Below are 71,678 nucleotides of genomic sequence, written 5' to 3'. Positions count from 1 at the left end.
TTAATAGTCATTTCTATGGCATGCCTGACCTTTCGTGGCTGAGAGCTTTACTGAGCAGTCCCCAAGATGACACACCAAAAATCACTCCAGCTCCACGGAAGGAAAAGGCAAGCTGTTAAACACCGAGGAGAAATGAAGGAAAGCAAGCAACTGAGGAGCAGCCCTCAGGTATACAACGAAGATAATGTCCTAAATTTACAGCTTAAAAAACGAATAAGCACCTGAATGCTTGGGTGAGCAAGTTGTCATTTTGCTAGTAACACTGAACTGAGTTAGGGGAGGGTTGTGGAAATCCCTAAAGCAAGTACCAGGATCTATGACCCTATTGCTGCATGCACTGGCGTGGTGTGCAGCTCTGCCAGGGATGCCACAGGGATACAGGGACCAAGAGGCAAAGCAGATGCCATCCCAGACCTTTTCCTGGAACTGTCTATGTTGGAACAAGGTTTTCCCAGTGCTTCCAGCTCCTCATTCTACCCCATAGCCAGGGTGCTCTGCTGCCATCCTCCCCATGGGGCGCCGGGGTTCTCCAAATTCAGAAAGTTTGGAGCAAGTCAGGTGACGTGCAGTGAGGCTCTTCACATGCAGCAGGAATAACTGATTGCCATCCTTGCTGACGCTGTCCTGCCTCCAGTGTTCTGTTAATGAGAAGCTGGGCACCAGCTGTCAGGAGCACTAGGCTTACCCAGCCTTAGTCTTAGCCCAGATTTATGTAGCTTCAACTCCCCTTGTACACACAACTGCAGTTCTCCACAGAGCTGTGGTAAATGGCATCATCATCCCTAAACACAACTTCACTGGGTTTCGTGTCCCATCCACACACATTTTAGACTTGCTACTCTGTCCCAAGCACCCATAATAAAAACATGGCATAACTAGAGAAAGACAGTATTTTAGCACATTATTAGAGAGACATCTTGGTTTTAATTGATGATGGGACAAAAGTAGATCCTTGAATTCAGTCCTTTCCACATGCTTGGGGTGCAGAGGAACATTGTGTTTTAAACCCTAGTCATTCACTGTACTTGGGTGAGCCCTGGCAGCTGTAGCAGCCCAGCCTTCTGCTCTGCCTCTGCCTTCTACCAGATGCCTCCTCTCAAGCAAGGTCTCTACCCCGTGTTCTCAGTGCCCCCACCCTCTGATCCCCCAAACCAAGGTCTCAGGTGTCAGTCTCTCACACCTTACTCTCCTCTCCTACGTTAAGAATACATAGTGAATCAGATCTGTGCTCCCACAACCTGCACAATTAAAAGTGGTGGTGTTTTTTTGAGTTGTAACAGTTGTTCATATTCTCCTGCCAAGATCTCCAGACAAAATCCCCACCAAAATGAGCATTGAAACTTGACTCTTTATTTATCTATTTTTACAGTCTACTTTCCAACTATGATTCAGAGATGGGGGTTTTTTTGCTATTTCCTTTGGTAATATCTTGAACTTAACCTACCCAATCTTACAAAACCAGGCAATGACTCTCCCAACTGAGGCTGAGACCGTGACGGGGCACTCATACGTGTATGTTTATAACATATTTGTGTCTCCAGCACAGGGAATTCATGCCACTAATGACAAAAATACATACATAAAATCCACACCTGTTCTTCTCCACTTTCAGTTATGGCTAGCCCTGGAGGCCTGCATGCCTTAGGCAGTCAGATCAGGGTATTTCCCGTGGCACTAAGACAGTGCTACAGTGTACAGAGCCACACAAATCCAAATGCCCTTTGTAAAAAGTGAATCGGTAACATCCAGCTTAAGTGCTCTGATCACTGTATGGTGTTAGGGGAGGGAGAGAAAATGAGAAGGATTTCCTCCTCACTTTTTTGTATCAGAAATTACTGCACTGACATGGCGCCAGCTCCTGAGAGATACTTTGCGTTGAGTCTGGCCCCGAGCAAAGTGTAACATTCCATGGGAGTTTAGGCTTAATTCCTTCTCCTCAGCCTTTCCTCTTAGCTACCTTAGTGTCGGCTTTTGTAAAGCCTGTTTTGGAGGTGTCTAATGGCCTCCACGCATCGTTTCCAAAGCTTGGGTGCACAGCTTGAACCCGGGGCCTGACTGCACGACTGATCCCCTGTAGCGGTGCCATACAAAGGGTTTGCAAAGGTGTGAATGGTTTTGTTTTCAGCTTTTTTCTATACCTATTACTGTTGCCAGAAAAATCCTACAGCAAGGAAAGTAAAGCAATAGACATGTTTGGTCCCAGTGGAAAGTACACAGGAAAACTCTGGCTCCATCACACCTTCTCGCAAATAGCAATTTCTCGCTCTGTGCTGGCAAGGTTTCTCCACTGATTAGTAATCAGATCAATGTGATTTGATTAATAATATTCTATATCAGTAACTAACGTCATCCTTATGATCCTAACAGCACTCAGTTGAGGCATTCATTAGCACCAATTACTCTCTTGTGGTTTCCACCTGTAAATCTCATTCACTAGAGCTACCAATGTCTAAGATTTCCATGTCTAAATCTGTCATGATTTTACTGGAGCTGTCCTCACAATCACAGAAAATCTGTATGTTTAATCCTTTCATAATGTGGTAGGTACTCTACTTTTAAGCTCTTTCTGGTAAAAATAACAGAACACCCTGTTTAGCCACATTCTTCACTTTGGGGATGTAGGTTAGGTCAGGTACAGGTGATGGGAAAAATGCAAATAGGCTGAATTATCTGTGCACCTTAAAATACATCGCTTGTGAAAGTAACATGGAAGTGGGATTTAAAAGGGATTTGAGAAGAGGCACTTAAAAGCAGAATCAAGACATTAAGGATGAGGTTAGAGAGCCTGTAAATATACCCTGCATGGGAGACCATGCAGAAGGCAGCATAGGGGTTTTTTCCCTCTGTGACAGACAGAAAGGTGAACAACTGAAGAAGAAGGATTTAGTTGAGCTTTCTCTGACTAGGGAAAGGTAAAATATTATCCTCTTAATTTAACCTTAGGAAATGTTGATACGATGTTACGTATTTTAGTTCTTACAGTGTTGAGCCACAGATTTTAAAAACTGAAGTAGGAATAAAAATCACAAAGGAGTTATTAAGATCGGGCTCATACAGAAGGAAAATCAAAATATTATTTTCATGAAGAAAACAAACACATCCAGCAACTAGGATGGTCTGCAGGAGAGGTTAAGCTTCTCACATGGAAAGAAATGATGGCTTTCACAGAAAATAAGGAAACCACACAAGGATTCTGATGTATTCTGTGCACACAGCAAAACGTGTTTGCTGTAGGTTCAGAGGGAGGGGAAGAATGATAGCCATAGGAAGAAGCTTTAATTTTGGCTGATTATTCTCTTCAGTGGTATTTGAATACTGCTGGATTCAATTTTTCTCTCAGTAGTTTTCTGACAATGTTGCACATTGTCAAAATGAGCTCTGTGGTAGATATCATCTTTGAAATCAAAGCAAATAAATACTTGACTGGAGCTTAGATGTGTGTGTGTGTTAAGGAGAAGGGAAAATTGAGAGCAGCACCTTGATATTCTCTCAGAAGTACCTGGGAAGGAGGGAGAAGAAAGAAGTGTACTTGTGGTTTAGCAATAAACAGTGAAGCCCAGCACACATTATAAATCTCCAAGTGCTACCAGATATACTGAAGGGAAATACAATACTGACACACACATGTGTAATTATGGAAGATTTCTAGCAAATCCCAGTGGAAATAAAATGAGATTTTTTTAGCTTGCACTAAAATGGTGTCTCTTCTGGGATTTAGGAAGGGACTGCTGAAAAAGTACTGAGTCCTGAGAGAAAACTAACACCTGGACAGCTCAATTATCTCACAGAGACCAGTCAAAGGGATCTTTCCTTTTCCATCCTGAGCCTTCTGGAGAGACTGGGGAGCTCTTCTAAACACTCAACCAGCAAATGTAAACCATATGTGGGCTCCTTCCTGGCAGACCTCTCCTTTTCAGTGAAAGTCAGACCTTTCAAAAGAAATAGACTCCAGAGCTGGGCGGATTTCTAGACCCCAACCTGAATGTTTGAGCTTGCCGGATTTGAAGACCTTGGCATGGCCCTGCAAACGGGGGGACACTTTTCCTTCCAGCATGAGATGGGATTGGGTTCTGGCTGTGGCCTTACACTCCACAGTGCATTCCCATGTAACTGAGCCCCTGTGAGAACCAGTGGCTGCAGTGCTTGCTGAACGACAACCCCACCACCCTCCCTGCAGCCCTCACTGGCCCTTGCTATAAGCAGCTCCTGATGGACGCCTTACAAGGTCTGAAAAAGATACATATGTTTTTCAAACAGATCCTCCCCCTTGCTACCCATCCTTCTTTTCCAGACCCCAAAATCTCATGCCAAAATAAACAGGCAGGAACATAATCGCAGAACGAGCTTATATTTCTTCTGTACTTCTCTGTCGTGCTGCAAATACAGTCTAAATATGAGTTCGTGTATTTATATGGGGAGTTGGCTACTCAGACGAAATAAATTAAATACTTGCTGGATTTTGCACATGTCAGGTTAAACCGTGTCTACAGTGTCATTGATACAAGAGAATATTCTGGTGGCTGTTACACGTAGACAGCAATAGCACATGCAAACTGCAGGAACATATTGAATAAGACTAATTATAAACACTTTATTGCCTTCCTGAATATCCTGGCATGTGCCTGTCCAGCCTGTCCTGAGAAATTTCTGCTTGCAGAGACTTCATGGCTTCCCCAGGCCATCTCCCCTAGTGCCTAATTATCCATATACAATCAGAAAGACAGTTCTTATGTGTATCTGGCTTCTTGATGTAAAGCCATTATTTCTGCCACTCTACGTTGCAGCTTTTTTCATAAGCTGGGGTGACCGGTGTGTTTCCTTCAATCTTCATCTTTCACTAGGCTTAACAGCCCTAATTCAGCTACCCTTTACTTATGGGTCACACCAGCTAGATCTCCCATCGCTGCTCTTTGGATGTTCTTTAGCCAGTCTCTGCATGCAGTGTGAAGAAGTGCCCACAGGATGCCAGGTGGAGCCTTCCCCCTGGTGAGAAGAGGGAAGGGATAACTTTGTGTCCCTCTCCTCATACACCTCAGAGTAACATCCATTGTTTTCACATTGGCACTACTGTGTCCTTCAGCTCAGGCCCTACTGTAAGCACATTTTCCATTCTTCCTCCACTTACAAATGAAAATACTGAACATGCAATTGTGTTGAGCCCCATAAGTTCACTACTAACACAAATAGTGCAGTATTTGTCACTGACCTTCAAAAGCATGATCCAGACAGTCATTTCTCATCTCTTAATTTCACCTGCACAGTGCTTCCCTAGCTGGCTAATAGAAGAGTGTCATGTCATATGAAAGGTAAATGCCATTTCTGCTGTCTCTGCAAAGCCCATTGCTGTGTTTTAGGACATTAGAGGGACTCATAAAAAGCAAATCCTATCAAACTCACACTAGCTGTTATTTATCTTTTCTCTGTCTTTTAAGGGCCTACAGATTGCAAGTTTATGCCAATATTTCTCCAGGAACTGAAGTTAAACTGACTGATTTAAACTTTACTGCTCCTTTCCCCAGGTGTCTCAAAGTCCCTCTTCTGCAGGACCACCTCTTCCAGGTGGCTGGGTCTGCTCAAGTCTCCCACCATGGACTTGCCTTTGGAAATGAACTTTCTGCAGTGAATGTGTTATTTGTACAGTATTATTGGGTAACCTGAGAACTGCAGATGTATCTGATTATTGGAACTGTGGAGACCATTGCCACAAAATCCCAAACTGTGACCTTTCCTTGAGCTGTTATCAGCCAAGCTGGTGGGGGGAAAGAGAGCTGATTTATGACCATTCATTAAAACGACACAAAACTTGTTGTAAGAGTAGACTTCAGCTGAAAAGTTCAGGCTTAAAACCTGTCTTCTTCATAATTCAGGGTGTTTGGACATGGGAAAACAACGAATGATCTCTTGAAGCAATGTGAGTGTATCTGGATTATATTTTATTATATTTTTATTATATTTTGTATTATATTTTAAAATATATCTCTTTATAGTCAAGATTTTTATTAATTTTTCTCACAGCTTTTTCATTTATTATTTTATTAATACATTTTGTTAAATCTAGTTTTATTATTTTAATTTCTTTAATGAATTTTTAACTGGCCAGGGGCCATCACATGAAAACATAAAGCGGTACCATTTTTTTCCCCCCACTTACTTTAGAATTCAAAATGCAAGCAGTCAGTCTGGGTTTTATATAGAATAGCACCATCCCTTTATGCAATCAACTGCTTTGCAGAAGGGTTTTGAATTCTGGCAACAAGTCGTTCGCATAGAAGAGCTCCTAGAGATGAATGTGCACTCCAGCAGTACCTCGTGAATCTGGTATGAGAGTGTAACATGAAATTGCCATGCTTTGGAGAGTAGCCAGCGTTGGATTTGGATTAATTTGCTCACAGCGTTCAATAAATAATGTTGGGAGGGCCACGTGAAAAGCGATCCCTGTTGGCTATGCACACCTCCCTGCCACAGGGCCTATCTTTGGTCACCCAGCCGAGATTCGTGCAGCCAATGTCTTGGAGGTATTTCTCACTGGGCTTACAGTAAAAGCCAGATAAAGTGCCTCCCACCACCTGGCAATGGAAAAGGAGGATCAAGCAGCCCTTGGACTGAAGCCTCTCTTGGGATGGAGTTTCTATATATAGGGGAGCTCAATAAACACCATTATGAACCCCATGCGATCCGCCTGTCCGGAATTAAGGTCACATACAGACTTTTGTGTACGTTTCACCCCTGGCTCACTTAGCTTACAAATAAAAGAATTACAAGTGAGAAGCTGGCTACATAATAAGGAGTTATAAATCCAGCCAGTTTCCATGTGAAAAAAACCTTCAGTCAGTACATGAGGCAGCTGCAAGGGAAAGTAAGAATAAGATTTTTAAATCCATGTGTAAAATCCATTGTAAAGGTCAGGTTTATAAGAAGACTGTCCCAAAACGCTAATGACATGACAGTTTTATGAGGCTGGAAAGTGATAGCTTGGCAGAAGCTGAGTAATACTAGAGCAAGGGATTTATTTAAATTGGACTACCTTTTTTTTTTATTTTATTTTTTATTTTGTCCTTGATCCTTCCAGATCTCACTGAGATGAAAAACGTGTAAGTAGTTCTCCATGTTCGGCTGACAAGTGAGGTAAAGAAAAGGTTATTTATGTAAGTGAGGCATTATTCTGTAATTTTATCTTCCAAAGGTTTTACATATTTTTCTGCAGAATATATACTATTGGAAGTTATAAAATTTTTAATGCCTATATTTTGCAAAAAATACATAAAAATCAACTCTTAACAGCCAGTCTCACAAACAAAAATAGTAAGAGTTTTTACACAAACTTTAACACAGTTTTAAATTAGAGAAGCTGCATTTCTCTGTAGTAGTACAGGAGGACAATCTGTCCAAAAGAGCTTGTAGTCAAATGTATATATTTAACAGAGTTGCATGTGTATCCTAAGAATAGGCCCTTGTGTATCTAACCAGAGTAAAAGTACTTTTTCATTTGCAATCTAAAAATCTCTCTCATCTTAATACTGTTTCTTCAAAAAGCAGTGTCAACACCAAGTCTGGGTTTGGTTTTCTGGGTTTTTTTTTGACTGTGTCCTAATCCTTATGCAATGAGTTAATTCATCCTCTAGAGCGTAAAGCCTTGGACACATCCTTTGTCAACTGAGCAGTTCTTGTTATGCTGAAGCTTAATGCAATTTTCATTAAACTGCAATTTCAAGTTTGGCCTCAAAACATACAATATCTGTCTATTAAATCATAGCTATATATATGCTATAACAGATTATCTATCTATAGTTATACAAAACATACAATATCTATCTGTAGCTATGCTAGATTATTGCTTATATACTTCTATGTTTCCCACAATTCCTTTAATCAACAGTGATTTGGGAAAAATAGGAGTATTTTAAACATAAAAATTGTCTATTCTCTTTTCTCCAAGCAGGCCAAGGTTCTCTGACTCCCTTTACCACAGCATTTTGAAAACGCGGCTGATGTCTCAGCACAAGGGGGTGAGGGGTTTAGTAGGGTGCTCTGCACCCAGCATGCAGGCCTGATCCTGGGAGGTGTTGAGTGCTTCCCAGGAAGCGATGAGCTCTCTGAAATCCCTGTGATTCAGATCCCCAGGCCAGGCAGACACTGACCACATCTCCCCCGACACCCTCCTTAGAACTCTTTGCCCTGCAGCACACACCAACCTTGTCCTCAAGGGATGCCTTGTGGAAGTTCTCAGTTAATAAATTGCTCATCCTGGTAATGAGGCGGGGGGAGTTTTGGGCAAATGCTGACTACTGTGGAGATCACTCTGCCAAAATACTGAAGTATTTGTCCTCTTGGTGTCTGGAGTACATTTGGATGTAGCTTCTCAGCAACGAGGGCTGGTGTGCAAACCCTCTGGGGTGGTCGGCTGTCTGTACATCCCAGCTGGACACTGCAGGTTGCTTCCCTTCTCTCAGCCTCAGAGCTCAAGGTCAAACAAAACCCATGAGGCAACACGCTTCCTCCAAACATGTCTCTTCTGCTCAGAGGCTCTTGCAATTGCCGGGTGGCTTCCTATCCCTCCACCCACACCGGCACACCATGGCTGGGGAATCATGCAACTGAGCATGGATCATATTCAGCTTTGGATAACTCTCAGAGTTGAGAGAAATAAGAGGAAAAGCCTTCCCCTCCTGTCTATGAGTGGTTTCCAAACCTCTGGGTGAACTGAAATTGGGAAAAGAAAACAAAATACCCCTCTCTGTTTCATAAAATTTAAACGCTAACAACCCTTTCTCCTCCTCTTATGAATTATTTGCTGAACTTAACACAAATTAACAAATAGGTCTGAAGTGTTCAGTAAATAAGTGATCAGCGGGGAATTTTATTTGACCACACTCTAGTAATTGTTTTCTATTACTATTAGTACAAGCCCAGACGACACAAAAGATTGCTACTCAGTGACACAAGTAACAACTATATTAGCTTCTGGTTGCAGGGCAGTATGTAGCCAAGAGATACTTGAAATAGCTTTCAATCAGCTAGCTGATGTGCTAGCCATTTGTTCACCTGCAAAAGCAGAGAAGTTGAGTTGGGATATCCCACCTTTTGGTATCTTCATATGAGTATTTTTTGTCTCATCTTCACATCACAGTCCCTTCTGCAACAGTAAAAACCTCAAGAGCCAATGTGAGAATGTGCTCCTTGACAGAGTTTGTTTCTTTGTTTTAGCATGTGTGATGTGAAAGAGATTTAAAAAAAAAAAAAAAAAGCCTAGATTTCTTGGGGTTTTTTCCACAAAAGCTGTTTCACACCTGCTATTCTGTGCTTTAGGAGAGTGAAAAATTGAAACTGTATCTGAGTTTTATCCCTTTACTTTACATATTTCCATTCCTGTTTCCTGAACCTGTCAGGACTAGGCCCAGAAGGAAGAAAATTCTCCTAGAGTATGACTTTTCCCCAAACCTTAAAGAACAGAAAACAAACCCAAAACCAACAGCAACCTCTCCACCACATAAATCCAAAATAATCTGATCCAAAGGAAACAGGAAACATGCTTCTAGAAATCTCCCAGCCTGAAGCTGAAAAGACTCCAGGGAGACTCTTTCACTTTAATGCCTCCTCTCAGGCCAAACATTGAGGTTCACCAATCTGTATTTCATCCCATTTTACACCAGAAACTTGGCTGGGCAGCTCAGACTGGCAGCACAGGCTCCTTATTTAGCCAGCAAAGGGGGATTTCAACCCACCTGAAGTCGCAGAGCTGGTCTGTCTTTAGCAGAAAGTAATTAGCTTCTTACTTTAGACAAGTCACTTTGGTGCATAAAGGCATGTATGTTATGCATGTGTATATGCATATATGTAAAGGTAAACTTCCCCATCTGGCCATAACATAACTGCTTTGCTTCCCTTTTATGTGGAAAAGCAAATGTTGTTTCCAGAGGCACTGCTGCCCTGAGTAATTTTTTGGGTCTCAGAGAGATATATGCTGTACTAGAAACCCACTGCTGTGCTTCAATAAAAACATCTGCCAGATGGGTAGCTCCACCTGAACTAGGATCAGTGGTCTTTTTGAGCCTGTATAGTTAAAGGGAAAGCAAATAAAAATTAGTTTGCACTTTGGGTTGTTTTCTTTAATCTTATTAAACCATTCAAGTGTGTTTGTATGGAAAAAAAAAAAAAGTAGTTATATATAAGCCTGATACCTTAGTGCCTGAACAGCACTGCAATGATATATTTAGCTTGAATGAACTCCTGAGCCTCGGTTCAAATGCTGTTCAAACTAGTGTATGTTCATCTCCATGCTGGAAAAAGATGAGTCCATGGAGGTCTTATTCTGTTGCACCAGCAGTCCAAGACAGTTAACTTTCCATGCAGCAAGTCACATGAATTGAATATATAAAGCAAGCAGAGAGCACAGAGTAATGATTTTCCATCCCTGGCTCATAAAAGGAATCACATGCTGATCTTTTTGGACAAATGACTGCTCTCAGCTGAAACCTCCATACCTCCTACTGTGAATGTGTTGAAGAGGATAGGCACTTAAAGTGATCAGACAAAAGTCCAGCATCACTTGATGATAAAGCCCCAGTTAACACATATCCTCTTGGGGCTGTACAGTTGTTTTAGTGACCAGAGACAGCAAAAAGAAGTTACAGGAATATGACGGCGACCTGAGAAGATCTGTGCAGTGATGGAGAGAGTATAGCCCATAGTTTGAGCCAACCAGACCAAAGCTGATCTCTACTGTACGTGGCCAGGCTCTTAAGTTACACAGTTTAGTCCGTTGCTTACCAGGAGGGATAGAACTAATCACGTATGTTTAGGGGGAAGGCACGGTTTATCAGATCCTAACCCAGAGGTTCATGTTCTCTCTCTTTACCTAGAAACGATGGTCATTCAAGGTTACAGGAGAAGTAGCTGAGAGATCAGCATACAACAGCTTTCATGGCAGCTGCCTTCATCTGTTAGGCAGCCTTTTCTACCCCAGAGCAGATGGCTTTGCACTTGGCACAAAAGCCAAATGGATAAAACAGAGATACATGTACAAAACCTTTTTTGCCCCCACATGCACTAATGCTTGCTGAAGACAAGTTACACTGGGCTTTCAAAGAGAGGTCTCTGGGTATCTGTGTAGAGGAAGGTCATTACATTCTTGTTTTTAACAAATTAGTTTGGTTCCCAAGCTTTGCTACTCAGGAAATGGTTGGGGAGCTCGAAATTCAACATTGTCACAGTATGCTGCTGGAAGACATGAAGACATGCTTGAACTTTACTGCATTCTGCACAGATTTTATTTTCAGATATCATGTTTATAAATTTAAGTACTAGAAGTAGTGAACAAATACCTAGTAAGAACACATCAAAAATACACCTCTGTTAACAAAGCATCCTCAAAAGCAAAGCACTAAAAATTCAAGAAATAGCTTTTTCTTCTGTGCTTATCAGAGGATGATACAGCATATGACTGAAGCTGAATATTGTGGCTTTGTTTTGGGGGGACACCCCCCCCTTCTCCTTTAGCAATAGGGTACACTCCCCCTTCTCCTTTAGCAATAAGAAAAGTCAGCAGAGCTATTAGTATTCCTGATAATGCCCTGATTCAAGATTCACAGAATATTCTGGGTTGGAAGGGTCCCACAAGGATCATCAAGTCCAAAGTTTTCTGCAATTGTATAACCTTGCTGTTCTTCTTGTGCAGAGTGTTTCCCTGCTTATGAATATCAATAACTCCTGAGAAAATAAAGCCAGAATTTCCTGAGTGATCAGCTGACCTACTAGAATACAGGTTATCTGATCTTCTTAAAGGCAAAGTGGTTGTGAGTATTTTATGGCTATAATGGCTGACCAGTGAGGCAGAACGAAAGAACAGACTTGTTAAAAAATTAACACTTAAAATAATAGAAAATTGGCTGCATATAGAGAAGTAAAGCACGGCGAGACAAGGCAATGCCCTTTTAACAATAGGTTTGTCTGATTTCCTTATTTGCAAACTAGAGAAATAAAACTAGGTCCTGGGCTCATATCTGAGAACTTCACATTGATGAGATGCCCCTGAAGGGCAGCTGTCCTGTTGGTTTTAAAGCATATTTCCAGATTTACACCACCATGAAAGCAGAATCAAACACTCTTTCCACTTGCTGATTAATCTGCAGCGCTGCTTCAGCATTTTCACCAGGCACAAGATGGAGATTTCCACCCAGCTGGACATTATCTGACCTCCTTAGAGCAGAGGAAGATTTCAAGTTTCTAAACAAAATAGCATGGCAGTGTACCATGTTGGATTTGTATTGATCAGGCAGCATTTTAACAGCTCTCCTCAGCCTAATTTTAAATGCAGTGTACCACAGAAATAATCCCCATCATGTCTTGTGTGCTGAACAGGACCAAAATATGTCTCAGTAGAAGATAGGAAGGATAAATGAGACACAAGAAATTTTTTCCCTGAAGCACCTGGTATTGTCCACAGAAAATTATTTTCTTGGCCACATTAATGTGGTTTTGTCACATAAGTGCTAAGACGGGGATGCAATAGCTGCACTGGTTATTTATAGAGGCACTGTATAAAGATTGACAGATGTTTTCAGCACAGACATGTACTTTAATGGTTACTTGCAATACATTTCCATTAGAGAAGTCGAAGCGTTAGAAGAAACTGTAATTCAGAAACTCAAAAATAAATGCCCTAAATTGCTGAGGATTTTTGGAGGATCCACCTGTTATCCGTTAGGCTAATTGCTGTTCTAGTCCGACTGTTGCAGGCTGCTTCCATCTTTGATCAATATCGATTTAAAACATGGAAGTGTGGAAAAAGGAAGCCAAAGGTTGTGATGCTGTCAATAAGTCACAGCAACACTTCAGGCAGGGTACGTGTTAAACTCTTGGCACTCGATTAGAAGTTAATCATATTGTCAATCCCAAACATTTAAAATTCAAAATTAATCAGATTTTTTAAAACAGTGTAGATAGGCAGGTTTGGAGCCTCCACTGGTCACCCTCAAATTCTATTATTAAATCACAGGTAATTTTTTAATAAATACTGACACTAAAAACCAACCTACATTCCAAAACACAATGCTGATTCTACCACTGTCATGGCAAAGTTGCAGTGCAGCTGTGGGTTTTGGCTAAAAAAAAAAAATACAGCAAGTCCAAAATATCCATTTCAAAACAAGACACCTTTTGGTGCCAGTCTGACTGCAAAATTCTCCCAAGGTAAGTTTCAACTAAGTCAGTACAAATGAATAATTATTTGTTTTATCTTTGAAGTTTGGTTTATTTACCCAGTCTTGTTTAGTGCTTACAGGTGCTAAAGACACTTGCCTAATTTTCAGGGTGAACTGTCTAAGCAGTAAGTTATTTCAGAGTGCTTTAATCTGCAGGGTAAGTATATGCTCCATGTTTGCACAAAAACATAAGTAGTGCAGGCTGAGCAGTCATCAGGCATCTCTACATGGTCAAGGCTTTTTTGTAGGGACTGGGAGCTAGGAGTGAAAATCAACATCATTATCACTGTTAGTGAAGGATGAAGAGCTCAAGCTAACCATGTGGTAGAGCCATCAGGAAGGATGTCAAAAATTGGCTAATAAAATTTAGTAAGTGTGAAGTTCATTTGACCTTTCTGTATGGAAAGCGAGCCCTCTATACAGAGCTCATGCTCAGAGCTGCCAGATGGGAGGAAATATCTGGTACAATACCTTCCCTGCGCTCAGTTTAGCACGTGGAGCAGAACAGAGTCTGTGCTCTTAATGAGAACCCGTGCTTTCATTAATCTCTCATTACATCTGATGAGCAGCATGGATAACCATCAGAGAATATTCTGACCTTCATTAGACATTCATAGAGCCCTGAGCCAGAAGTGGCTAACTTTACCAGCATCCTGACAAAATTCACCTCCTGCCCTTGAAGGCAGCCTAGAACAAGACACAGTTTCAGAATTTCAAGATTTAGTTTGAGGCACCTCCTAGGACCCAGGTCAGGAGTGGAATCTGAGAAGAGTTTTACTGTCAAACTGAATGAACACAACTGTAATCCTGGCTCCAAATAGTTCCAAGTTTTGTGATGCCTGAAATGCAGAGTTGGTATTTTGCAAAACATCAGATAGGACATTCTGTTCCTTTTTGTCCACACCTTTTTGTTCCACACCTATTGCGGGTTATTAACCTAAATGGCAGTACATCAGACTCATGTAGTACCTCTGCACATCGGATGAGCAATTGCCAAGTTAGCAGAACTCTGAAATTAAGCATCTTAGCTGTTTGAAGCAGAACAGGTGTCCTGCTGTCAATTGTCCTTGCCCATACTGTGGTCCCTGCCAAAGTGTCCATTCAGGACAGGGTCCCAGATGGTCTAGGTGCTGTAAAATCAGAGTCTAAACCTCACAGAAGAGCTCCAGCAAAAGCTCTGAGGGGCTGGAGATAGCCAGAAGAGAAAGTGAAGTGATCAGAGTAAACCTACACATGTCCTGCAGACTACAGGCATCAAACAGGCAGCTCTGACCACATTAAATTTTAAACTTGGCTTTGATCTATCTGACCCAGTTCTTCCCTTTGTAATTTTCATTTAAGCCTATAAGAAAAAAGAAACACAATTTTCTTTAAACCAGTCAAAGAAAATAAGCCTTTTCTGCTGCTTTGAGCAGCAGACCACAATAGTGTATGTTGTGTTCAGGAAAAATAGAATTTTCTCAGATTCTGAAGCTTCCTGTACATTTCCATCATGTTTCCATGATCAAGAAAAACCCATATTCATCTATAAACAGTATCAGGACCTGGTTCAGTATGAACACTATCAGACACACAAGGAGGGGAGTTGCCTGTGCACCCTGGGCAGTGGGGCATTAGCACAATTATCCCCAGTTCTGGATTTCAGTGAACTCTGTGAGTGTGGCTGGTCTTGTTCTCTCACCTGAATGTGGCCAGGCTCTGCTTGGGTCCTTCATGTGGTCTATTTGTGCAGTGGCACATAGAAGAGGCAAAGGAAATGTTTCTAGCTAGAAGGTCCCATTGAGGCTTCAGTAGCCTTCATCAGCTGGTCGCTATCCTTCTGCTGTGCTGGTCCTAAACTACAGCCCTTGGTGCTTTAAAATTTTCCATACGCTACAAAGAGACAGAAGGCACAGTTTCCCACTGAGGGATTAGAAGTGACCTCTGCCCAAAAGCCTTGACTACTTTTGCCTAGGCTTTTGGCAAAGCTGAGCTGCCAATGAGGCAAAGCTGAGCTGCCTTTGCTTTTGAGGGGTAAGAATGGCAACTTGCTTTATTTGAACTTTTTCATACTGATTTGATAGCCCCACAGGAAGTCAGAGAGGAAATCAGGTTGTTGCAGATTTCTCCAATACCACCTTGTCTCCCACCTGTAATTTATGGCTTGCATTCAGTTTAGGTGTTTGCCTCTTACAGGCAAATTAGCACAATACTCATGATGAATGATGTAACCATGTGTTAAAAAAGCTATACGCTTGGCATTATCCAAAATGGGGCCAGTGTCTGCAGGGACCTTGCAGAGTCCCTTGTTAAATAGCAACAAGGGAGATGCACTTAGGGGCACCTAAGGGGCAGATTGGCACCTGTGGGACAGAAGAGACATCTGTTGTGCCCATATTTTAGCAGCGCTAATCCGTGTCAGGAAGAGCAGGTTTGAAGCCCTCAGGGTTTAAGTCAATCATATTGAAATGCTGCACACAAGAGGATCGGGGGCGGTAGATGGTCTAATCAAGGTCTGGATGGGTCATGTTCATTCAAGGCAGAAGACATCTGGGAATTTTAAGGAAAGCTAAACCCTTGCCAGCCATGCCTCGCTGCCGTAGGTGGCAAAGGGAAAGAGAGATGAGGTGCAGCTGTCTTGTCTTAGTGCAGGAGCACAGGGTGCACGTACAGCTCTCAGGGAGCTGTTGGAGAGGCTCCAGCTTTGGGAGCAGCGTGTATGATGAAAGGTATACAAGGACACCCAGAACTCGCCCATGCTGTGCAAGACAGTGCAGGATAGTGCCCCCCCCCATCCTTACAGATACCCCATGATCTGGATGTGCAGCAGCACAGACCCCAGAAGCAAGACTGTATTGCACTGTAACTACATGCATCTCAGCCAAGGCACCCTCCTGCACAGTGCTTTGGGGTGGTGTCTGCATTTCTTCTGATTTACCTCTTCACTCACAGGAAACTCTGAATTTATTGCCAATGCAAACAGCCACAGACAGGCACACAAACACATGGAGTTTATGCAGCTTTTCTCCCTACATCCTGAGAAACTATGTCACATCATGACTTGCCTTCCACTTCCTTTCCTAAGGAACTCATAGTACCAATATATTTCTTAACATGCCTGTCAGTGTTCAACAGGCCAGCCTAGTTGAGTAAATGCTACTATAATAACACTTAGTGTCCACTGTACAGCTTTGCTCATATCCAAGGGCATTTAAAAGTCTCGAGTTTCTGCAGTTCTGAGGTAGAGACATTTATGATTCTTATAGCTCTGTGTTGTAAATAGTATTTGAATATGAGGAAATATATGCAGAAAGAATTAGATTATGACTGCAAAGTCACTGGCAGTTTAAGGAAGAATGTGACACGTACAAGTTCTCTGAAAGTAACAGACCAGCTTTCACCACATTTTTGATGAGAAAATTTTATATGTCTTTGTACAGAAATATCTTTTTCACTGCTCTTATAGTTCAGGGATGTGATCACATTTCATTAATTTCCTTTACAGACCACAGGGTGACAAAGATTGTTTAGTGCTTGGCTTCTGCACAGCAAGATGACAAGCTGGAAACCGAGGTCCTCAGCACCTGGATTGGCAGAGCAGTACGGAGCACCCACTGCCCTTGAGTGAACAGAAACTGCGACAGCAGCAACATGCACTCCATTGTTTGGATATGCAGGTTAGAGTCCCTTCCCATGGGAGGAACACAGAAGACGAGGAACAAAACAAAGATTCAGATCCTACAGCAGAAGATGGGCTTCCAGGTGGAGTCCATAAAAGGCCAAGTCTTTATGCGTTCCAGGTCTTCAGAGCCTAAAATGGACAGATGGCACTTCAAGGCCCCACTGATGATTCACGCTGCAAATAAACTTCAGAAGGCAGCAGGTGCCAGCACTCATCAGAGGATGAAGTGCAATTGTTTTCCAGTGAACTGAGTAATATGAAAAGTATTTGTGCCATCTTGCCAAAAACACAAACTGTGTCACGTTTATTTTTAGATGCAGATATCCATCCAGGAAGAAATCACAACCAGTTATGTCACACATAAATCAGAGCTACCTGCTGATACCGTCACAGAACTTACTACAGTGCTTTTATAAATGGTTAGCTACCCAGATCCAAAGCTACATCTTTCCTTGTCGTATGGCAAGGTATCCAAACTTTAACTTACATCTCAAACTGTCTGCTTTATCACAGAACAAAATACTCACTGGAGTGGAGGGAAGTGGAGGGTAGGGAAGACAGACAATGGGGAGCAGGGTTGTAGCTCTCTCCGTCTTGACACCTTTCTATCCTGCACTTCTGTCTCCCCAAGAAATACTTTGTACTCCCTTTAGAGTTTGGGTTTTTTTAAGCATTTCTCCTGTTGGATGAATAGCACTGTGCAGAAAGAAAGGGATTTGATGTGTTTGCCTCAGGGCTATTGAAGCATGTAGTGTAGGGGTCATATTAGAGATTTGGGGGGATGGATGGTCAATCTGGCTCTGGTGGATCTGGATAGTCATGTAGCAAACAAACAGGCAGCTCTCATTAGCCTCTGTAGTGGATTAGCCACTGCAGGGGCACAAAGGTCTGCACTGGGCTTATCTGAATTACCTCTTAGTTGTTGCTCAGGCTATTTTTTCTGAGGCTTTTTTTTTTTTTACAATCTGCTTTCAGCACCACTCTATGCTGAGCCCTCTTCTGCTCCAGCTGCCAGGCTCTGGCTCCTCACTGCACTAATGTCTGCATTAAACCCTGAGACGTTATCCACCTCTGGATCCCCCACAGCCTTGTTGCTCTACACACAAAGGCAACATGCTCCTTCAGGGATCAGCATTCCAGTGAGATTAATAGGACTCATGATAGACAATGGAGTAAAAAATCATAAAAAGCCCCCAAACAATTCCTGTATCAGCAACAAAGCTTGTACTACACAGCAGACAAAGGAGTCTTAGAAAAGGATGTGTGAGTATACAGGTGAGAAGGATTATGTCAAAAGAAAGAACTTTCTGGAAGGCCTCCTTAATATTTTCTTCTTCTTCTTGTGTCATATGCTATGGATAATACTGGTTGTCTGTTGTCTCACACTTCCTGTCTTAAAAGACAGTTTGACCCTTTCCCAAAAAAGTGTATCAGTCATGGTGCAAGTTTCTGCAATTATGTTTTCTCTTTTGTAAAAAAAATAGCATTTTTCCGCACCCTCTTCAATATTTGGAAAATAAGGTCTGCAAATCCAGTGTTAATAAGAACTATTTGACTCATTAAGTCAGTATGCTTTCCGACTACATAAATAATTTTGAATATATAACATATTTTGAGTATTTAACCAAAAGACCAGATACAAGCCCACACATGTCAGTGGGTAACATTAGGGATTCATAGTTCTGGTTTAACTCAAATGTTAATGCTGGGGATTAAGAGTTAAGAGCTCTGATGTCATTTTGTCTTCTGGAACCTCTGTTAAAAGTGACTGTTCCCCCCAGACAGGCCCTTCTGCAGCATGGCATGGAGAATGATGGGCACTATTTTCACATCATGTTAAGCTAATGCCATCCCTGTCCTGCTTCCCAAGAGTGCAAGAAATAAAGTTTTGTATTTTCCAATGTACAGCCCATCTTTGACATGTAAACTCCAAAAATAGCAAATTCTCATGTTTCAAATATCCACCAAGCTTATTGACTGACCAGCACCCAGGTAGCACTTTAGAGGTAGGCTGGTATGCCTGTACCTTCCTCAGAGAACTTTCCACAACTCGTGCCTACAGGTGTAGGCACCTTCTCCTGGGTACACGCACATGAATGCACCCACTTCTTTGTTATACTTACACTTTATAAACTACAGATTGCACTGGAAGCCCAGTTTCTCTACCACAGATTACGTGATGCTCCAGAGACACTTCATGTTAAGATTAAAGAGCTATATCATTTTAGTTAAGCCTAAGATTAAGACTTCAACTCTCATTCTAGTGGAAATATGTATTCCCTACCACCATTCTGGAAATGATAATGCTGCTGCTTACTTCAAACCAGGAGCAAATCCTTTAGATATTCTTAACATATAGGTTGCACTAGGATCCCCCAGATTGACATGTTTTACAAATTCCCTTTTTTTTTTTTCCTCCTCAATGACATTATCTTTGAGGAGGACAAGCTGTTTATACCATGACCCACTGATACTGAAAGCTGCTTAAATAAGTTCTGGAAAAGTGCTTTCTAGGACTACAGCTAAGCTCTGGGCTTACTCTTTTGCTATCTGCCTCTCAGCTCTCCACTCTAGGTTTTTTCTGTCTTTCACCATTTTTTCTTCAGTACTTCTAGTTCCTGTCTACCCTGTAATTACACTTTTGATATCTTGTCAGGCTCCTGACCATTTACTTGCAATTTGATGGTGCATGTTCTATGCTGCAAGAAGACATCTGAGCCTTCCTTTGCCCTCATGGTCCCCACCAGTTCACAAACTGCTTCCAGCACCCAAGCCCCCCAAGTGAACTGGTGTGCTGCTTCAGGACCTGGGGTGGCTCTCATCCATCTTTGCTTTGCTGGCATTATGGAAACTCTTGTCCAGAACATCATTTCCACCCCTCACCTCAGAAAGCTTCAGTAATTTAAAGTCTCTTTCTTCATGGAGTGTCTCAAAGGATTTTTTTTCCCCAGTGGTATCTCAAAGCATAAATCAAGTGCACATAATTTTCCTACTTAGCAGTTCCAGAATTAGATATATTTTATCTACTCTAAAGTAACAAAGGACAAAATACTATTCTGATGCTTAGTTTAAAAAAAGTATGCCATTGCCTGCATTTCTCTTTTGGTAGTAATTTTTTCTCCTTCACTACTGCTTCAGTGCAAGTGGTTAAAGCATTTAAAATACAGTGAAATTGTTGGGTGAGAAGTTAAAAAGGTAAGAAAAAGGAGTGTGTTTGTAGACTATTTTCTGCCCTCATAATTTCTGCCCTCCTTCACTTTCTCTCATCATATTATTCTTTTCTTACTGCCACAGAAATGCTCAAAGCCTTTGGTTTGGCTGGTTTATGCTGTGTGTTCACACAAGCCAGGGAGGACACCTTACTCTTGGTTTCAAAAGGCCTGGACTCTGCTAACAGTTCAAAATGCAGTTCTCCTTTAAAGTAGTGACACCACCTGCAAGCCAGCAAGGCTGCAAGTGTTTGCAAATTCTTGACAAAATGTGAGCCCACAGGGCAAGCCCAAGAACCAGTGAGAAGACATTGAGAAAATATTTTAATGCTAGAGGAATGTCTCAATTTTTCAGCTAGGGGAAAAGACTGATTATTTTAAAGCTAAAATTAGAAGCTATAAGAGGTAAAAATGTTACCACGTTCTTTTTTTTTTTTAATTAAAATATGTATTCTACTGTAAAACTGTGACTGAGCTGAAAGATCCTTTTGATTCCAGCGCCTCCTGTTCTTTCGTTTCAAACACGAGCCCCTTCAGCCAACTCAGCTCCACCAGACTAGGTGATGTGAAAAACTGGGAAATCCGTAGCTGTCAGACAAAGCCCAGACAAATTGCCCAAGAAGGACAATTCCATTTTTCCACTCCTCTGGCTTCAGACATCATGTGCTAACCCCAACTGTAGGAATTTAAATCTGGTCTTTAAATTTAGGTGACAGGCCACCTGGACAGCTGCAAGGCTATCCCAAGTGAAAGGGAAGGGATTCAGAGAAATCGCTTAGTAAATGAACCTTTTGGTAGTGCCTTGAAGAGTTTCAAGACTTTCATACCCTTCACAGAAGTTACAAACTGTCATTGCTATCTCTACTCTTTGTCTGCTCCCTTTAGACTTAGTTTATTTCATATGACTATATTAAAATCATATTCAAGATCACTAGCAAAATAGCAAGGGCCTTCATTTGTGCATAACAGTATTTGCCTTTCTGATTAATGCTCCCCAAAAAGGAGCTCAGAGAGCTCCTGACCATTACCACAACCACCACCATCACACATCCAGAAGCCTATAACCACTCTCCTGGACTGACTGTCACTGTTCCCTGCTCAACCCCAGGTGTCCAATTGCAAAAACAGAGGCAGATGAAGCATGAATGCCTCAAGCCTACACTCTGCACAACCCACAGGGAGAGCAGTTCTGGACCGAGACTAAACAGCTATGTAAGCAGGCCCACAAAGCCCTGTGCTCTCCTTCAATGTAAAGATGCTATAGGAGCAGCAAGCCTTACAGTTCACACCTATCATGGCACAGCTCAAAACAATGCTGTCATTAACAAAAGAGGTTTGTCCCATGGTTTGTCCCAACTTCCCCCAATGTACATGCAGGCACTAAGTCCCAAGGTGAGAGTTCAGCAGTGGAAGAAGTCATGATGTCAGAAAGCAGCTCAAAATTCTCCCACCACAGAAACCCATTGCTAAATCATATTTGTGCCATACTGGGAGCTCTCAGTGACAGGAATGATATATAGCTGTCTAGCAGTATTTATACCACAGTGGGCACTGCAGTATCTGGGGAGCGCGGTATAAATACAGACCGAGCAATAGCCAGGAAAGCCCAAAGAGTGGGCGAAGAGGGTGAGTGGCCAAAGCAGCTGAGAGACGTGCTGATTCAGTGCATCTCCTTCAGCTGTCCTCAGCAGCAGGTTGCCATGGATTAGAAGTTGGGAAGATTAAAGAACTGATTTTTCTTTTTTGCCCTCCCCTTTGACAGCTTGTTTCTCGCCCTTTGCTTGAGCTCATGAGGTCCTTTGACTTTCCAACTACTGCACTCTGTGTTACTACATAAAGTATAGTAAACACATAACAATTTCTTCTAAAGAGATGATCTGGCTCATGCCTGCCAGCCTGTAACACTCAGCAGATGAGCTTACAATTGTCATGCCTGCCTTACAAATGGGGAAATCCATGCAAGGGGAAATTACCTTGCTCCAGTTCCCCTTGGCTGTTCCCAAAGCAGAGAGGTTCATGTTCTCACAAAAATTCAGTCACAGGGTTTTTAAGACACCAGGTTGAAACAGGTTTAAATGCAAGGGAAAAGGAAATGGTTGTTCAAGAAAAACTCCTGGATGTGCATCCCTCAGTCACATGTTTAATTTCTTCCCAACATGCATTAAAGGCAAGTATTTTCAACTATTTGAACAGCTGACTTTCAGCAGTAAAATCAGTGAGAATTTGAAATATGAGCTTTGCGTGTTGACTTCTTTCTTCTTGATAAATAAATCACAATTCTCTATTCCCAAATAAAACCTTTGAAATGAAATACATGCAAGGAAGAATCCATCACAATAAAAGGGGACTTGCAACAAGGTTTTGCAAGCACGTCAAGGGCTTAGGGGAGCTTCTTCCCATCTCTTCTGACAATGTTTGAGGATGCCTCCTCACTAGAGAAGGAAGGGCACTTTGCTCTACTTTTTCTATTCAGGATACCATATTTTTTTCTGAAGCAATATGACTGCTGCAGCAGCATACCTACTTGCTCCATTTCCCACAAACATGGTTTCTTTTTGAACTCTGCTGCTCTGCAGGGAGCTGGACTTCTCAGCAGCACCCCAGCACACAGATTAAATACTTAGCAACTACCTTTCGTCACACCTTCAGAGCCTCTTGCACAGCTGGAAAGGATGGAGTGAACTGTTCTTGAGGGTAAGATTGGATTTGCGACAGTAAGATCGAATTTAGGACAGTAAGATCGGATTTGGGAGCCCCTTTTTGCCTGCAGCAGTGGAAATAGAGGAGTGCATGGGATTGCACTTACAGAGCAAATCTTACCTAAAGTTTATGAAATTATTACCATCTGACTAATTTGAGCTATTTCTGCTCAAAAGAAATATTCTACTAATTATAGAGTAATGGTGCTGGAAAGCACTATAATTCCTACTCATCTCTTTGCATTCAGAAGGCCATATGGATATTACCTCTGGTGAACAGCATTTTTTCATCTGTCCTGGCTTGATTCACTTAACAGCTTGGCTAAGGACCCTCTCTCCCTGGTAATCTGGCAGTTCAAACTCTTTATTAGAAGATCACCAAGACAGTAAAAACCAAGCCCAGCTTTATGTGACATCCTTGCTTCTCAGCATACAATCAGTGGGAGAGCTCTTTGGAGGAGCTCTCCGATAGATAGCTTCTTAGTCCACTTCTCTAAGATACCACAACACCAGCTTGCTTTGCCTTGGTTTGATTGCAAGGCATGCTCAATAATATTCTGCAAGTACAGGATAGCTTTCCAAAATATCTCAGTCCCAGCCATCTACTGCCCGTTTTTGCAGCAGGCATCAGAGGCAATTTTCACAGCGACTTTGCTGTGAAAGTCTGTGGATGCTACTTTTTTTGCAAGGAAAAAATCTTTGATATGAAAAATCTATTTATCAGCCTGGCAACACAAGGGCTCCCTGAAGCCATCGGGTTTGATAATGAAAGGTCTGATGCAGCCTTTATTTTCTTCACAGTGTACGCTCCTGTAGGTAACAATCCGCTCTGAGTCAGTCTGAAGGACCTGACAGACTCACAGTACTCATAACAGGAATGTTCCAGCTCCTCCTGGATAAGATTTACTCTTTCCTCCCCTGCTGCTGTTACTCACCAGGAGTGTACGTGTTTATGCTTGGACATCTCTGAGACAGCTCTGCTTTGATGTATTGTATTTCTATACATTTTTAATGTTTAAAAAAAAATGGAGCTTAAAAACAGGACAAAAAAATAAAGGGTTTTTTAGTGTCTGGCTGTTTAACTTGCAAGGAGGATAGTTTACATTCTCTGTCTTTAGATCCTAAAGGAATCTTTCAATACTTAACTACATGCTGGTAGCACAGAGCAGCCAGTCAAACCTTTCCGCAATGCGAAGCAGCCCAAAAATGTGAGCAGAACATATTGCTTATAAATCCCAAACCAGTTTTTACCTTGAATCCTAAACAAGCAGAAGCTTGTTTTTCAAAGTGTTAACAGAAGCTGCTGCTGCCTGGGTTATTTTGTGTAACCATGATAGCAGAGGAAGAATCAAAGTGACATTTTCCTTCTTGGCACCAACTAAACTGCCCCCACCTTTACCCTCACATCTGACTCCACAGGTTTTTTTTTCTGGAGATGCTGAGTGAGATCCCTATTTGTGCACTGGTGAGACATCTCCAAGGTATGCTGGATGTGCATCTCTCCTTTGATGAACATGATTACGAGTGTGCAACTGTTATTAAAGCAGATTTTTATCACTTGCAAAATGTGCCACAGACTAACTGCTGTTCAGCTTCTTGGACCTTTGCTGCATCCAGCCGAATTGCTATAAATTCCTTGTCTGCAGCTTTTCCAGGAACACTCTCATATGACCTGCAACAAATACAAAAGTCAAAATAATGTTCACTAACTCAAGCAGATAAGCATTTTGCCCTATTCTGAGATCTCTACATTGATTCTGCATTTTTTGTTCAGTGTTGTTTCGTTCAATGGACTTTTCTTTTACAGAGTTTCAGTTTATTTCTGTCACCTCAGGACTGCTATTAAACCTGCACTAACCTAACTGTGAATTTCAGCAGCATTTCCTAAACAACTGAACTTCATTTTAGCAGTTTAAAAATAGTTTTGACCTCATCAGTACTTTTCTTTGCAATACCATTTCCTTCCCTCAAATCAAAGACTGTCAAACTTTCATTAGTGATACAGAAAGGGATTTGATTGTAAAAGCACCTGGATTCTGCTCCCAGCTGTGGTAGGGGTTGCTTGGCCTTACCAAACCATGCAGATCATCTTCTGACTATGCACAGTTTCGAACTGTGCCACAAGTATAAAAACTCACAGATCTCTGTCTGGCCCTGTGAAACCATCGGTTGGCATGTTTCTGGATCCAATAAGTAAAACAGCAACATGTATGTGGTGCATACATTTACTCTGCCATAAAGCCTCTTCACTTCAGTGTATGTTTATTGATTATATTAGAGTGTGACTTTCATCTTGTTCTCAAGACTGTGAGGATGATTCCCATGGGCAGAATCCTATAACACAGAAATACGGTTTTCTATATGAATGTCTTATGGTTTTTATAGTAACTTAAATGTGTGCAATATATAATTTTTACACCAGTCAGTAAAATGCTTTCTGTGGGTATAGCATGTTTACTTTGGCTGGCACCAGCTGAAGTGACAATCTACGTTTTTTTTTAGGGCTGCAAAGATCTGGGTTATTATAGACAAGAACTGTAGCTTAAATAACTAAAATTTCCTGGATATAAGTGGGGATTTTTTTGCCTTTGTGCACAATTCCATTTCTCAATAGATTTCAGACCAAAGGGGTTTTTTTTTATCCCATGTCTGGTAAACAGACTCCCAGACCATCAAATCCTTTCAAAGCACGGAAGAAGTTAATTCAATTTTAACATTCATAAAATAATTATGTAGAAGCTAGCATCTTATGAATTTCTTGTCTCAAACTTAGGATTTCCTGGGAGCTCACACATAGCTCACTCCCCCTCCAACCCATGTCATGACCTAAATGTAAAAATTGGAGAAATGCTAGGAAATGAAGGTGGCCAACAAGAGGTCCAAATTCTGGTTCCAGGTATTACAATTTACAGTCTGTCAGAACTGAGAAAGAAAGCAGACTCCTTGAATGAATAAACATGCAAATTGAATTTCTGAGTTCAAAGAGGAGATTCTTAATTTCCTGAAACCAAATCAGGTCATAATAACAATAAACCACTCATGTTTCTAAGAATCTCCTCCATTTTCTTTTCAGCATTAAGGCTGTGTCTCAGATCTCAATTTCCTTAATTCTTCCTCTTTAACCAGGAAAAATCCTCACTGGTTCATTCTTGGGTCATACACAAATTGTCTCTTTGTTCAATTACAGCTTGTGTTTCAAGCACCTGTATGACAGGATACAACTGTCTTTTGATTAGTTTTGCCTATCTGCAATGAAATTAGATCAGTGGCAGTACTTGGAGCACATCCACAGCGTTGACAAGGTCTGAGCTATATCAGCTTTGCAGAGGTTAAACATGATTGAACCCTGCTCTGCTTTAAGGTAATACAACCAAAGAGCACTGCCTGAAAGCTGTATTTCATTCAAACCAGACCCGGCCCACTGTGCCAAAGTCACAGTGACAAGGACACATCAAAACGAAACTCTCCAGCCCCTCACTACATTACTTGTTTGTGTCAGTCAGTTTGGAGATTTTTAACATTTGAGTTATGTTTATCTGCACTGGTTTTCAAGGTCTAATTATAACATGTGAAGTGGGGTGAGATTGCTGCTATGAAAGTCGCAGTATAAATAAGGGGACCTGACGGGCTGATATGTTGGCACAGACCAGACATGTATGTCACGTGGAAGCCCAGTGCAGCTGTTGTAGTCCGTGGTACAATAAATAGCTATAGGGAAGTGGTGCGGTCAGGCAGGATTTTTTAATACCACCTACTGTGCTACTTGGACAAATGCACTCGCCCAGAAAAAAAAAAAACAAACAACAAAAAAGTCAGTTTAATCGCAGAAAAATGACTGTCCTGGTGCGTGTCAAAAGCTCTGTAGGAAAGCATGGCATGGTTGCCTGCCTGCTCTCCCCTCTCCTCTTTTCACACAATCCTTTCCACTAATCAAAACCAGCAGGGCACATGCTCTCGCCCTTCGAGCCAGGAGAGTGTGCCATGCACAATAACTTGCACAACCTCTGCCCTCCATTGCAGGAGAGATCCTCTGCAATCACCCTGTAATGCACATGCAAGGATCACGCCTGGCAGCACCAGCAGATGGATGTCTCAGGTAAGACCAGGCTTCTGGAGAGGATCTCTATTTATAACCTGGGCCCCGACAGGAGACTAGTCTTGGGTGTTAATGTGACAGAGTGCTGGTTTTTAAAGTCGCTGAAATACCTGAACATGGAATGGAAGATGAAACTGCTGCTGGCTTGCAGATGGTCATTCATGCCATGGGCTGGTAAGAGAAGAAGCCATCCACACTGGGCATTGGCAGCACACTGAACGCAATTAAACCAATTAGGGTCCACAAAATGTTAATTGTAAAGCACCCGCACCCTTTCTAAGCTTAGGTTCTTATTTATTTTAGAAAAAAAATTGACCTGACACAGGGCATATACATCTTTAAATTAGCAACTGGCAGTGAACTGTGCTTTTGAAAAGGCACTGGAAAATGCCCACCATAATTCAAGTAAGATGCCTTCTGATGTGAGCATAACATATTATGCTCACATTATGATAGCACATTAACCCATGCTTCCCCAGCAAGGAAAAAGCACTGTAATTTCAATCATTGTCGTCAAAAAGTAATTTGTATCCTCTTTTTGACCCAGATTCTCAATATCCTACTTATGCATCAGCAGTGCCATAAAATGCAAAATGATGCAACATTCAAATGTTTTCAGAGCTACTGATGCAACATAATTTTTTTTGGGTAAAATAATTTTTCTCCTTAGCTCCCTTCAACTCAGCTGTCAGTGTTACTCTTAAAGTTTCTCCCTGTATCCGCAAACAGTTGCATAAAGTGACAGGGCTATCAAGTTTGATAGTGCACGGATACATTTCATATGTCATTTGAATGCAAACTTTGAAGCTGCAAAAAGCCAAAATGAAATAAATAAAAAACTTACGAGACTCAGTAAGAAACAGTTTTACGAAACAGCAAGTAAAACTATTCCCAGCTTTTTTTCCCTAACCTCCTTTCTAGTTTAAACAGTTTCATTCTGTATTTTAAGACACTTTTACCTAAGCCTAAAAGCATGTGTTGTGCCTCCACCAGTTTTGTCATATATGGTTGGACACAGGTATTTGTGGTCAGTTATGCCTCTGGATGCACTGGCAGTCTCTAGCCAAGCTCATCAGATGGGTACTGTAATCCCACGTGCTGCAGGACAGAGTTATGGGCTGGCTTCACATGCAAGCAGGAGAGGAGCAGAAATCCCTGGAGGAACTCTGGATGTGAAGACATTCAGGTCTCCAATCCTGAAGCTGCTCCCCACCCCAGATCATTACAGCACAGATCCAGATTTGAGGGAGTCTGGAGAGGCCCTTCCTCTCTACAGCTTTGATTACTGGATAGTCACAGTGCACAGACATGCCAACCAGGTCTGATTCCTCTTGGCCACAGGCTTAACTGCCAGCAGGTCACTTGGCTCAAGGCTCTGCCTGGCCCACAAGAGGAGCTGCCTGTCTCCAACCATGCCTCTCACCCTGACCTTTGGCAACAAGACCTGCTCTCCTCCACCTCCCCATGTGTGCTGCCAGTAACAGCCTCTGAAACTCACATTTCCTAATTTAAAGATAATTTCTAGATGTTTGGGTTTATTTCTTGAGATTATCTCGGGGTTTGGCTGGACAGAAAAAGCATTTGCAACACACATAATCTACTCAGAGAGAACAACATTGCTCTAAAGGGAGGAGTTTTAAAGAGACTTTGTGTCTGAGGAGACCTGATAAACATGTTGAAGGCTTCAAGCACACATGTACGTTAAACAGAGTTCCTAGAAAGTTTTCCTCGTAGAATTGAAACTGGAAACAGATAATCTTCACATCATTATCCACATTATTGAAACTGTGAAAACCAAACCACGTGCAATAACACAGCTGTTCTAGCTAGAGGCATTTAATCTCCCACTATCTTCTCAAAATATACATGTTCCAGCTCCTGGTTATGCACACAGCAAGCAAGGACTAGGAAAAAACTTAACAAGCATTAAGAAAAACTTCCTGTACTTATTCCTGTGTCCCCATGTAAGTTCACAAATCAGGAAAAAAAATCCTCCTTTGCTTAGCTCTAGAGTGGGAGCTGAATTTTCTAGAGCAAACAAGAGGGGAAAGTGCATTTGGTTAGAAATGCTAACTATGTCACATCATTAAGAGTATGGAGGGTGCCAGCATTTTTACTAAGGACAGAGTTAAGAGATTTAAAAAGCTGAATTATTAAATAAATATCTCTGGGATCCTATATGTAATCATATTCATATGTGACATGGCTGTGCCCATCCTACTTGGCAGGAAACTCTACAAAGGCTTGGGAGGGCATGGCTGTTGCATCTCTTGCTGTGCCTAGGTGGAGACATGTTCCTAATCCACTTCTGGGGAATAAACCTTCACAGCAACACAATATGATCTTAGGTATAGAAGTGCTGGCCAGCCCAAACTATAGGAGAAAATGGGGCATGAACAGCCCTTCCTTTTGCACAATTGGTCTTCAAGCCATTTTCCCCTAGGAACCCAGGTGATTTTAAATCCCTTTTCTCACCTCTGTTCTGTGTTTCCTACCTGAATAGATTGCAGACAACATGAGGCTAGCTGGCATGTTTCAAAAATTTGTTGACCATGGAAATTAGAAACACATTAAATAAATGTGCCTAAAGTGCCTCAAACTCCACAAAGTAAACTTATCACTATGCTGATATCCAGTATATAAAATGTTCTCCAACAAAAAGATTGTTTTCAATAAACACTCCAAGACAATCTGTGACACATTCAGAAGGGAAGAATGAGATTAATTTCAGAAGATGATATTAGTGTGCATCCTGTGTGTGAACACAGTGGAAAGATTTCTGTAGTTGCTTCAGTGGATTTCACAGTATTCACAGTATGGGATCGTACCTGAGCATAATAGGGATTAGATGTCTTGGATGCTGCAACATTTCCAGATGCAATTACCTTAAAAGGAATAAATTAATTTGCATCTCAGTGTTGTATAGGAAACCTGTGCTCTGCAGGTGCCCGCTCTGCTCCATCCCAACCTGTCCCTCATCTCAATAGTGTTAATGATGGCTTTGTGATATTTCCATTCCTTTTAGTTTCACTTGGATGAAGCCATTTCCTTTAGGTTAAGGTTTGGATGGTTCACAGCTATCTATAATCTATTCAGGTTATCGGAAAGTGGAATGGTAAAAGGAAAGAACTTAAATTTTCAACTCTTTCCTGCCAAATTCCGTCAATTAACTGGAGTTGCTTATTATGCTTTGCAACGATCATGTCTATTTATTAGTCACATGGCTGTCTAAGCCTAATTCTCCTTTATCAATTTAATATATCTTAAAACTTAAGTACAAAATTACAGCCACCTGAAAAAATTTAAAACTTTCAAACACTTTTAATTAATTACTGCATAAAAAGTTGAAAATCTGCAAGAACTGTCATGATCCTGGGACCCGACCACTTGCAGGACACGTGATACAACCTAGCAAGCCTAGCAATCCCACAATTTCTGCCCAAACAGAACACATAATCTCCAAAACCACTATCATAAAAGCAAGCACCTGCTGCCCCGAGAGACCTGGTGGCTGCAATGTAAAGCATTTATTGGATTTTAAAATCTGATGGTAAATATGTCGTTCTGGAATAACCTAGTGTGGCACATAAGACAAGGAATAATGGCATATGTATCAATCATTATTGGCCTTCCCCTTTCCATTTTGATGGCCATAGTTTTCCTTCTGTTTCTTCATGATCTGAAATAAAAATGATTGGGTTTGGGGTGTGTGTGTTTGCTTGTTTTGTTTCCCATGAGATTCAATTACTCAAGCAAGACTTCAAGAGATCGTTTTTTTTAAATTAAATCGCACTGCCATGATAACTGACAGCTGTGAGGGGATGAGTAGAAAGCCCAAGTGCCCACTGATTTTCCAAAAGGCACCTTATCCTGCCATTTCTGTTGGGGGTGTTTTGTGCTCAGCAGCGCTCCGGGCTGAGCAGCAAGCACTAGAGCACTGCTGCTGCCTACAGGTCAGCTCGGCGCAGCGCTCAAATCGCATACGGAACCAAGTCCTCCGGTGGGGATGCTCCTGCTTGGGAAAGGGACCGAAACCCTGACACTAAAGTCTGTTGGCTCTGCCGAAATGCAAGCTGGCAATCTGTAGCCTCTCTTGCCCTGTGGCTAACCTGTGTTAAAGACCCCAAATAAGGCGGACTTCTTAAAGGGAAAGTTGCTCTGTGCTGCACAAGACTACAATTTCTGCTTTTTTTATTTTTATTTTTTTTTCTGCAATGAAGGGGAAACGTTGCACTCTCAGGTGCAGAGTAAGAGGAAGCATCTGCTCCCAGATGGGAACCCCCTCCCTCCACAAGGCACTGGTGCACAAAACATGATGGTGTACAGAAGGGTTGGAAACCGCCTTTGAGCCTGCACTGGTGAACTTTTAGACCATTTATGGTGTAATTAGAATTTACTAAAATTTAGTCAGGGCTCTTAATTGCTTGGAATTTAATTAATTTTAATTTCTCTGCTTTTTCCTCTGTAACTCAGAAATTTTGATAACTGCTTTTCTGCCTCTATCAGTAACACAGACAAGATAACCTTCAAGATAACCAAGTTCATCACTGCTGAAATCAAACACAGCAGCTTCCAGAACAGGAGAGCAACAAGAAATAAATTTATCCAGCAAATAGGAGCAAACAGTGGAGACCTCCAAAGCATCTGTTTAACCAAACGTTGTGAATTTCAGCGTCAGGTTACCAAAGACTTTTTCAGATCACAAGCTTTCAATAAACAATAGAGGAAGGAGCAAATTCAGAAAGAGGAAAAAATATTTTTCCCCATAAAAAAAATTTTTTTCCTAATAAGGAAAAGTCTGCTTATTTGCAAACTCTTTATCTAAAAATGAATGTTTGGTTCTCAGGATGAACAATCAAGTACAGGAGCACAGCACCTTGCAGCCACGATCAGAAGGTCAAACAACAGGATAGTCTGATCTGACACATGGAATCTCTCTGAAGCTTTTCCCACTTAAGAGGCAACATGCCTGTTCCACGACTCTTGGCTCCACGCTGAGTGTGTGAGAGAAAATAAGTAGCTGTTCCATCCTCTTTAAATACCAGTTTTTCTGGAAAAACCATATTTTCAGTACTGGATATCTAGTGAAAACTTCAGTGTGACTGGAAAACAGTATTCTATTGTTTTTTTTTTTTTTTTTTTTTTTTTTTTTTTTGTTGGAGACTGTCCTTCTGTCAAAGAAATTCGTAAAAGAATTTGCCACAACTATAATAATTACTGCCCATGAAGTATTGGGGAATACAAATAACCTCTAGTATTGTGGGAAATCGTTTTAATCATTGGAAAGGGCGGATGGCAGACAACACTCAGAAATATCTCATCCTTTTGATGCAACCTCATTCCCTCTTCAGAGGTATCTTTTCAGCAGTTGATGTTCCTATCACTGTTTCTGAGAGGCAGCATGACCTCTTCAAATCCTGCACGGAGAGGGGTGACGATCAAAGAAATCAAGGTGCGCAGGGCAGGAAGAATCCCCCTTCCCAGGGAAGCCAGCGGCAGTACCACACCGCGGGAGCTGCAAGCTACAAACCCACTGGGGGCTGGGTTGAACACCTGACACTTGCAGAATAAATACCGAGTGCACCTCCACAGGTTTCCTCGCTGAGTGCTTTGTCGGACACAACAAGAGGTGAGGGGCAATCACTGATTGCAGGAAACACTTTGGAATATGCGCTAAGGGGTGTACAGATTAAGGCAGTTGCGAATACGAATTATCGTAGGGATAAAACAAAGCATTAGCAGGATGGGAGGGCCATGGCGCACACCAGGCACCGCGGATGAGGCCGGAGGGGTCCCCAAAGCCTCGGGCGGGGGTCGTTTCCTTGGGGACGGGGCTTCACGCGGCGGCGGGGCGGGACGGGACGGGATGGGACGGGACCCGCCCGGGGAGGTGCCACCTCGCACTTCCTCGGCGTCCCGCGGGGGCGGTCGCGGGCAGGAGTCGTTCCCCGGCGGGGCGGAGGCGGCGGAGAAGCGGCCGTGGGACGATGACCCAGCGCCGGGAGCCGCGCCCCGCCGCGCCGCTGGACCAGGAGCTGGCGGCGCTCGGGTAAGCGGCGCTCGTGGGGGGTCCCCGCACGAAGGACGCCCTAAATGACCGTCCTGGGGTGGTGTCGGGTGACCCGACGGGAGCCGAGGGAGTGGGAACTGCTGGTTCTTTGCTGCTGGGTTTTGGTGGTGCCGCGCCACCCGATGGGAGCTGACAGGGTGGGAGCTGCTGGTTCTTGCTGCTGGGTTTTGGTAATGAAGTGAGTGATAAGACAACATGGGGTCTGTCTCAACGAGCCTGCCAAAGGGCTCCGGGCGTGGTGTGCGGTCCCTCGGGGAAGCCTAGTGCCTCGTCCCTGCGGCAGGTGTGAAAGGTTGGAAGGCCACAGGTGAGTGGGAGGAACAGAAAATAGTCAGGAAAAACTAGAGCGCAGGCAGGAGTTTCGAATGTAGTGGAGAGTTTGCGGCAGTTTCCCTCAGAGAATCTCTGTGATGTTGAAACCTCCTCTGCTGGGAAGAGCCCAGATTTTGCCGTGCCGCTTTCCCTCATTTCAAGGGAGCTCCAAACCCAGAGCTTGGAATCAGAGCTGCTGTCCTCCCCGTGCCCTCCCTTTGGCTGCCTCTCTGTAGTTTGGTTTGGGCCCTGGAGCAGCGGGCTGCTATCCCAGCCACCATGCCGGCTGCTCCTCGCTGAGCCCTGGGAGGCAGCAGGCTTCCCAAAGGTGCTGTAATTCGCAGCCATTAGGAGGACATCACACTCATTGAAAAGCAAAAATCCCAGGAGCAAAACGGAAGGCTGAAGGATGCAACAGACCTTCCCTGTCTGATGCGACACACCCATTTTGCAACAAAATTACTTGGAATTACTATCTAAACACTGCTGATATTTTCTCATATTTAGAAGAACCCTTAAAAGAAATGCCTGATAATGTAAGCATCTAACAGGTATGATATTAAGTCACTTTTAAGTGGTACCCGGCGTGGCTGTTATATACATTTTCTTTGCATCTGTAAGGTTATGCTCATCCTAAAATAATATCTTCAGGGAAGAAAGAAAAAAAAATAGTTGCAGCTGTTGTGGGTAGCATTATTCCCAATTACCAGACTTTTATTCATTTACACTATATGGTCTGAGCTGATATGTGCCAGTAACACCTGCCTAGTAACAGCCTCACTCCCTGGTGAGGAGTTCATCCTCATAGATGATCTTGTGGTACTGCAGCTTCATGTGGTACCTGATGTGGTGTCCATAAGAAGGAGAGGGTACAAATGAGAGTGATACAAATATGCATTTTTAAAGCTGTAGTTTCTTTATTTTATTTCCACTTCAATGGAAAACCTAAACTTTTCACCCTATCACAGAATACTAAACACCTCCTTCAGGGGAGCCTGTTGAGTTAAATGCACTAAAGGTGCACTGCCAGGCAAAGAATCCCTTCAAGTTATGAAACAAGGCCTTTTCTTTTCAGCTAGTACTAAGGTCGCTTTTTTTTTTGTCTTTTTATAAAGAGGAAAAAGAAGTCCTCATACAGCAAGCATTCTTGTAGCATAGTCTAAAAGGTCTCTTAATGCAAATACTTTTACAGCTGTAAGAAGTGGGTGTGTCACTTTCCAGACCATAAAATTAAGTTTTCAGTCATCACAAGGGTTTTCCAACCTAAACTTAGTTCCTGATACTATCACAATGCTGAGTTTCCCTGGCACCCAACATAGTATCTAGCACAACTGAGACCCAGTTCTGGTGAGGAACGTGTGTCATTGCCATAGTAAAGACCAGCAGAGACATCAGTCATTCAAATGAGGAGCAGCTTTGAAATTCAGGTGCCTTTGGGGGGGAATTTGAAGGAGGTTATTTTAGAGCTTCTGCTTTATGGTGCAAAAATCAAAGAAGTTGGATAAAGTTTGAAGAAGTGTGAAATGACAAGGACTTTTCCTTTCCTTTTACAAGAAAGGAGGCTGAGCACCGGAATATGCTCATAGTTTACCAGGTTAGCTGCTCATCAAAATGGAAAGTTGTCAGCAGTGTAGTGAAAATTCCGCTTACATGCAGGTTCATTGTGAGGATGTGCATATAGGTGGACCTAATGGCTAATGAAAAGAGAGATCAAAATCAAAACACATTATTAAGAACTTGTTGTCTCATTCATTAACTTTGTCCCTAAATATACTAAAATGTTTAAAAGGGAACACTGAAGTTTGTCAAAAGAGACATAAACATCTTGGCTTAAAGGAAAGGGAAACTGACATTGGGATTCTTCTTTGAAGGTCTCCGGTTATTCCTGGGGTCAACCCTTTCTTCACTTGCAGTTATTGCTGTTCCAGCTGAAAGGACAGCCCATATACTGCAGTGTGAAGCTCCTGTAACTGGTCACGTCCTATGTGAGTCTGGGGAATTCCACATTGCAGTTCACGTTATTTGCGCAAGAGATGAGAATGTGGAATATCTTGTCATCCAAGTAATTCCAGGCTGATCTGGTAGTGCAGTTTCTGTCCCAGCACAGCATAGTTTGGGCGACACTGTTTGCCTGTTGGAGGTGAAAGGAACAGGGCAAGAGGAAACAAGTTTTTGTAGCCTTTTTCCTTTTGTAGTCTGAGCTTTCTTTGTCACCCCTTGCAGCACAGCTTTTATGCTTCTCCAGGTTTGACAGTCCCATGACAGATGGTATTTATAAGTCTGAACAATACACCTCATGCTTAGTTTTCAGAAGAGAAATTGGGCCTCAGGCCTAGATCAGGTGATAATAAAATTGGGGAATTGAGGAGCACGTATGACTGGAACAGGGTATATGGTCATAAGAATTTTTTTCTTCATCTATATTTCAAATTTTAACAAAGAAAAAATTAAAACAGCTAGAAAGTGGGTTGAAAGACCAGGTGAAAATCAGAATGAAGGCAGCTGAAAGAAGGGGGAGAGAAAATGGAAGTGAAAAACAGAAGCTGAACTAGTGAAAGTCTACAGTTAGAAGACAGGAGCTTTAAGGCTGGATACACTGATGTTATTTCCTTTTATTTCTATTTTAAAATTATTTTTCCCATGTAATGGCATCCTTGTATTTGAACAAAGTGCCTTACATGGGTGTGTGATTAAATGTTTTGGTGTGACACATTGAAAGGATGTCTAATAAATACCAGTTTTGGTTGCATGCCACCTATAACTTCTGTCTTAGCATTCTTGCGCCTTTGTAGGTTCTCTAGAGCTCTGTCAACTCATGTGCCATTAAAAACCTTGCCAAAATTTTACTTTTAGTGACATGAGGTACCCTTTTGCAACTTTCAGATGGCAGGCAATGCTTCTAGAGTTTGATATTAGGAAAATAAATTTAAAAAAAAACCAAAACAACTTGACAGATAAGATCTGGAAGTTGCTGAAATCCAGAATGCCAAAAATAGAGAACTAGTGAGTCAGTTTTCTAGAGTCATTTTTGGACTACAGGTATGTGAAGAGCATTGAATCCAGTCAGAGGAGATAAGTCAGTGCACTCCATCAAGCAGTACTGTGTACCACTCCTTTAACCTAAGAATGGGAATACATTTTGAACCTAGTGTATAGTTACAAAATGTAAGCAAATTCAGCTTCTTGCTGAAGAAGATATTTTTTAATACAAAAATAAGGTGCAAAACTTGTCATCATCTACCACCACAAAAAACCCCCCACCCCGAACAAACAACAAGAAACCCCAACCAAGCAACTCAGGGTGAATAACTGCTATGAATAATACTGGAGTGAGGTCCTACTGCAAGCACATCTGGACCATCTTCCCACTAATGGGGATTCTTGTTACCCTTCAGAAGTGTCTGAGAGATGAATTCGATTTGCAGTGTTTCTGCTTGGGTCCTACAAGGTGCTTTCCTCAGGGATGGTCACCCACTGAGGAGCATCACCTGCAGTATGGGAGGGAGCTTCTGGGAAGGGAGCAGAGAATTCACTCAGCTGAATACCCAGAATCTCCTTCTTGCTTCAGAGAAGGAACTTTGAATTGCCTGACTTTTTACGACAGCAAGCCTAACATGCACACACTTTCTAACTCTATCCAGGCTGTAACCATCTGAGAACATAATCTGATAAGGACACAAAAACTAAGTGTGACCTCTGCCTACTGCATTTATCTGATAGCTGGGCATACCTCAGTTATCACTCCAGGCACTAAAACCAAATGGCAGTCAGAACTTCTAGCTGTTCTTTCTTCTGGTGCTACTGTCTTTCATTTTTATGAGGAAGAAAAGCAAGTGTTTGTACTGGGTGTTACTCAGTTTGCACATAGAAATGGCTGAGAAGAGAGTTACCCAAGTCACTCAGCATTCATTCTTGCATGAATGAGTGTTTGTGCTCCTTGTGTATTATGTTACTGTTAAAAAGTTAATCCACCTAATGCCAGCTACGAGTTTATTCACTAGCCCCTATTTACACAGGCAGTAATGTTTTGCAAGATATCTGTATGGTTTCTTCAAAAACAGCATTACCAGAAACAACAGATGCCATACCTAGAGGGCTCTCTGATCTGCGGGGACAAAGGAATAAAGTTTCATTAACATTTTTCATTGAAACAACTTGGGTTGTTAAAGAATAAATGAACATTTTGAAGATGATGTTCTAACCTAAAGAGGGAGTTTCCCACCTCAAAAATTGCTGTAACATATGTGATCATCACCTCAGTGTAGGTAGCTCTAGTCTCTGCATTAACTACACAGAGATCTTAATTCAAGAAGAGATTTTAACATGAATGCATCCTATTCTGGAGCTGTGAGGACCAGCATAGCTGCAGGGATATGGCTGCCAGCATAGACATGGCTTGCACTGCAGCAGCCACCAGCTCACTCCACAGCTCCACAGGGGAACCCCACTGCTGACTGGGTGGGCAGATCTTTGGGGCAAGGCTGTGTGCTCTGATGAGTTTGGGCTCTCTGGAGCACTGAGTGTCTCATTTCTTTCTCCTTATCAGCCATCTTGGTAAGGTCCTCTCTATGCTGTCACCAATGCGCTCGGAACTAAAGAATAGTCTAATTTTTGAAAAAATTTTTTTCCCAAAGATTAACAAAGGTAATCTCACTAGGTGTGCATGCCCATCCTAAGATGTGCTTTCATTGGCCTAGCAGACTCTTCTGTTTCTAAGAGCAGGAAGAATAGTATGGTCATTCAACAACATGCACTGATAACACAAACATGCTTACATGTATGGGTTTAAGAGATTTAACGTCATTTGGGACAAAGTTAAAGCAACCAGAATGGATAAATGACAGCAGTTATAAACTCTGAGACTGAGACTGCTAGTCAAATCATGGAGAAGTAACCCCAAAAAGGTGAGGATGTAGATTTTTTTAATAGGAGAAATGAAATTATTAGAAAAGAAAAACCTCTATATATCGGACAGGATGGTGTGCAAGGCCAAGGGTAGCCAGCAGAAGTGGCTTTAAAGCAGGGAAGGACTTTCATCTATCTTTCTTCTTGTGTTTCTTCTGAGAAATCTGAATCAGGAACCCCACACAGTTGTTACACTACTGATGATTTTCAGTCTGAGTGTCCAAGTACAGAGCTTATTTCTGAAATTTTTTTGTAGTGAATACAGGAATTTATAAAAAAGACTTTTGGAAAGAGCTTCAGAAATAGCCCAGTATGCAGGATACGCACCATCAAAGACCGAAGCCAAGCTTTTTGAAGGTCTTTCTAGGGGCTTCAAACAGATGGGTGTTTATAAAGTGTTTTAATTTCCTTAATGTCTCATTTTAAGAAGGCAAGAAGGTAGATTTAGTATTGTGTTTTCTATCCAACAGTTTCCTGTCCCAGGTATCACTCGGAAAACAACCAAAATTTAAGCTAAATGTGACTGCCTCTTACAGTGTTTTGCCAAATGATCCATGTCTCCCATCTTGATTTGCCTGCAAATTTCAAAGAACTGTTTAAATGATTTTTTCTGAAACAGATAAAAAGAAGGATTCCCCTCTGACAAATACTTAAATTTACCTCAAGTATACCTAGTAGTGTTTCACCACAGAACTGTTTGGATTTATTTTTAGTCTCGTTTATTTCTATTTGTTTCATCAGGCAGGCTTGATTGGGAGAGCAGACAATTTGCACAGGTGTGTATTTGTTTACCTTCCTAGTTGTCTGTGGTGCAAATTCTAAATTTTCCACAGCATTTTAAAATATTACCTATGCTTGTGCAAGTGCACAAGTGCATTACCTATGTTTGCAACAAGTTTTGTGTGACCATTTTCACAGTGGAATATCCAAGTAACCCAATTGAACCATCTGTGACAAAATATGTATAACATATTAGTGTCCCTTTGGTACTAAGATCTGCAGTACTGCCTCATATCCACTTCTACTTTTTAAGATGAGCAAGAGGAACACAGTAACATTTGAGGGATTTTTGTCTGAGACAGCATATTTAGGCAAGATGACTGGTGCAACCTTGTTAGCAAAACTGCACTTTCAAACAAAATTATATTCCCATTTAAGTGGGTGGGGGTTTGTTGTTGGCTTTTGGTTAGTTTATTTTTTTTTTTTTTGCATAGTGGTAAAATTTTGTTAGTCACTGGCCTTTTATGTTTAAAGAGAGCATGGATTTAAACATAGCACTTTTTAAACCCTAATTAAAATCTTAGAAAAGGGCATTTCTGGAAATAAGGGAACAGCACACTTATGAGAAATGTCAAACTAAATTCACCTCCTTCATGCAAATGACCGGTTACAGATTTTGTCAACGTATGCTTCTTTTGCACAGAAGTAGGAGAAGTGGTGTTATGAAATCCCACCCAAAACGCAGTGTTACCTTCCCAGCTGCAGGTCCAGCCAAATGTGCATGCTGATATAATCCTCTTCACATCAGGACAGATCTGACCTTTGACTGTTACTTACTGGGGCAGTTAATACCAAAGTGGATTTTGGCTGACAGGTGTTTCAGAAGATGACACTTTGATCTTTAAATATTCATTATATTATTCCACTGTGTAGATGGCCCACGAACCACGAACTAGAGCCAAAGCAGCAATACCCTGTCGGTATTGAGTTTCACATGGATCTTGCCTTCCGCTGGGTTAACAGTCTGGAGTCTCTTATAAAGCAATTTATCAGCCAGCTGGCTTTTCAACTGGGCAGCTGTCCAAATTCAGAGTTAGGGCTTTGTGTGAGATGACAAGTTTAGTGGCAACTTGTGAACAACAGCTAAGGAGAAAGAGCTCACTGCACCTGGGTTCAGTTTAAAGACCGCCATGATACAAATTCTGGAAAGTGCTATGACGACACTTCTGCTTTCAGTGAAACTGTATTTCTCTGTCTGAAACAGTGATAGACTTTGAGCCCAGTGCTATAGGCGCACACAATTTAAAGGAAGGGAAAGGAGACCTGTCACCACTTCACTCACAGACATAGGAAGCTTGTTCCCTGCAGAACCGTGCTTTGGATGTAGTATCCCTCCCTCCTGCACCAGAGGCTCTAGTGGGTGTATATAGCTATTGTTAATATCTGCACACACGTCTTACAGGATTGGAACTCCAACATTTTATAGCTGCAGCATTTTTTGTGTTCAGTCTCAGGTTCATTGCTAAGGAGATCCTTGACTGTTGAAAGAAATTGGGTGTTTCTACCGGGGAATGTTAAGATGAAATGGAATGGAAATGAATGGAAAGAAAGCCATAAACTACATTTCCTGGACTTCTTTGTAGGACTTTTTTTTCCCCTCTGAATTCCTTGCAAAATTTTTCACATAGAAAAATGAAGTTAATTTTCACTGAAGTTAAATTGAAGCAGGTGTTTAGATGTTTTCCTCCATTTCTCAGACCTTGTGTGGCCAAGTGGCAACAACGATGAGATTTCTTAATTTTCACTGAAATTTCGTCAGTTAATTTTGATCCCTGTAATTCTAAGCTTAGGCAAGCATGTTTAATTGCAGATCTTAGTACTGTAGATTTGTTGTGGGAAATACAGAGTTTGCGAGGAGTTTAAGTGCTGCCTGTTTGCCCCAGAAGAGGAAGTGTACCAAAGCGTATACATATGTCAGGAAGTACAGCTTCTGAAAATAGACAGAGGATTCTGTATACCCCCCAAAATTGCTTTCACCTTATCAGCACAGACCTGGGTAACTTGTTACTCAGACAAGTAGAATTTGCAGGGTTCTTTAGGTTCAGACTGTCAACTGTTTGTACACAACTTTGCATTAACAAAAAATATTTTTCTGAGCATGTCAAAAGGTGGCTGCTGAAAGGGGCATGGATCTGTGTAACCTGTGAGTAGGATGGTAACTCAAAATTGTAGCAGTGTTGTTGCAGTCCTTCCTCTTTCTGTAACCCTGCTCCAAAAAGAAGCAGCAGCAGCTGTCAATTAAGAGCTGAGAGAATGATGCTTTAACCCTTTGTGTCTTCCCAGGTGGTACCATGATAATCTCACCCGACATGCAGCAGAAGCGCTGCTGCTTTCCAACGGGCGGGATGGCAGCTATCTTTTGAGGAAGAGTAATGAAAGGGAAGATTTGTACTCCCTCTCTGTAAGGTAGGGTATGGGCAGAGTGAATTAATATAATGCTGCACTTACTCACATGTTTGTTTGTATGTCTCATGCGTTGAGATGACCTACTGATTTTTTCCTAGGGTTTGGACTATTTTGAAGTATATTCCTAATGGTGTAATCCCATTGAACGACATTTTGTTAGAGGAAAAAAAAATTCTTTGGATTTGACAGTTGCTCTCATTTTTCCAAATTATAAATTAATTTTATTGGTAGAAAACATCATTCTATGGATTGGCTGTAGATTTTCAGTCTGCATGATAAAAATCTGTATGGCAATTACAAGAGCTTAAGAAGCAGCTGATGGGAGTAGAGAAGTTTTATGATGAGGATAGTGGCAAACATACAATTTAATAGGTGCTAGCTTCACTAGTTTCTGAATTGCTGAATAGGAACCACCATCTCTGAAGGATGTTCCAATGTTTGACTTGATGGTTTCACTCCTCTGTTGTGGGCTAGGGTTCAGCCTCAGCCAGTTATGCATGACTGATTTAGACAGTATTTTGCAGGTGACAGATGTCAGGCCCTTGAAGTCAACTACAGCAATTTATGTGAGTTTAGGACACAACCAATACAGAGCACAGGTAGCCTGGCCTGGGTACTTCACTACGAATCACATTTAAAGACTCTCCCAAGAAGTAGAGAAGCCACAGTATTTTAGCAAGACAACACAAAGGACATGTGCATTAGACACAGAAGATGGTCCCTGCATGTCAGCTGAGAGAGGTAACCAACCCTAAATACATTCTTAGGCTTTGGCAACTGTATAAGCAGCCTTAGAGTGAAATTTTAAGCTACTGCATTCAAGCTCATTTCTGCCTCAGACTGAGCCTCTGAACAATTGGTGGCCCCAGCTCAGCTGAATCGCAGTAACTTTTTGAACTAAAGTCACTTTGAACATTGTAATAATGCTGATTATTTACAACTTGGACAGGAACACAGCATATGCCCTTGAGATTGTGGCTTTCTGCATATGCAGTACCACGAGCTGTTACAATTTGGAAGTGCAATTTGCACATACCCTGTTCCCCAGAAAAGGCAACTATGAGCTGTTTCACCCTTTTCTGACAGAAGGTCAGGAGCAAGTGTGCCTATACATACACTGTTAAAATTATTACCACTATAGACAGCTATTTATACAAAGAGCTTTGGGGGCGCCCAACACATCTGGAGGTGATGTTACAAAACGAGTTTTCAGAGTAGCAACGACTGAATTGAGTGCAAGTGTTAGGAAAAAAAATAGTGGCATTTGTAAGTAATAGCTTTCCTTAAAAAAAGTAATTTTAAATGAATCATTGTTTCTCTTGTTAATATTTTTTGACTTTAAAATGTAACTAAGCATTATTTGAGATAGTCTACCTCAGACAATTAAAAATACACATTTCAGCTAGTTTTAAAGGGCACTCAGGAATCAACTTATTGTAATAAAAGGAAATTTAAATAGTTGCTCTTTTAATAGGAAACAAAAGTGTTAGTTGATGAAAATAAATTTGCTGCTTTAAGAAATTCTAGCCTCAGAAGACCTAGAAAAGTCTACTTCAGGCCTATTCCAATCTCTTGTTCAGCTCTTCTTGTAGTTTCAAGAATTACTTGTTGCATTACCATGTGAACTGAATAGCCTAATCTGGAGTTTGATCTTTTATTGTGTTACATCAGTTTTTGGTGGTACTGTTCCCTTAATACTGATTTTGATTTTAAAATGTTTATTTTCTATGTTTGTTTAATTTTACATTTTCCTTTCAATTTTTTGACTAATATTAAAACTTAATTTTAGAATAAGTAAGTCAGTTTTGTTCTGATACATTTTTGTGGAAAGGATAAATTTAGCAATTCTGGCTGTCATTTTCTTTCTCTCCTAAAATGTCTTCTGTAGCTTTTACTTTACTTTTTGCCTCTGCCTCACAAGGAACTTCAGTCATTATTATAGTTTTGGATTTTCTTAAAGGAAAAACTGCTTAGACATCCCTTGAGGGTTTTATTGACAGCTGTAGGAAGAGAGATCACGTATTGCCTGCTCCCCCACTGAAATTAGCCAATTTGAAAAGGAAGTAGGAAACAGAGTAGAAGTTGCTCTCATTGCAACATTATATTTCTTATGAAATTAGAGGAATAGACGGAAAATCCTGTCATTGCAGCAGAGTTACAGCAGCTCTGCGCTAGTGAGGAACATTTGCACTTGGCTTGTTGCAGGCATTGTGCCCCAGCTGACTGTAGCATAAAAATGTTGGAGGCCAATAGAGGCACGTTCTACAATATCACAAATACTGTTCAGAGATGAACATTTAAGTACCTACTGATTGAAATCATAATCTTCAGTGGAAGTGTCAGTAAACAATGGAAAAGATGCTATAAATCCCTTTCTTCACTCTATTTTCAATATATTTCCTATATAAGTTTTGGCTCAAACAAAGTTTACTCTGAACTATTTTAAGTGCCAGTAACATTTACAAAAGTAACTTTTTCACTGGATAAATACTTTCATTAAGTGCGTCACTTTCTTTTGAGTCAAAATAATTGCCCATCAAGGAAGTGAGGCCTTGCACACTTCTCTAATACCATCAGGTTTCACAAATAAATGCTGTTACTTCCCCTACAGGACCCTGGTTCATTTTTAGTAGTGCCCATCACAGAGGAACCATTCATCCAAATAGAGACAAAGCAGACAAATTGTAAAGCCTTAGGTATTTAAAAGTAGGTTATTAAACCCCTGTTTGGGTGCAAAAAGAAGGAGCTTATTTTTGAAAGAGAAATAGAAGACATTTTAAATGAGATTATGATGCTTTCTGAAAAGTAAGACACGTCCCAAGCAATATCAAGACTAAAGCCAGTAAGTGAAGGGATATCATCGTTTTTAGGCAGAAGGCTTGAAATCTCTTTTATGAGTATTTTTACTGATGCAAGAGTTAAATTAAGGGTTAAGTCACTTGGCCTTTCTAGGCTTTCATCACCTCATATCTGTAAAGCAGCAATTCAAATCCAATTCTTGGATGTGTTGAATATTAGTGGGGACAGTAATGGCAGTGGTATTACTGCTAGGACAGCGAATGTCAGCCTGTGCTCTGGGCCAGATTTTCTGTAGTGAAAGCTGCTATTTAAGGATTGTATATCCCAAAAGCCTCTGGCGTTTATGCCTTGACAAATTTTCCTTTTTTATTTTAGGGGAAAAGATTCTGTGAAACACTTCCATGTTGAATACACAGGAACTTCATTTAAATTTGGGTTTAATGAATTTTCTAGCTTGAAGGAATTGGTCATGCATTTTGCCAATCAGCCTTTAATTGGAAGTGAAACAGGTAAGGAGAGCCATATGTTTGTATGAATACATTTGTAGTGATGCTTCAAACAGATTTAAGTAAAAGGAGCTTCCAATGTGTTAGCAAGTAGATCTACTGCTGAAGTGTTCCTCTTCATAAATTAACATTCTTATTACCCTCAGGTATCTAAAAAGTTCCACTTCAAAAAAATCTTTCAAGTACTCTGAAGATAAACCACATGTAAGTTTACTGAGTTTTTGCTAACCAGGGACATGAGCTCCTTTTGATTTCTCAGAGGATGATTGTTTCAAAATGTGCCTGTAGTGGAAGGAATGGAACATTCTCAAAAAGGGCATTTAGTGAGCATATAAATATTCATCTATGAAGTTGAAATTCTCCTATAAGAATAAATGGAAAAGGGACTTGAAATTGTTTACCTTCACTACTCTTCATCTAAGGAAAGAGTCTGCAGTGTTATGTTCCTCTTTCCTGTAGGGAATGTGGTCTGAACCATCTCTCCTGTTCTGTCTACAGTGCATCAGCCTGCTGATGCCATCTGCCATCACAGTGATTTGTCTTGCTTTTAAGAGAGAAAAAGCATAGGCTTCTTTAACAGACAATGTGCTGCCTAAATTAAAGCTCAAAAGATTAAACTTGATTCCTACAAGTGAGTTGAACATGACCAGACTAGAACCCCTGGAGAAACAGACTCGTAATATCATAATAATGCCAGTTTTAGGGTTTTTTTTAAATGTAAGAGATGAAGATGTGTCAGTACAAGATAGTACCAAAAACTCCGGTATCCTCTGTAGAAAGTGTATGCAAATAACTCAGAGTAGTACTAGTTATATATGCAAGAGACCAGTTAAATGGTAGTTGGCACAAGCCATTAACTGTAATATGTCACCAGTGCTCTTTTAATGCAAACATTAAATTCAAGGGTTGCTTTGCAAATTTCTTCCCCCCAAGAAAAATGCAGTTGTACACTCAATGTGGCACTAGTATCTTTCAAAGCATTGTCTTTTTAAATTGCTTTGAAGAGTGGTTTGAACACAGAGTTCCTACTTGTGTAGCTATTTTTCCTGTGCAATCAGATGTGCATCAACAGGCCTAACTCTGTAAAGATTTCAGATGACATACAGAACTTGTATTGACCCATTCTTCATTCCTTCACTGCACGTTACACACATTAGTAAGCAAGGCGTTGGTGATATGTGATCTCTGTGGATGGGATCAACACTGCTCACTTATCACTTCAAGGCTTCCTGCTCAGATTCTACTGGCTCTGTGAAACCTCCATGTTGGATGTGCTACAGAATAAAAAAAAAAACAGATAAACTTGAACATCACATTAAGAAACATTCCACTTTACCTTACCATGGATAACAGTAGAGAAGAAGAGAGTGTTAGCACTCAGGCAATGTTCCTTCAGATATGGGTGTCAGAGTTCTCCTGGATGGTAACCAATTTCTGTCAAAAATGGGGTAGGGGCTCATCGGTGTCAACTCTAAGCCATGTGTCAGTGTGGCAGAATGTCTGTCCCAACACAGGGTCACACAGCAGGTTGGCAGAAGGGCCAGGAAGAGAGTCTGATTTTGTAGGGAACACTTTCTTTCAGTGAAAAGCAGCAAGTGACCTTTAGCTCAGACATTAGTAGAAAGTAGTTGGACCAGTTTTTCTTATTCCCTGTTGTACTTGCAAACAATTTTCTATAGAAACACTTTGAGATCAGGAATGAAGGAGTAAAGAAAGACAGCATTTTTCTTCTCCTTGCTTTTGAACAGGATTTTATAAGACAGACACATGAAATAGGATGTGTGATGGTTTCTACTATCTTCCACTTAAGTTTGTCTCACAGGAGCTAGTTTTGTGTCTGAAGAGGCTCACCAGACTCTCTTTGATCAATACTTAAACACAGAGGCCTACACCCATGCAAACTGGTTCATGGAGTGCTGTGGTTCTTTTGTACTGGGACAGCTGCAGGTTTGTGCTTCAAGCCCAACCAATCTTGTCCATATTACAGCTTAATTTGCCATCATCTACTTCTCTGAAGTGCAATGTGTAGACTTTGTTCTAAACTACAGATAATTGTAAGAAATGTGGGGCTACTGTGTTTTTTGAGATGGTTTATTGAACAGGCAAGATGGATCTTCTTTCAAAGTAACAAGGTCAACATGTTATTCTTACCTGTTCGCTTTGTTTATCAGTTTTTAACTAAATGATTTTGAAAACATGTAAAAATGTAGCCAGTAATTAGCCAGACCAAAAAGCCAGTCATTTAAAGCTAGCATTTCTAACAATGGGACTAATTTCATTCTTCTGTAGAAACAGACACCATACACAAACACGAAAGAGGAATCTTGCTCCAGTGCAGCTTTTACTAGTTCTTGTGTATAGTCATTTGATGATTCTGTACAAGTATCTTTTGTGGAGAAAAAAAAAGCCCCAGAGAGCTTACTAAAAAATAAATACTGTATAAAATGTTAAATTAGACCTTCCAGTTCTGCAATGGGGCTCTTTATCCATGGTGTACTGATGATGGTACTCTGATTCTATGCAACAGCTTAAGAGTAGTTTCTGTAGAATGGTGATGGGGTGTGTTCTCAATTTCATTTTAAATGATAAAGCATTATTTTTCTGCAAGACCAGAGAGACATAAACTAATTTTGACTTTTCACTTATGGCAAGTTGCATATATCACATTTGCATACACCCCCTGTGCCTCTGAATAGATTTCAGTTGGTTACTTCAAATACAAGTTTTCCACTTCACTTTTTAGCCTTTCCCATTACAAAATTACTAAATTACTCATTCACTCGTAGGTTTCAAGTCTAAGTTCTTACCAATTCTAGCATCTTTCCTCTTTAAGACCTGCAATATCAGCATAAATGCAAATGGAGCAGCACTTGGTATGCTGCGACATTATTTTTAAAGAATGAAGTGAGATCGCATAGCAGTTACTATTTTAAGCAAGTTCTTCACTATTTTGAATAGTGTATTATTGTATTAAATTCACTATTGAGAATGCAGCTTTTTTTTTTTTTTCAGGGAAAGTGCAATAAATGTGACCTTATTTGGAGAACTAAGACTGGCCATAATCAAAACATTTAACTGGAAAGAGTTACAGTAAAAACAGTTAAAGGCGATGGTAACATGGGCTTCTTGGTAGGAAGTCTGTATCTGAAGCTCTGACAGATTAAGTGGTTTAACCAGCAAGTAGTGGGTTGTTTGGCAAAACCAATGACTGTTGTGGCCTCCTATCCTGTTTAGCATCCTTCCTACCCAGCCAGCCAGCCTCCTTTGCAGGAAGGGAATTTAATGGGTCAAGTGATCCCTGCAAGCATTAGTAAGTTCAAAAGTTTTGAAAAGGGACCATATATTTACAGTTTTCACAGTTGCATTTATAATTTTAGGAAAAGGTAAAGTTAATCATTCCACAAACAGGTAGCTACTGACAATTATTTTTTCGAATGGTCCCGCCAGAGGAATTACTCCTGCTCTTTTTCTCTCCAGGAACCTTAATTGTATTAAAGCATCCCTACCCACGGCAAGTGGAAGAACCTTCCATTTATGAGTCCGTCCGAGTTCACACTGCAATGCAGACGGGAAGGACAGAAAGTGATCTTGTTCCAAATGCTCCCTCAGTAAGTTGTGTTCTGGTAGGAGGGGTGCTTCTGGCCTGAGTGTAGCATGATTGCTGGAGGGAGCTGTGGAGTAAGACAAGTAATTCATCCCTTTATGGGTTTGTAGATGCAGGAAGTCTTTGCCAACCAAGGCAAAACAAACACAGACTTGCTAAGTAAGGTCCCATGACAAATAAACCCTTTTATAATGTTGTCACTGAAACCTTCAATGTCACTGGGAAAACATTATCTGCAGCTGACCTAACCGAGTCTGACCATCCAAACAAAGAATATGTGAAAAATTGTCATTGTCCTGTTATCTTCCTTTTAGAATGCCACCTTAGCAGTAACATCATCATGAATTAAAAAACACAAAAAATATCATCATATCCATTTGGGCCACCCATTCTGACATCTGAGACTCACTTGGACAGTAATTAGGGGTTCTAAATCCTCTGTAACTCATATCTAAGTGAGACGGGTGGTTTCTTGAGAACAGTTTGCTCAGAAGAGAGAGGAAGGTATTTTAATTATATACTATATTTTTTGAGAAAAAGTTGATAGAAGAACCACTTCTGATGTGTCTCACAACTAACCCTTCACGGCCAAGTTACACTTTAATCTCCAAAGAAGCTTGACTTCCACATACCACAAATAAAAAGACAGTATTTTTTCAAGAACAAGTAGTAACTTGGCAAGAATTTGATTTTCAGAGGTCTGCAGTCTCGCAGGTCCCTACACAGAGTTTCAGGATCTGAGAAGCCATAAGGTCCAAGTGCTACTCATGATACCAGAGAAACAGCTCAAAAATCAATTTTTCAAAAAGCACATTGAACATAACAGGTTTTTCCTCTCAAGCATGTGGTTATTTGAGAGAAGAGAATGCCACAGTAAAACAGTACTTTCCCCTGTTTGCATTTGAGGAGCAATTTCTGTGGATAATTTCACTGTCAGTTAAACCCTATGTGCTTTGGGTTACAACATGTACTGACTCAGAAACATCTAACTTTACTACATAAACTATAAGTGCAACTATTTTGCTGTGCTTGGTTCAGAAGATGCAGGCTAGTGTGTCACTGAGAGAGGCACGGTCTGGTTGCCTTCTGGTTGCCTCCTGGTTGCCTTCAGAGCCAGCACAGGTCCATGTTTACCCTAGTGGTGTCCAGCTGTCTGAGTGGAGCATTGAAGTGAGGACAAGGCAAGTGGCTACAGGGAGTTTCCCTAAGAACAGGCTGCTCTTCCTTCTTCTGGATGTAGGCAAAGAGGGGAATGTGGGAAATAGAAGCAGAGCTCAATCTCTAACCCTGATCCCTTTCCTTATTACTTCACAGCTTGGTACAAAAGAAGGATATTTGGTAAAACAAGGCAAAATAGTTAAGGTAAGGAAAACTCTTACTGCTGTCTTCCACTCTGATTACCAACAGAATCTACAGACAACGTGGAGCTGAAATAGCTCTACCTGCATTGCCTTGCAGAGAGGAACAATTTGTGTTTTGACCAACAACAGAGCATGACTGTAAAACAGAGCAAGTCAACAGCTTTAAAATGTTTTTCTTTCCTAAGAAACATTAGACTAAATTCACCCAAGACAGTTACCATCCATTCTTGATCTTTCAGAACTGGAAGACAAGGTGGTTTACACTTCATAGGAATGAACTTAAGTATTTCAAAGACCAGACAGTAAGTAGCAAACACCAATTTTGCTCTTTAAACCTCTACAGATGCAGCTGCAGCCTCCTTGTATCTCTTGCTTCTTGCATCTGTATCACAGCTTCCCAGGCTAAAGCTTCTCATACTGTCAGAGGGGTCAAACTTTTCAAGTAAAGTCAGAGTTTTGTTGATGACTTCAACAAGAGAAAATAAGTTTTATGGCTGGAAAACATTTATTGTGTTCTGTCAGTCTTAGCTACTAGATAGGGTTGTTGTTCACAGTGGTTTTTTCCATAGAATCACAGAATGGTTTGGCTCAGAAGAGACCTCAAAGATCATCTCCTTCCAGCCCCTCACCGTAGGCAGGGACACCTTCCACTAGACTAAGTTGCTCAGAGCCCCATCCAGCCTGGCCTTGAACATATTGTTGAGTTGCTTTCTTAAGAGGATTTTAAGCTACCAGCACTACACAGCTTTTATTGGTAGCTTAGACATGCAACCTAACAGATAGCGTGCTATCCAAATAGTTCTAAAAATACTAGTAGTATATTTTGCATTTTTTTTATTTCGTCCTATTATTTCAAGTGGTCTTACGTAGAAAAAGTATACATAGAAAACCATTCATTAAAAAATTTCATCTGACAAAGATTAACCTGCAGCATCTGGGAAAAGCGTCCTGTCCTTACAGTTGCTGCTCCCTTTCTATCTTAATCTGAGTAAAGATAAGAAACACCTCTAGAGTTTCTTTGCCCTTACAGTGCCTCCAGTTCAGGTTCCTTCATTAACACAGCCAAACTGTTTACCTCTGCACCTCAGCCAAGACTTGTTTCAAGTCTCTTAACAGATTTTTATGCAAAAGCAGACACAACTGCCTTCTCTCACCAAGCATTACAATTTATAAACAGTTATGTTTTTGCTTTGCTTTCCATCAGTTTTCATTACAGTTCAAGCCAACTTGAATTAAGTTTACAGGATAACGTTTCAAGAGGCAGCACTCTATTAGTGACTTAGCAGGCAAGAAGGTGTCTTTGTCAGGAATATGGCCTCCTTCCCGGCAGCAGGTCTGGTGTCTCCTGGCACTCCAGTTGTTGCTGTGGAGTTGCAGATACCTACAGGTGAGCAGCTTGCAGCTAGTCCTAGGATAACATTTGGTAGCACACCATAGCACAAGTGGCTTCCCTCTAGTGAAGCTTATAACTACTAGCCACTGAGCCAACAAAAAATGTAAGGAAAGAAGAGAAAGGAACGGACACCTCCATACACCTGATGAAGGACCATGGGAACAGCTAAGGGTGTTTAGGCAGAAAGCAAGATGGTTTTCTGCTTAAGCTGCCTCTTCTGAGGTCTTAACACTGTGAGGTTGAAACAAATCAAGGAAGAACTCTCACACTTAGGGAGAATGAAACTCTTAAGGGTGATGGATTGCAGTTAGACAGTCTGTGTCCCTGCATCTGTACACTCCTGGTCTTGCCCAAAGAAACTAATATATGTGTGTATATATATATATGTGTGTGTGTGTGTGTATACACACACACCACTCAGGCAGCCAGACTCATCACTTCTGTTGCAAACACTACTTTAGCTCTGCTTCTGCATTTTTCCTTACCCAGCTACATCCTTTTAAGGCACTTAGGAATTAATTTAATCTCCAACAGCTGGCTAGGTCTGGTAAGACCTATACCCATTCCTTTGTCTCTGTAAACCTCAGTTGGAAGTGATACCAGATTTGCTGCTGTGTCAATTGCATTATAAGGCATCAGCCAAAACTTCAGCAGTCTGCATCTAGCTCAAACATTCCTGAACTAGAGATCTCCTCTAGTTTTTTGTCCAGATCTGAACTGTCCTGGGTTTTTTATATTTAGATCAATTCATATGATAATACTGATGTTACATTTGCTAGTTTGGATTTATGGTGTTACAACTATTGTATATATGCCTGAAAAAATCTAGTAAAGGTCTAAATGCACTGAAGGTGAACTGAGATAGCCTTATCTTCTGTTTTCATGTGTTCCCATTTTAAAAACATTTTATTTTCAAGGCCACAGAACCGATTCGGGCACTTGACTTAACTGAATGCTCAGCTGTGCAATTTGACTATTCCCAGGAAAGAGTCAATTGTTTCTGGTAAGCAGCAGTACTTTGTTCATCTTGCTGGGAAGGTCAAAATAGAAAGGGAAGTTAGAAATGTAAACACTGAGTGCTTCTGAAAGGTCCCTTGTTGGTTGTGACCCTGCTGATCCTCTACGTCATGAGTCTCTTTCTGGCAGCCAACCTCAGTCCTGCATGGTTTGCCAAATTACTGCTGGCAAAAGGTGGGCCTATGTGTAGTGGGCATTTCTTTTTCTCATTCTGTAAGCCTGTATAACCATCTCCTAGACCCATGGATCTTGGGTTCAGACATTACTACAGGTCACATGGTAATCACTTCTGTGCCCAGACAAGGGTCTTTTATCCCCATGGACCTGGGACAGCATCTCCCTGAGCTGTAAATGACTGTCGGCCATTCCTGGTTAACCTCCCTCCTGATGACTAAGTGGGAGCGCAGCCTTCCTGCCCGGCTCTGTCTGACCAACTGTTGGTGCAGGCCAGCTGGGCTCAGTTTTAGGAAAAACTCCCAGTTGTTCTAGCAATCTAAGAAAGTTCTGTTTACTTACAGTTTAGTGTTCCCACTAAGGACATACTACCTGTGTGCAAAAACTGGAATAGAAGCTGATGAGTGGATTAAAATACTGCGATGGAAACTGGTAAGGGATGTGCAGTTACATGGCAGGACAGCTCAGGCAGCAGCACCCTTGGTACTGCCAATCATAAACCCCCCCAGTACTGTAGCACCCAAATATTACAGTTCTCAGCACCTGCAAGAGGGGAATATTTGTTCTGGCTTCCAGGCCAGCTAGGCTGGAATACATAGTTTTCACATAATCACAAAATCAATTAGGTTGGAAAAGATCTCTGAGATCATTGAGTCCAACCTTTGACAGATGGCCACCTTGTCAGCTAGACCTTGGCAGCGAGTACCACATCCAGTCTCTTCTTAAATACCTCCAGGGATGGTGCCTCCACCACCTCCTTGGGCAGCCCATTCCAATATCTTATCAACCTTTCTGTGAATTCCTCCTAATGTCCAACCTAAACCTCCTCTGGTGCAGCTTGAGGCCATTTCTTCTTGTCCATCACTAGTTGCCTGGGAGAAGAGGCCGACCCCCACCTTTCTACAACCTCCTTTCAGGTATTTATTTAGAGAGCAGTAAGGTCTCCCCTGAGCCTCTTCTTCTCCAGGCTGAACACGCCCAGCTCCCTCAGCAGCTCCTCATAAGCCTTGTGCTCCAGACCCTTCACGAGCTCCGTTGCCCTTCTCTGATGGACTCACTCCAGCACCTCAATGATCTCCCTGAATAGAGGGGCCCAGAACAGGACACAGCACTTGAGGTGTGGCTTCACCAGTGCTGAGTACAGGGGGAAGCACCAAGTACAGGGGCACAATGTATATGCTTGCAAACCCAGGGTCACATTTTTGGGATGCAACTTTTAATATGCATGCTCATTAGGAAGAAAAAATTACTTCCATCTTTAAGGATTGTCATGATGTGGTTGGTAAACATTATGGATCATCAGCACAGACCACACATGTTGGGTCATGAGAAGAAAATGTAAAGGCTTGAAAGCACTACTTCCTAAGAAATATCAGTAATCGTGTTGGTCATACTGACCCACATCCGCACGCGTGCCGACAAACAGTAATGGATTGTCTTTCTGTTCCAGTCACAAATACGGAAGCAGCTGGAGGAACGCAACGCCACCCTCAGTTCCTAGCTGTGCCGCCAGCACTGCTCCGTTGGCAGGAATTGCCTCTCTGCCAAGGGAAGGCAGTGCTTGCTAGAAGACAGTTTCACATCTCAGTGTGCCTGCCTGTGCACCGCACACAGACCTTCACCCAGCTCTGCACACAAAGGATCCCCACAGCCGAGTGCTCCCCGGAATAACGCATGGAGACTGCTGCAAAACCAGGGTTGGCTTGATATGGTGTATGCCTGTAATGCACTTAATTCAAACACCTGTTAACTCATCACAGAAGTAGTCGCTGTTGACAACTTTTGTGGTTATTCAGAGCACTCTTGATAATTTATTGCAAGCTCCATCACAACTAACCATCAGTATCACATTCTGTAAACTTGAGCCTGTTATTTATAACGAGTCATTCCTGGAAACATTAAATATCTCTTTTTATTACCTATTTAGGCTTTAAGCCAAAAGAAAAATGACAGAGGTAATTACATTTTTGTGAATAGTATCTATGTTGTAATCCAGAGAATATTTCACGGCCCTTTTCAAAGTGATGGATGACTTAGTTCTGGTCAGATATGTTTTTATATGGTTTAGATTTATACCACAGTGATGGCTACAAGTGAATGCTTTTTTCAAATAGGTAATGGTGAGCAGCATCATGTAGGCACGCTTGTTTACAAACCAGGGTTACAAGAAACAGGAAGCTGTTTCCAGGCAGTCACAGGACAGAGGTGCCACAGGACCCCAAGGCTGGGTGACAGGGCTCTGCAGAAGAGCTTTGCCTGTAGCAGCCACCAGCGTTGTTAGCAGCATTACGAGTCAGGCTCATTACAGTCCCCCTTGAAAATGCACCAGGCTTTGTATTTTTTTCATCACAACAAAATGCACCAGATTTTGTTGGTTTTTTTCCTCACACAGAGAACTCAAAACACGATTTTGACCATAACTGTGTTTAGAATTAAGCACTGCTTGCTTTATATTGAACAAGGAGCACCATGTATGCTAAAAATACAAATTTAACAGAATACATCTTCTACATAACCTGATATAAATTTACATCTGTATTGTGCAAGACTCATATGCATTTAACAGTGTGGCTCACTACAGGGACAAAAAGTGGAAGCCCAGGACTTTGGTGCTGTAGTCAAAATAGATGTTACATTTTTGAAGAAAAGCTTGACACACTGGAGAGGCCCAAGACCACTTGGCCTGACCTCACTGGCTGACCCACCTGCAAGATACCCTGAGCAATCCTGAGTCTCCTGGAGGGGTAGGGAAAGAGCAGGGAGGCCCTGTCTCCCTGCATAACAGTCAAATTTATGCTGAAACAGCACACACAAACCTCCCACTGTGCAAACACTGCAGTCTGTGTTGAGCATTGCTCACACAGCAGGTCAGTGTTACGTAACTGCCTTTACTGTGAGAAGACTGCAGAAGAGGAAGATTAAAACACACTGGAAGAAAGAAAATCTAGATTTGGACATAGGAATAGCATTTTATTGCAACTTAGAAATTCAAAATACTTGTAAATATTTTTATACAGACTGTTTTCTGAATAAAATGTCATTATAAAACTAGCACGGGTATTTGTCTTCCTGTACTGTATTGTTAAAGCTTTGTCCTCCTTTTTCCTTTAAAGAAGTGGTTTAACAATCTGGCACCTTCCATTTAGCTTGAAAACCTTTGCTGAGTCTGTGTGAGAGAGAGGCAGCGTAAGGGGAAGAGAGAGATGATTTTCTCCAGCAGCATCACTGTTCTGGGAAAATGGCTTGGAAATGGAGTTTGACGTGTAACCACGAAACCAACCTTCCCTTTTTCACACGGACAGCTGCTTTACAAAACATTAGAAACGCGTTCAGCACATGGGTGTCACAAACTGAAGCCAGTAAAAGAAACAGCACTCAGCTGGCCTTGGAAGCCATCACAGGCAGACAAACAGCAGGAGAAGGCCTTCAATGGAACACAAATGCACTTTGCCAGAAATACAGAGACACCCTGGGGCTCAATTTCCAGCTGCTTCTGTAAAGATCAGCAACAAAAGTCTCATTGCAGCTCAGTTTAAATGGCAAAGGGTTGACTGACAATCTGTAGTCTCTGGGAGAGCTTCTGAGCCAAGAGTTCCCAGTGCTCATTTCCAGCTCCACCATTTCCCCCTATCATGCCTGATGCTGCAGGTCCACAAGGTGTAAACAAGGGGCTGTGGCACCCCCTGTTCCCAGCCTGAGGCAGAGACTTGTCCAGAGCTCTCCCTCAGACCTGCAGTGCTTGGCAGTTATCACAAGGGGAATGTGGGAGGGAACAAGGGGGTGGCAAAGAGCACAGGATTGATCCCCACCAACAGGATCTCTGCACTGGCACAGGACTGTGTATCCTTGCTGCCCAAGTGAGAGACACACGGGTTAGTTTTCAACCTGTAAACTTCTAGATTTTGTGCATTTACAATCAAGAGACCTGTTCTCAGCACAGGAAAGCTGATGTGCTGTGGGGTATTATGGTGCAACAGAAGAGTGGACCAGGCTCTGTCATTTAAAAATACTGTATTTTATTTATATTTATTTACTTATGAAAACCTAAGAGTAAATGAGCTGAGAGTGTCACCAGTGATGAAGCCACACAAAGACTGAGACATGAGATCTTCACAACCATATTACACAAAAAACCCCTATGAAGAAGTGAGACATGGTTTGGGTGCTTTCAGCTGGGCATCAGGAAACCTCCTAAAGCGACAGCTTCCATAGAAACAACTTTCTTCTTAGTGGAAGCAGGATGCAGCTAGCATCCAGATTAGTAGCACACCCTTGCCAAAGCATCACCCATGTAAGAAAGCCGGGATATTTACTGATTGTACCGACACATCACTGCTAATAAACCTTCTCTCCCAATATGCTTTCAACCATGTCCTTGATCACACTACACAACTGATCTGCTCTCCACCATGTAGCAGTGGCCGGCCTGAGGATACACCCTGCTGTGTGCCTGGTTCCCTGTATAGCAAAGGATCTGTGGGTTGCTCGTCTGAGCCAGCAGCGTTGTGCCGATCTGGCTCAGCTAAACTCCATGGGAGCTATTTTGGTGGTCTCTCCAGTACTGCACAATACAAGAAGCACGGCCTAAAGTAACATCCACCTACAACACACTAGTAGATCATTTCAGATTCAGTACTATGTACAATTTACTCTTACTTAGTATACTAAGGAGCTGTGATATTTCTTCTGAGACATGTTATTTGACTGACGATTATTGAATCCTTCTGTCCACTGGGCTGCAGAGGAATGCTGCACTCTGGCTACACCATCAAGTTAAGAAACTTCAACAACCTGCCTCAGTTCTTCAAACAGGGGCGTGAGCTCCTTCTCTAAACTTACAATCAGCCCTGGAAAGAGAAAAGAGACAGAACATTCCATCAGACAACATCACTGAGAAGCCTCTCTCTAAAGCCTGCAGCTCCCTCCCCCTCCCAAGTCAAGGCAGCATTTTTCAAAACATGAAATGTTTTACTTGAGCTGCTCACTCTCTATGGGAACAGTGTGCAGCACCCCCAGGCAGCAGGCCTGCAGCCCCCACCACTAGCAGAGGCACACCCCACACAGTGCAGCTCTCCCCCACTATCGCCTTGCTGCTTCCCACAGCTACCGGGGCCCAAACAGCTGTGCCAAAATCCAGTGCCTTCTGCTCATATTCATCAGCCATCATGAGCAAGGCCAGGTGCCTGGCTGAAGGAATTCCCCACCCCACAGAGCTGAGAAGACACAGCTGCACATTACTGCAAAATGTTAACCTGGAACCGACAGAAAGAGACCGAACAACTGGTTTGTACAGCACAGTAATTGCCGGGATAGCAAACACTCTCAGGTAGCAAGAGTAAGGTTAGTCACAGGAGAAACATACTTCTAGAAGAATAACTTCAGCAAGTCACCTAAAATCTCTGAATTTTCACTCACACCTTTCCCTTCTCACCTTTACAATATGCCGACAAAATTCACAGCAGGAGCAAAGTTAATACAGTTAGAAGTGAATTCAGGTAATTTATTTTCAATTACTTAAATACCTGGGCCTTAAAAGACCGCAGTATTTAAAATGCATGTGAAGACATACCGGTATTGGCATTGCTGCTAGCAATGAAACTCACTACCAAAGGCAAGCGATTGAACTGCACCACCTGCAAGGAGAGAGAACAGTGCTCAGACAGAAGCTAATGCATGTTGGACGTTGGAGCTCTGACACAAATTCTTTTGGAAAAAAGCACCCTTCTCAGTTTAAAGGACAAGCAGGAGCAAGAGCCACAGGGATGACTTTTCAGTTTATCTGTTTCTCAAGATTAATGGTTAAAAATGCCAACAGAACTTACACCACAGTACAAGGAGGTGCATGGGAAAAGCCTGGTACTTCCCTCTCCCTCCATGTTCTACAGTGTGTTGTCCACCAGAAACCCAATTCAGCTGCAAATGCTGAAGAGTACACCATGGAGGCCACACTCTCCAGAGGAAACAAGAGGGCAGGCAGGTTTATCATTTTAAAATACTGTTCCCTATACAGAAGTATCTCTTCTTCCATTAATAGGGAACTGGAACTTTGGGCATAACAATAAGCTACAGCATCAAGAGAATCAAAGCATGTACTCCATGTGTGTAAAATAACTCACTGACCCATTTATTATCCAAACAAAGCTTGATACACTGTAGGCTAAACTGTTTGTCAGTTTACTGCAGTCATAACAAAAAGCTCTCAGGACCACTAGAATTTGAGAAGGAGCAGAAACAAAGCAGGTGATGGATTACACAAATATCAGTTTGTGAACAATGTGAGTGGTATTTCAAAACTTTCTCACCTCAAGGTCACACTACGTGAAGTAGGCTGCATGTGCTTAATTAACTTTAGATGTCACTAACTAGAAACAAATATTGTTTATAAAAGAGAACATAAACCCTTCATAGCAGATTCTGAAGGCCATATGAGCAGTATCTGCTGCAAATTCATGATTACTACCTGTACAGAAAACCTTCCCAATTCCAGTGAGTAAATCTCAGTTTTGAGACATATAAGGGAAGTTTAATAAACAATGTGAAAGTTTGGCTTAGCCATTTAAGCAAAATAAGAAATAAACCACAATTACTTCAACAGCAGCCAAGTGGATACGAAAGTTTAAACCACTCTCTCTCTCTTGCTCAACGTAATATAGAAACAGCTCAGGTCACTGAAGACAAAGCACACTCAGGTTACTCACCTGGTATGTATTGTAGTAGCAGATGATACTTTTGTTTTTAGAAAGTCCTAATTTACTGCCCTGATCTGTGGCAAGGGCAAAGGTGGACAGGAAGCCAGGTCGCAGTGCATGTTCTGGAGCATTATCATTGGCAACTGGAACAAAACGAGAAAATTCTTATCTTTACATGGCATCTCTGACTGCATCCCAAGCCCTTATCCAGTGTAGTGCTCTGCCAAAAGCAGATCTGCTGTTGGGGAACACACAGCACATCCTAGGTGCTTCCACAATTAGCACAAGACAATCTTCATGAGCAATACATCCTTTAATGCTCTGTATGTGATGAAAGCTCATTATACCAAGCGTCCTTCCTGGCGTACCTAAGAAACAGTCTTTTCTTTTAGGATGTAGAGCCTGTGCTGATGCCCCTTGGGTTCCATATCCCTCACTGTCTGCAACCATTCCAGCCTTTGAATTGATTACTGCAACACAGTCACTTGACTGTGAACAGGTGAAGATGTGCGAGTTCTGCTGGGTGTTTCACTGCTTTTCCGGATTAAAAAAAATAAATCTGCAGTATTTGAACCTCTGTATCTTTAAACTAGCGTACTCACAACATTAAAGCATCTTGAACAAGAAATGCAGAAGATAAAAACTACAGTACCAAAAAGCAAACTAAACATATGGAACAGCTGGATGCAACTGTTTCTGAGCACAGACCAGCCCAGTCAACAAAATACTGCTAAGCTCTCTCTAGTACTCAGTATCAATCAGCCTGTGAGTGACTTGAAGATATAAGGACCTTACAGCACTGAAACCCCTTTCACCAAGGAAAACTTCCATGGACTGCAATTACTGAGGACACAAACGAACAGATGCATTTAAAGGGGTACATAATCAATTACTGAACTTGAAATAAAAGTCCATTTGGTATATTCAGGTATTTGGCATAACCAGAGAAGATTTTGCTGTATTTCTCCACCCCCTGCTGTTCAATCACGATTTCAGCTGTAGGGTACAGCAAGAAGCTGAAGTTACCTTTGATAACAGGCACACCGTCTCTGTCTGAGACAACAATAGCATGAAGACCTTCAACACTGCAAAAAAAAGAGAAGAAGGATGACGAAGAGACACCATTTTAAAACCACAGTAATTAGTAGCAAAGATTTTTTTTTCTGAACAAATGTGCAAGGAAGGGGGAAAACATGTTAAAAATTGATGCCTTCAGTAATTTAATACTTGTTCTGTGTAGTTCAGACAGTACAGTTCTGGTGCCTCCCAATAATATGCAGGACATATAACTGCTGGAGCAAGCCCAGAGGAAGGCCACAAAGTTGATAAGGGGACTGAAGGAAGTTGGGGCTGTTCAGCCTGGAAAAGATAAGGTTGCGTGGAGACCTCACAGCAGCCCTCCAGTGTCTGAAGGGGGCCTACAGGGAAGCCAGAGAGAGACTTTTTGTCAAGAACTGTAGTGACAAGACAAGGAGTAATGGGTACAACTTGGAAGAGGGAAGATTTTGGTTAGATATTAGTAAGAAATTCTTTACTGGGAAGGTGGTGAGGCACTGGAACAGGTTGCCCAAGGAGGTTGTGGATGCCCCAGCCCTGGCAGTGTTCAAGGCTAGGTTGGATGAGGCTTTGAGCAGCCTGGTCTGGTGGGAGGTGTCCCTGCCCATAGCAGGGGGGGTTGAGATTAGATGGCCTTGGTCCCTCGCCCCGCAGAGACCCAGAGTTACCTCGGCAGCTTCTTGTACAGGAACCGCTTCAAGTCCTGCGGGCAGAGACGGGCACCGCGTTACTCACCCGCTCGGAGAGGGCGGGGGAGCCCCCGAGCTGCCTCCCCGCCCAGCCCCAACACCCCTTCTCCCTGGCGGTTGCTGCCTCCCGCCCGGACCCGGCCCGCACCCGCCCCGGACGGACCCGAGCCGATCCCCCGCGACTTCCCGGCCCCGCCAAAAGCCGCCGCCCGCGCCCGCCCGCCCCGAGGAGCAGTCACTCACGTTCGGCCATGGCTGGGGGGCCCGCCGGCGCTGCTGCCGCCGCCACCTCTGCGGGCCCTGAGAGACGAGACGAGAGGGCGCCCGGTCAGCAGAGGCGCGGACCCGCCGCCCGAAGGGAGGGGAACGGCGAGAGAGAGGGAGGGCGCTGATGCGCTCACTCCGAGGCCCTGGTCGGCTGCTCCCCCGCCCCCGCCGCCGTGGTACAAGGCCGCTCCCACCGCCCCAGGGGGGAGGCGGTTGGGCCCGAGACCACGCGCACCGGGGGAAGGGTGGTTGCGGGGGGGGGGGGGGCAGGGGGAAGAGGTGCGGCGCGGCGCTGCCCTGCCGCTGCCCTGCCTGCCTGCTTGCCTTGCTTGCTTGCCCTGTCCCCTATATGGCCCTCCTGCCCGCCCGGCCATCCTGTCGGCGCCCCCGGCGCGCCCCCGCAAGGCCCCGGCGCGCTTTCCCTCGCCGCCGCGTGTCACATGATGGGCGGTGCGCCTCTCAACCCCGGACCGCTTTCCGCGCCTCCGCCGCCCGGCCCCGCCCCGGCAGCAAAACAAACGAAACCAAAATCAAACCCTAGGACTGCAGTTAAAGGAAAACAACAAAAAAGAAAAGTCCATTTCTGCCGAGTAGAGCCACTCCCAGTTTTACTCTTAATTTCCCCTACTTTTGGATCTAGTCTATCAAGCCTAGTCTTCTATCTGATCTTCAAAACCTGAAGGCTGATAATTTTAACAGCTAATGTGAAGAATTAAAATAGATGAATCCAGTAGATGCCCACAGTGTATCAATAGTAACGGCATATTTGTTTTTAAAGTCTTGTATCAGAATCCAGGACCCTTTGTGGTATGTCAAAAAAAAAAAAAAAACAACCCTGCTCAGCCTGTAACAATGCTTTTTCTCTAAACAAAGAGCTGCTACAGGCCAAGCACAGTCACAGAATCAATTAGGTTGGAAAAGACCTGTGAGATCACTGAGTCCAACCTATGACCCAACACCACCCTGTGAACTAGACCATGGCACTGAGTGCCACATCCAGTCTTCCCTTAGAACACCTCCAGGGATGGTGACTCCACCACCACCTTGGGCAGCTCATTCCAATGTTTAATCATCCTTTCTAAGAGGAAAATCCTCCTAATACCGAAACTAAATCTTCCCTGATGCAGCTTGAGCCTGTGTCCTCTTGTCCTGTCACTAGTTACCTGGGAGAAGAGGCTGACCCCACCTGGCTACAACCCCCTTTCAGGCAGCTGTAGAGAGTGATAAGGTCACCCCTGCACTTCCTTTTCCCAGCTCCCTCAGCCGCTCCTCATAGGACTTGTGCTCCAGATCCTTCACCAGTTTCATTGCCTTTCTCTGGACTCGCTCCAGCACCTCAATGTCCTTTCTGAATTGAGGGGCTCAGAACTGGATACAGTACTTGACGTGTGGCCTCACCAGCGCTGAGTCCAGAGGGACAATCACTTCCCTGGTCCTGCTGGCCACACTATTTCCTATATGAACCAGGATGCCATTGGCCTTCTTGGCCACCTGGGCACACTGCTGGCTCATGTTCAGCTGCTGTTGCCCAGCACTCCCAGGTCCTTTTCTGCTGGGCAGCTTTCCAGGCACTCTGCCCCCAGCCTGCAGCACTGCATAGGGTTGTCGTTACCCAAGAGCAGCACCCAGCACTTGGCCTTGTAGAACCTCATCTGTTTGGCCCTGGCCCAGCAGTCCAGCCTGTCCAGATCCCTCTGCAGAGCCCTCCTATCCTCCAGCAGACTGACACACCCAACCAATTTGGTGTCATCTGTGAATCTACTGAGGGTACACTCAATCCCCTCATCCAGATCATCAGTGAAGACATTGGACAGGATGGGCCCAATACTGAGCCATGGGGGACACCACTAGTGACTAGAGCACTTAACTGAAGATTTTGTTTAGATGCCAGTACTGAAGCATGAAACAAAATGAAAAAAAAGGTGCTCACATGGGAATTGCTGATGTTTCCTAAGGTACAGGTCCAGTGAAGTTTTTAAATCTCTTTTTAAGAAGCCCAAAACAGATAAGCCACTTTTTCATAAGTAAGAGAGGAAAAGCTCATTCAAAAAGACAAATTTATTTGAATACTGAGAATCCATACCTCCTTCTTAATCCAAGCCATGCAGACACAGCAATTTGATAAGGACTTGGTCATATTAGAGAGATACTTAAAAGAGAACCCCATAAAATTATCTTGTGTGAGCTTCTGGTAGTATTTTGAAAATGCTACCTGGGACAACCTTGGTCCCCTCGTTTATTAAAATATGCCCTACTATACACTAAAAATGTCTAAAAATGCAACTGGCTTTCTATGATTTGTAAGTATCATGCTCAGTGATGAATTTTACTTGGTTCTCTGTCACATTATGAATAAAAGCTATGCAAAAGCATCTGCGAGGTGGCTCCTGTATTGCTATTAATGGGAATTCAGTCTCCCATCCCAATGACAGCTTTTCTATACATGGAACAAACAAGTACTTAAGGAAAATGTATATTCGGCATGAAGGATAACATTGTAACTAAACACTGCATTTTAATATTATTTCTAAAAATGGGGAGATATCCAATACTCAAACCTAATTCCTGCTAGACTGAGAAGTCTCACAATTATCCTGGAGAAGTATGCATTACTATCTATTATTGATATTTTATTTCAAGTATTAAACCGATCTCATCTCGACCCACAGGTTTTACCTTCTTTCTGATTCTCCTCCCTGTCCCACTCTGGGGGGTGTGAGCCGGTGGCTATGTGGTGCTTATTTGATGGCTGAGGCCAAACCACAACAAATGGCCTATTTCTTTCCTATATGTATTGCATTATATTACATGTTAAGTTATAGCTTCATGAATTCATATATTACCTGTTTCTTTAAAACCCAAATGTCTGCTTTTACAATTACACTTTCCTTCTGGTTTCTTTGACAGAGCTACAAGAGAGAATAACAATTTCTTAAGGAATTACTGAAACTTATGGAACATACAACCTTAAAAAAATGTTCCTGCCCTCTCATTTTAATCTTTTTACAGCATTCATTACAAAATTATATTGAAAATTTTTATCATTTAAAGTTGTCTCTGCTATGTATTTAAATGCATCTGTTGCGTTTTAGTGCTGTAATGTTCTATGTTTTCTTGGAAACTTATTAAAGAATCAAGACTCTTTTTAAAAAAGTAAAAAATTCCAATTTAGACTTCTTATACCTAAACAGGGAACTTGTAGGGAAATGTTGATCCGATGTGAACACTGAACTCGCTTGTGACTCATGATGCTCCATAAATAGAACACGTACTGATGTTATATTTCAGCAGAAGCAAATCATCTCCCTTTCTCATTGTGCTGTGTCAAAGATTCATGCCAAGATTTTTCACTTTTTGCAGGACTTTCCTGCTTGCCCTTTTAAAAGAAAAAGTCAAGAACCCATGCTCGTGTTATCTTTAATAAAGAGTAAGGAATCGGTAGCTAAAAAAGTTGAGGGATTTTTAGCCAGGCTGTTCAAATACAGTTTTGTTTTTTCTGAAGAAAGGTCATCAGAAAAGATTCGAGTACTCCGCCCTCTTCAATTTCAACCATGAGAAAATTAGTTCTGAACTTTTCAGCAGATTCCTTTAACAAAACCAGGGAAGATAATGACATTTCCGAAGAAAAAAAACCTTCAGACTTGAGGAAAAAAGTAACAATCAAGAGAAAAACACCACTTGGAATATTAAAAGAACGTCTGCAGGTCATATTTAGAGCAGCTTAATCTTTATATTATCATAGCATCCTTTTGCACACTAGTGCATATTTCAAAGTGTGCAGCTATTCGGTATGTTCGATACTGAGTAGCATTTTCCCACCAGTGTAAACATATCGTTTCCTTCTTTGAAAATGCCAACTGCAATAGACAGTCAAATGAAATGTAGCACTTTTAAACTACTGGGATGTCTGTGTTGCCATAGGACACAGCCACTGCATTATTGCAGTTTGCTGAGGTACCGACAGCAATCTAACCAACCTCACACAGCTCAGCGTCTGTCCATTTACCTACTTCTCACCTGCAGCAGAAGAGGCTGCAGGGCAGACATAGCCCATAGTATTATTAGGGGCAGCTTTGCTAAGACCATCTCTTCACTCTGACTTCACTGTTCTGATATTTGACAAGTGTGTTATATATCCATTTTCCTATTAACTAAAATATCAACTGCAAGCTCAGACTCATTTGTGAATGGGAAGGCCCAAGTACTCGTTAAAGCCTTCCGAACAATTTTCTTCTATTAAGAAGACACAGGAGTACCAGTATGTACTTTGATAGTTTGTTTTCATTAGTATAATTACAATACATTCTGGACAGTTACAAAATCCAGGGAATCATGTTTTCTCCATAAATTTCTATTGCATATTTCAAACATTTGGATGCCTTTGCATTACTTCTGCACCCTTTTACTATAGTCTTAGAAAGGGCATCCAGTACAGCAACTTTTCTTTTTTTTTGTTGTTGTTTCTGCAACTTTTAGTTCTGCTTTGTGCCTCAAGCTATGATGTCCACCTTGAATGCTGGTTTAGCTGCTTAGTTAAAAGCCTGCAGCTAGTCTCATGTTATACCAACTCAATAGAAGACATTTCTGCTGGGACAGTTTAGAAAAGGGATATATGCAAAATGATTTCTGGGTCACTTAGAGCAATCACATTTAGCATATCTGCAAAGTCATATCATGCTCTAGATCAGGAGGAGTTGCAATGAAATCAGTCAAAGTATTTAAACTTCCAGTTTTGGAGGAAAATTTGGCTCCACGTAAATTTACAGCATTGTTCAAAGATAGCAGTTTTCTCAAACAAAAAACACTGCCCATATTATGAGCTATCTGGCATTCTCAAATACAAGAAACATTCCCCTGCATAACACTGTTAAAATGTAAAAAACATCAGCTACTGAACCTAAAAACATTTTCAACACGCTTTGATAAACTTTAAGTACATTGTACTCAGCTGCTTCAGAACACCTCTTTGCATCAGCAGGTGTGGCAACATGTAGTTTCCACTTACACGCCACTGAGTTACATGATCTTGTGTGTAGGAGCCAAACAGTAGGTTTGCTCATTTCTAGGAAGTCAGTCCAGCAACATTCTGGTCCCAAAAAATGCATTCCCTGGTAGGCCTCTTCTGCCTCGGGACCAGTGACAGAGCTCTGGCCATAGGGGCACACTGCAAAGCAGCAAAGCATTTAAATAGTTGGCAAAAGGGTTGAAAGGCACATACCTTGTCCTTAGCAAAATTTCCCTGTTCCACTTGCAGTGCCCATTGAGGAATTAGTGCTGGGACCTAGCTTGAAATAAAAATGCAGTAAAAAAATGGAAGCCTGCCAGGAAAAAAAAATAGGTTTTTTTTAATATAGTTTTAACTGTTGCATGTTTTTCTCTGCCTTTCCAGTGAAAATTAAGGAAGCTACGGATGCATGTTAACCATACGTATGGATTTACTACTACTGGAATACCAAATGGTAGAGCAGCTGTAAACTGTTGCAAGTACTAAAAGCAATGTTTACAATGGTCTGTACAGCATTTGCAAATATTTACTTTGAAAAGAGATTAGTGTCATTCTGAAGTTTTCTCAGCATTGCTTAGAAATGCTAAAAAACTACAACAGCTAGACTGCTACTCTACACCAGATCAATATACCCCAACAGATATTTAGGAATATATGCCGTTATATTTAAAAATACCAAGTTCCTCTAAGCTGGCAAACCTAGAAGATTTTACATAGAGTTAGAGATAAAATATTAAAAATTATTGTTTCAACTCCACACACTTGACATCTGAATAGGAGTAATGTAATCATACTATTTATTCCATCAGTGAGACAAAATGTAGTATGGAACTAAATTTCTGAGATTTTAAATAGAAAGTCATTTAACTCGTATATACACAAAGTGTTCTTTCCACAGATATTTACATGGCAAATATGTTAGAGGAGAACCACTATGACTAAGTCTCTACAAGTACAGCATCCTTTCTGAGCTATTCTCTCTGCTGAAAGAATTCACAGAAGCTTTGAAGTAAAATCTAGACAATTAAAGTTACCTATATTTCACAGTAGGTAAAGAAGCCATTAAATAATATTTCAGCATAAGGTTTCTGGAAACAGCTACACAGTAGAGTTTTACATCCACCCTTCTTTTCCAGCAGCATTCATGGTGAAACTAAATCTCTTCTTAATTTACAAGAGAGATAACAGCATACGTAAAGATGTAGTGTACAACTGTAGCTCATCCTCCTCGATAGAGGCTGGTCAGCCGTTCTAGTTCTTTGCAGTTCTCCATGGACATGGACTCCGCCTTCTTCCGGAGACGGTCGTCTCGATATACTTTTGCTGCATAAAGTAAGTCTGTTTCTTTAAGGGAAAAAAGAGAAAAGATTTTTTTGGTTAAAAACTGGACACTTGGCACATGACATATTCCTGCTTAGAGTTGTACAAAACACCTCAGGTTTAATCCTTGCCCTTTTTTCTTTCTGTCTATTCTAACTTCTCTCAGACATCACGTAAACAGCACTGCTACACTTTGCTGGATCTTGATAAGCATTGCATCTTTTTGAGCAGATAAAGCCATAACAGCCTTTGAGCTCCCTCACAGTTCATACAGAAGCATCTGATTAAATGAAAAACCCAAACCAAAAAAACCCAACAAGAACAAAGCAACAAAAAGTCCCCTACAACTACTGTCAGACCTAATTAAACAATAAAAATATAGGCCACACTCAGTGATCTTGTATATTATTGACAGCTGTAACATCTTGTCTATGCCCAAAAAAATCCATTCTGAATGTTAAGCCCTTTACTTCAACTGATACTGCTTCAGTGATTCAGAGGTATTAATAATTAAGAACTCTCTGTATTATACTGGTGTTCAGCAGCTTGACATTGTCAAGCATTTTAATTCTGTAAAATCTTTTTCATCACTTCAAACAAAAATCGATTAGCAAGGCATTCTTAAATGTCAATCAGTGCTGGATAGATTTTTAATGTCAAGGAGATCCAACGCACAACAGGTATTTTAAATCCATAAGCCCACAAAATCAGCTATTTTCTATCAATAGAGAAAATCCATTAGGGGCCTCTTACACAAAATCAATTTTATCAAGTTGTTTTCACAACTTGATAAATTACAAAACAGTCACCACCTTCAGACTATTTTTGTTCTTTTTACTGGGGTCAGATGTCTCTGTAGCAATCACATTTTTCCCAGTAAATATGTACATACAGAAGCATAAGCCTCCTTGCATTGTCCAGGACTCAGATCATGCTTAAAAAAGTAAGCACGTCAAGAATAACTGCTGAAATATGAGAAAGGTAATCTTTCTCCTTCTTTCCTCCTCAGGCAGAACTGCCTATCAACAAAGCCTTTTCAAAGATATTTATATAGTAAATATATTACAGAAGACACAAATGTAACATGCCACTAAATTTAAGTGTAATGACTAGGTCAATAAAAGCAAATTATCCTTCCAAATCTATATACTCTCATGAAAAAATATATAAATAATACACTTCTTTTTATTGTGCTGGATTATATCTTGTCTTTAATTTTTGTTAAAAAGCACTTCTCATTTTTGTAAACTATTTTTTACAGCTGGGAAAAACTGAGTGGCCATCTCAGCTGAAAGGCCTGGCAGCACTGGACTGCAGAGAGTAAAGCTGTGCAGGAACATGTGATTTCATGTGATTTTATACAGCAAAGAGCATTCTGTTTGCCTCTGGTCAGTTCACTGATAGTTCATGAATTAATTATTCTTCCAGTAAGCCATTACTGAAGTTTACCACCTGAAAAGTTAAAACCATCTGGTTTCAACACTGATGTCTTTTTAGCAGCACTGTTCTCATAGAGCATGAAAGACTCACAAAATGGTCACAAATAGTAGAATAACAGGTTAAAATTGATGCTGATTTGGAGATGGCTGATGCTATTCAGTATTCTTATGCTTTAAAACTGAATTCTAGGCTTTTGAAAGAAAATAGCTCATTGTATAATATGGGATTGGAGAAACAGATGGTAAACTGAAAACACCCTTGTTTATAGGGTCTGATATAGCCATGGTACCAAGTCCAGGGAGAAAAATAATTCAGCGCTGGCAAAAGATGAAGCACTGATTTAGAGCTTATGATATTTTACAGGACATGCTGCCTGTCCTTGGTTGCCTGGAAGAGCAGTGTTTGTATGTACTGTGGTCCAAGGCAGATTATTTTTTTCCCCTCTCTGGAAACACCTATGCAAGCTTTCGGTTTGTTTATTTATAGGAAAATGAGATATTGCCATGATGAAATAATGTGGAAGACATCAGAATTCTTAGAAACTGCTGTAAGTTAAGGACAAAAGCTTTGTCATTATCAATTCAGTGTAGTCTTTAATTTTCTGAGAAATGGTCACAGATAATAAAGCAGCAGGTTGAAATTGCTGATGATATGCAGATGGTTGTTAGGTCACGGCGTAAAACTCAGAAATTAAGTGACACTGGAGACACCTTTGAAGTGAGAAACAGTAGAGAACCTTACACCTGTTTTTGCATTGAGACATTTTAGTAATACAAGCATTTCATTCTTGCCTATGGTAATATATTTTTATAGTAATGCATGCTTTCATGGAATTACACATATTACCAAACTTACTTTGTTGTCTCTCCTTCCAACAGTTATTACGAATGTTGGACACATAATCCTCTTCCACACTTTTTTCCACTTTCTGTAATGACACTCCTTTGTATTCATTTCTGAAGTCCTTGTTGACATAGTAAATGACACCCAAGTTTTCTGTCTGCATTTTTATGACCTGCCCTGTACTTCTGCAAGAAAGGAGGCAGGGGGAAGAAAGAGACTAAATATTAATTTGATTTTTTTTTACACCAAAAAGAGACTTTTAAGAGATTTGCTATTATATAATAATACCAACATATTACTGAATTTGCCATTTCAAGACAAGTAATGAAAGGAATGGCCACATAATCTGTTATGGAATAGAATTACTGCATTCACCTGAACTTCTGCTGCTTTAACACTTGAACTCAAAAAACCCCCCACTTCACTAAGACACTTGTTTCATACCTCTTTAGCCAAATGTAAGCTTTGGTAATAGAAAATGACATTTAAACTCAACAGAAAGGAAATCAGGTCACTTTTCTGTAGCAACCCAGTATATACAGGCACCTCCATTCTAAAGTGTTTGCTGCCAGCCCTGATAAATCCATTCTCCTGCTGGCATTCTGCAGATTAAAAACCAAAGATTGGATGCAAACATTCTGGCAGAGAAGTGTTTCTAAGCATCACAACAGCTTAACTGCAGAAGGGAAAAACACCACAGTCCAGAAGTGAAGAACTATGAAAATCAGGAGAAAAGAAACCTTTCTGTTGTGGGGCTGAGAGCTCTGCAAGGAACTAAGGACCTTTAAAACCATTGTGGCGAGTGGGTTAAGTCTACTAGCTAGCTGCAAGCTTGATTCAAGTTATTTATTTTTTGCAAGGAAAAAAGGCTTATATACCCTACTGTACAAAACAGGTAAGTCCCACTAGTGGAATTCTTCACAAGAAGATGAAGATAAACTACTTTGCCATCACCTAAAATGAAGTAAAAGAACAGACAGTTTTCCCAGCCCTCATCTAGTTTAGCACTTAAGTAAGGCTGAGAAAGTTGCTTTCAAGTACTTCGCTTGCTGCAAACACAGATCACCCCTAAAAGAACAATGAGCCTTAGCAGGTTTCAGTATTTGATTAAATGTGTTGGAGATGCAACCACCTTTGCAACGTGCCATGTTGCATGGACCCACTGCCTTGTATTGGACCTCCCAAACTCCAGGTGTTGATGACCTCTGTTCTCCATTGTGTTCTCAGCATGTTCTTAGTACCTAAATTTTAAGTTTTGTTCTGCTCTGTCTACATGTTCTCTCCTTTTCCTCACAGTGGGAAATCAAGGACAAACTAATGGTAGGCTCATTAAAATGCTTCTAAGTGGGAGAGGGTGATTACATGACCTTCCCCTCTGTTTTAAGGTAATGTAATTAAGCACTACTTACGATCTTGGGTATAAGGCGTAAGGAGGGTTAGATACCATCAACTGGCTCAACAAGGAGACAAAGATCAACACAATAATAGGCATCAGCTGGATGACCATAGAGAAACCTCCCTAAGGAACAAAACAGTGCAGGTATTTCATAAATAAGCATCAAGTAAGCAGATAAATTTGACAAGATTTAATGCTAAGTGTGACTTTCTGCTTTAAGCCTCAAAGGCTGCTAGAAAAACTGTAATTGCAATCACTGTGGTATTATCTGAACTTTCTAATGAATACACAATATTCACAGAGTGCGAGAGAGAGTTCATGGGTTAGCAGGTACCCATGAGCAACTACCAAATAAAAGCTGGATTCAGTTACATTGTATGCCATGATTTGGTCTCATCTATACAGTGATATGTAATTATACAGGACTATAGATAATTCATGTAGGTGAATATTGAGTTCAATTCTTACCTCAGCCCAAATACATTTTTAAATGCAGCAAGGGTTAGTGGCCAGAATTAGTGGCATATTTAGGCTAATAACACCAGTCACCAGAAAGACAGTGACATTCAACAACAGATTTACAAAAGCTTCTCAAATTTGCAGGTCTATTTGCCAATCAGTAAAATTACCACCCAGTGAAGTTTTAAAATACCTAATTGGCAAGTACAAACCCTCCTCTACAGTACAGAGCTCCTGTACAATCACATCACTGACAGTGACTACCAGCAAATTTCACAATCCAAAGTTTAAAGCCAATAATGATTAAACATACATCACCCCTC

The 71,678-nt window shown here is 41.6% G+C and overlaps 3 protein-coding genes across 3 annotated transcripts in view; 1 reads left to right on the top strand and 2 right to left on the bottom strand.

Moving 5' to 3' along the window:
• Window positions 1-32,834: 32,834 nt before the first annotated feature.
• On the top strand, window positions 32,835-53,745 carry DAPP1 (dual adaptor of phosphotyrosine and 3-phosphoinositides 1). The gene is made up of 9 exons (XM_029959297.1): window positions 32,835-32,913; window positions 41,215-41,337; window positions 44,512-44,645; window positions 48,120-48,250; window positions 49,561-49,608; window positions 49,847-49,909; window positions 51,918-52,003; window positions 52,536-52,623; window positions 53,642-53,745. The coding sequence occupies exons 1-9, from the start codon at window positions 32,852-32,854 to the stop codon at window positions 53,690-53,692; spliced, it is 786 nt and encodes a 261-aa protein (XP_029815157.1). The 5' UTR covers window positions 32,835-32,851; the 3' UTR covers window positions 53,693-53,745.
• Window positions 53,746-56,185: 2,440 nt separating this feature from the next.
• Window positions 56,186-60,878, bottom strand: LAMTOR3 (late endosomal/lysosomal adaptor, MAPK and MTOR activator 3). The gene is made up of 6 exons (XM_029959533.1): window positions 60,869-60,878; window positions 60,605-60,665; window positions 59,907-59,965; window positions 58,890-59,023; window positions 57,761-57,824; window positions 56,186-57,038 (listed from the first exon to the last, which is right to left on the bottom strand). The coding sequence occupies exons 1-6, from the start codon at window positions 60,876-60,878 to the stop codon at window positions 56,965-56,967; spliced, it is 402 nt and encodes a 133-aa protein (XP_029815393.1). The 3' UTR covers window positions 56,186-56,964.
• A 2,057-nt stretch (window positions 60,879-62,935) lies between these two features.
• Window positions 62,936-71,678, bottom strand: part of DNAJB14 (DnaJ heat shock protein family (Hsp40) member B14) — a 22,161-nt gene continuing 13,418 nt past the window's right edge. Inside the window, exons 4-7 of the mRNA XM_008933212.4 lie at window positions 71,669-71,678; window positions 70,910-71,019; window positions 69,513-69,685; window positions 62,936-67,241 (exon numbers count right to left, since the gene is read on the bottom strand). The exon at window positions 71,669-71,678 is cut by the window's right edge and continues 85 nt beyond it. Coding sequence (XP_008931460.1) covers window positions 67,117-67,241; window positions 69,513-69,685; window positions 70,910-71,019; window positions 71,669-71,678 — 418 coding nt within the window. The 3' untranslated portion in view covers window positions 62,936-67,116. The remainder of the gene's footprint in view (window positions 67,242-69,512; window positions 69,686-70,909; window positions 71,020-71,668) is intronic.

This window comes from Manacus vitellinus, unplaced genomic scaffold, assembly GCF_001715985.3.
Source record: "Manacus vitellinus isolate BGI_N305 unplaced genomic scaffold, ASM171598v3 scaffold_0_pilon, whole genome shotgun sequence".
In the NCBI taxonomy this organism is placed as follows: Eukaryota; Metazoa; Chordata; class Aves; order Passeriformes; family Pipridae; genus Manacus; species Manacus vitellinus.
Note: the sequence above shows the minus strand (reverse complement) of the source record. Positions and strands in the feature narration are given on the sequence as shown.

Coding starts and splice junctions, on each gene's coding strand:
- LAMTOR3 (XM_029959533.1), bottom strand. Junction 59,024..59,906: donor CGGTGTGCCTGTTATCAAAG/GTAACTTCAGCT, acceptor GTTTTGTTCCAG/TTGCCAATGATAATGCTCCA. Junction 57,825..58,889: donor GCTACTACAATACATACCAG/GTGAGTAACCTG, acceptor CTCTCCTTGCAG/GTGGTGCAGTTCAATCGCTT.
- DAPP1 (XM_029959297.1), top strand. CDS start 32,852: ATGACCCAGCGCCGGGAGCCGCGCCCCGCCGCGCCGCTGGACCAGGAG. Junction 44,646..48,119: donor TTTAATTGGAAGTGAAACAG/GTAAGGAGAGCC, acceptor TTTTCTCTCCAG/GAACCTTAATTGTATTAAAG. Junction 49,910..51,917: donor AGTATTTCAAAGACCAGACA/GTAAGTAGCAAA, acceptor TTTATTTTCAAG/GCCACAGAACCGATTCGGGC.